Source organism: Prionailurus viverrinus, chromosome D1, assembly GCF_022837055.1.
Source record: "Prionailurus viverrinus isolate Anna chromosome D1, UM_Priviv_1.0, whole genome shotgun sequence".
NCBI classification, from domain to species: domain Eukaryota; kingdom Metazoa; phylum Chordata; class Mammalia; order Carnivora; family Felidae; genus Prionailurus; species Prionailurus viverrinus.
The window spans coordinates 43174746-43235693 of NC_062570.1; the positions used below are offsets into that span (position 1 = coordinate 43174746).

At 35.6% G+C, this 60948-nt stretch overlaps 1 protein-coding gene across 1 annotated transcript; it reads left to right on the forward strand.

The window, feature by feature from the left end:
* The first annotated feature begins 36435 nt into the window (after positions 1–36435).
* CHORDC1 (cysteine and histidine rich domain containing 1) lies at positions 36436–60440 on the forward strand. Its single transcript, XM_047877236.1, has 11 exons — positions 36436–36650; positions 40239–40288; positions 43323–43379; positions 45260–45417; positions 47459–47562; positions 48218–48276; positions 52065–52135; positions 53085–53190; positions 55346–55465; positions 56136–56198; positions 56878–60440. The coding sequence occupies exons 1-11, from the start codon at positions 36587–36589 to the stop codon at positions 57022–57024; spliced, it is 999 nt and encodes a 332-aa protein (XP_047733192.1). The 5' UTR covers positions 36436–36586; the 3' UTR covers positions 57025–60440.
* The last annotated feature ends 508 nt before the right edge of the window (positions 60441–60948 follow it).

Genomic DNA, 60948 nt, shown 5'->3' on the forward strand with positions numbered 1-60948 from the left:
CTCTCTCTCTCCCTCCCTCCCTCCCTCCCCTGTGCATGCTTTCTTTCTCTCAATCGATAGATAAAAAGAAAATAAGAAAAGTGATTAAGAGGTCACCAGATCACAAAGAAAAATGCTGAATTTGGGGAAGGGACTATTATGGGCCCATGTACCTTACTCCCTTGCTTTGCCCTACTTGGTTATATTCTTGAATATGACGAGTGCATGAATAATTAAGCTATGGGTACCAAATATAAGTTTGTCATCACAGGTAACATTGGTCACTACAGGGGAAGATGGGGACATATTAAGATGATATGAACACTTCTGTGGGTAACTATCTTAGATACTTTACATCTATGGAAAAGCAACCAGCATGGTAACTTGAATGCCTTGGAAGACCCCAAGCTCACACTTTAAGCAAAACCAAAACAAAATGAAAACAACCTGTTTACATACTTTCCATAACCGGCTTTTTCATTACTTAGTACATCCTGCAGCAAAGGCCTAGGACCAATAAAAAACAAAAGGAATCAAAACAATATTAAAACATAACCACGTTATTTACAGAGTACAAAGTTTAATATTCAAGATTAACTCAGATTAACCTGGTAACATATAAAAAGTACATAAATATGTAAATAAAAATATATTAAGGATGAAGGAACAGAGTATATCAAATTTTCAAATGTTCCTCTGAATATCAGAACAAGATATTGGCTTATCATTAAGAAGCTAATTTATATTAGTTAGATGTGCTAAACATCGATTAACCAGAAAATGGTCTTTCATAATTATTGTATTTATAGACACTCCTTTCATCCCCAAAGTTAAGAATATAAAAGATATTTTTATAGTAAGTATTGAATACCATGGATTTTAACTTTTTTACTCCTTTCTAGTTTATTATTGATCAATACCACCATCTCACCTAAAAGAAAAAAAAAATACCCAAATTATACAAGCAACAGCTTGGATTTATAAAACAACAGTATTTATAGTACAACAATATCAAAAATTAGTTCACTTATCTGTCAGCAAATGACCCCACTATTTGACATATGGATGGAAAAATAGGAGATTGGGCTCAGGTTTTCAGTTTGTATAGTTTTTCTTACCTAGTTTGCTAAATATCTACAAATACTCCAATTCTATTATTCTCTTGACCAAAATTTTCTCGGTTTCTCAAAAAGATTGGAGCCAGCTCCAGATTCTGTCTCCATTTCTCTCTTTGCTCCTCCCCCACTTGTTCTTCTCTCTCTCTCTCTCTCTCTTTATGTCTCTGTCTCTCTCTCTAAAGTAAATAAATAAATATTTAAAAAATTAAAAAAGACAGTTTGGTATAAGAAGAAAAACTCTTTTTATTCAGATTTTCAAGATATCTTTGTCACATAAACACAGCTTCATTTTTTTCCCTACAAGATAATGGTCTCCACGCAATCTCTTCTTCTTATCGAATGAGTCCATCTTTCATACATATTTCTACCCCTCCCCCTCCCTGGAACCTTTGGTCATGCCATTCTTTTTACTGAAATGCTCTTGCCTCAGACTCTCTTGCATCAGGGAGCGATTCAACTAATGCTGATACCAACAAACTGTTAGGAATCTCAAGGCTGGTGAATTCAATTAGCTTCTCTACTAGGAATACTCTGCATGTTTGGCATTTCACAAGACATTCTGTTCATCCTGCCAACCTCTCCTTCTTTAAGTAATATGCATCAGCAGCAATAAATATTCATTAAGCTGTATTATGCACTAAATTCTGTTCTAAATGTTAGCACTACAGTGAGTTACAAGAGACTGCAATTACATTACCAGGTACTATCCAGGATGATGAGGCTATAATAAAGTTCTCAATGATTAACAGTTTAGTTGAGGTTATGTTAAAATAAAAATAATTGATATAAACTATGATATGGTATTACGTGATTATCCCAGAATGTAGATGAGAACAAACTTCAGGGAAAGGAGAGATTGTTGTCAACAGGAGTAGTCAGGAAATATTTTGGAGTAAAAAGCAAGTAAAGTAGGAAAGAAAGGAATGAACAAAATTGCGGAGGCTAGACTACATGCAGAATATATGGAGTGTTCATATTAAGAGACAGAAAATTTGGGATTAAGGTGAAGAATGCCAAAGTAGTGCCTCTATTTATTTTATAGAATGACAGAGCAAATAGAGACTTCTGACCTGTGGGTAACATGAACAGAGAATTGTTTTGCAAAGATTAATCTGGCATCACAGTGCTATGTGGATTGAGGGTAGGAAGATATTTTAGGAGATTTTTGTAGAGGACGAAGGATAAGATAATTGTGCTCTGCAATATGGTAGTGCCAATGGGATTTTTTCAAGTGTAGTGATATTACAAAGAAAAAATCAATAGAAATTTGTGAGTGACATAGAGATTAATTTGGAGAGAGGATAAGGCTAGAAAAAAATGCTGGTTTATGAACAAACAAAGCAAAGTTAAGATCAGTGCCTGGAAGGTAAAAGGCAGAGAAAAATCACGATGTTATAGACCTCATTTTTAAAAACTCAAGTGGACAACACTTTTACTGTGACTTATTGCCTCACATTTTCCCTTCCTTGGTGGCCACATCTTATCTTTCTTTGTTTTGAGCTATGCTTTGACAAATAGAATCATTCAACAAATCTTTTTCTTCTGTTATGCATTCTTTTATTATGCATTCATTAAATATATATTTATTGAATTCATACTAAAGGTTAGGGACTATATTAGGTAGTAGGGATACAATGATGACCAGAAAAGACACAGTGCCTGCCATCATAGTAGTTATAATATAAAGGAGAAAACATATATTTAACAAATAATTGCAAAAATTATTTAATGTGATTGTTATACATGCAATTACATAAAAGTACAGAAAGCTATTAGAGTTTATAGCAGGAGGAGTTAGCCTAATCTGATAAAAGGTTCTGAGAAAGATTCTGTAACAAATAAAAAATACCATTTAATCTGAGACTTGAAAGATGAGTAGGAGTTAGCTAGTCTAGGAAGAAATTGTGTGTGTGTGTGTGTGTGTGTGCGCGTGCGTGTGTGTGTGAGAGACAGAGAGAGAGGGAAAGAGGGAAGGAGAGAGGGGGGGAGATGGGGGAGGCAAAGGGAATGTCTCACATATAGGAAACAGGATGTACAATGGCCATGGAGTCAAAAGAATTTTGTGTATTTCAAGAACCAGTCAGGGGCGCCTGGGTGGCGCAGTCGGTTAAGCGTCCGACTTCAGCCAGGTCACGATCTCGCGGTCCGTGAGTTCGAGCCCGGCGTCAGGCTCTGGGCTGATGGCTCGGAGCCTGGAGCCTGTTTCCGATTCCGTGTCTCCCTCTCTCTCTGCCCCTCCCCCGTTCATGCTCTGTCTCTCTCTGTCCCCAAAATAAATAAACGTTGAAAAAAAAAAAAAAAAAAAAAAAAAAAAAAAAAAGAACCAGTCAGTGTGGATGGAGCGAAGTAAGGAAGAGAGAGGGATTAGTCAAAGCTAAGGATTGATCAACAGGTGGGAGCTATATTGCCTAAATTTTACAGAATTTATGTTATCTATAGAGCAATGGAAAGCTATTAATTGCTTTTAGTGGGTTTTTTTTAACATTCTGGTGAAAGTATGGGTACTAGAATGAAGAATGACAAGATTAGAAACAGGAAAACGAGTTAGGAGGCTATTTTTCAAAGTTCAGGCAATTGATAATGGCGGCTTGGAGTAGTAGCAATAGAGGTTGAGAGAAGTGAACGCATTCAAGACACACATTTTGTAAATATGGGAAGTAAAACTGACAAGATTTTCTTTAAGTTTGTTTATTTTGAGAGACAGAGAAAAAGAGCACATGGGGGAGGGGCAGAGAGAGAGAGAGAGAGGGAGAGAGAGAATTCCAAGCTGGCCCGGCTCCAGCAGTGACACAGGGCCCAAAGATGCAGGGCTAAATCTCATGAACTGTGAGATCATGACCTGAGCCAAAATCAAGAGCTGGACACTTAACCTACTGAACCACCCAGCTGCCCCAGGATTGACAAGATTTGATAATGAATTGGATATGAGTGAATGAGGTAGAGGGAGTGTCAAAGAAGACTCCCTGGTTTCTGAAAAGAACAACTCTGTGGATGAAAAAGTCACTTACCAAGACACCTAACAGAAGAGAAGCTGTTTTGATGGGGGCAGATCATGGGTTCAGTTTTTGATGGTAAGCCACCAACATGGAGTACTCATTCAGGTAGGCCATGGTGTCTGTGGGTCTTGAGATCAATTTGGATTTAATATTCAGTGTTTGAATGAAGCATTGGGATGGGGGAGTTTTCTGGTAAGTAAAGTCATATAAAAATAATTTTCATTAACTATAGCTTCTATATTAAATGAAACAAAATCTTCATCCAACATGAATCTGGAAGCTCAAAAACTAAAAACCTTAAAAACACTTTATTCATTTAATTAAAATTCTGATGAGAAGAAATTATCTTTTCAAAAGAAGGCCAACTAATTTGTCTAGTAATAGTGTTAAGTGATTATTATTCATTTAAATGCAAGCAAGAAATGTCCAAGGTCAAGTTTCTTCCTGTTCAGAGAAGCATAATATTTGGCAGGCTAACATGCCATCCTTCCCAATCACTTTGTACTTTCCTTTGTTTTATTCTGCACAAGTAGCATTTTTTTCATGGACTATCTGTGGGTTACAAAACATATGTAGTTGAGAAGAAGACATTTAAAAGATACTCCTTCTCTCAGAAGATCAAATCTTAAATATATAAGCTGTTGAAATGGAAGATTTCTTAGTGATAATTATATCCAACTTTTCTCTAATGAATATTTCCTTTCCATATCTGAATATGTTGAACCACACTTTGCTTGGAAACCTTCTAAAAGTTTTTTAACATTTATTCATTTTTGAGGAACAGAGGAGAGACAGAGCACGAGTGGAGGATGGGCAGAGAAAGAAGGAATCTGATGCAAGCTCCATGTTCCAAGCTCCAAACTGTCAGCACAGAGCCTGATATGGGGCTCGAACCCACAAACCATGAGATCATGACCTGAGCTGAAGTCAGACACTTAAGTGACTGAGCCACCCAGGCACACCTGCTTGGAAATCTTCTAATGAAAGGAAACCTATATTTCAAGGTAACGATTTTACACAATCATTCAATCATGTGCTTATTTTTCATTTATGTATTCATTTGTTGTAGATAATAATAAGTTAACAAAGCACTATGCCAGATGCTAGACAGGAGGAAGTTGGATAAAAAGATGAATCAGATATAGGCACTTGCCCCTTAAGCAGCTTAAAGCCTGGTAAATATGAAAGAAAGTTGCAATAACACAAGGGAAAAATAAGAGTAAAAGACAGTACATAAACAAAGTGTCATTGTAATTCAGGAGATGAAGAGTCTACTTTTAGCTGGTAAATGACTTAAGGCTTATGGTGGACATTGTTGTCTACCTACTCAGAATATATTGTTTTTATCTCCATTATGAAGCAGCCATGAAATTAATGACCTGCCAGTTCCAGGGGTAGACCTTGCCTAGCTTAACTTAAAAGTAGGCCCTGGCTGACCCAAACTAATCATCATTTCTCTGGCCACATGAGTGAGCAGATGACCTAAGTTAATTCAGTGTAAAGCCAAGGACTTTTATTGAAATGGGGGGGGGGGGGGGGAGGGAGGCAGTTCTCTCTTTCTTGCTCTACATGATGTGGAATGCAAATGTAAGGTTTAGAATCCTTGCAACATTGTGTAACCATTAAGGAAACCATCCTGAGGAGAACAATCACGTGAATGGAGAGTCAAGGGCATCACGGATAAATGACTTTGGGGCCTGATGAATGCACTTGAAGCCTTCCCTTTATCTTAATTTTTCAGTGGCGCGAGCCTTTATTTCCTTTATTAATCATACCAATTTGAGTGGTTCTCTGTTATTTATAATCAAGCTGTTCTAACTACTAAAATATTTACAAAGGAATTAGCCTCTGAGCTGGAATTTGAAAAATGGTTAAGATTAGAGCCTACAGATAGAAGGACACATTCTAGGCAGAAGGAAAGTAGGGATTTTCTGCGGTAAAATCATCTCAGTTTTACTATCATAAAGACTGAATGATAATACAGTGCAAAGAGATATTTAAGGTAAAGGTTTTAGAGAAAATGAATGCCTGCTAAGTAACCTGGATATCATTCTAAACATTAGTGGTTTCCAATATTAATAACAATGTGCTTTTATTAGAAAGTATCTCACTCCACACTTTTAAATGTATTTACTCATTTATAAAGTATGTATTCCTTATTACTATAATAATACAAGTAAAGTTTTAATATTGTTCCTCCCATATCATAATGCATCATCTTGTGTTTTCACTTAAATATGCTCACTCCTCTTTGCAATCTACCATGGGACAATGACAAGCCACTCCAAATTTTTGAACAAAGGCATAATATGATAAGAACTATAGCTTAGAAATATCCATATGAGAGCAACATCTAAAATGAATTCATGTACCTACACTGGACATAAGACAATTTGTTAAGGTTTTTTTTTTTTCCAGTAAGCCAGTCCTCCAAAAATACTTGGAATATTCAATTTGAGTAAAAGCAGTGGAAAAAATAGAAGTAGGTGAATTTCATAGGTATCATGCAGGTAGAATTGGTTAAAAAGATATATTAAATATCAACTCAATGCCAGTCAATACATTTTAGTTTCCTTTTGATTTCTTTAGAACTGACCATTCTTAGCAAGGGAGATAAAACTGGACCCAGTGTTAATCAGGCCAATTTAATGGCCATATCTGTAAATGCTTGTAATATTGGGAATAGAAATTAAAAATATACACTTTTATGATCTACCTTAGGTTGGACATTGGAAGATTAGATAAGATGTGAAGAAAAAAAATCAGGAAATTAAGGATTCTCAAAAGAGCCTAGTTAAAAATTGACCATGTGGTCAAGACTGGGGAGGGAGGACATAATCTTTTCTAAATAAAATATGCTGTCAGGTGACTAGAGACATCAATCACCCGCATCACCAAAAATGCAGCTTTGTTCAGCGTGAGCAGGAACATTTGAGGACTGATTTTGTCTGACCCTGACAAAGTTGCAGGTTGTTGATATGCAATTTCCCCTGCATTTATCAACAAATGCTAGGCCCAGAAAAATCAGATTGATAATAAATGAAAATGTTTTAAACACATTAATAAATGTAAACTGAAATTCAAGCGCCACGTAAACATACTAGGTGGAAATAAGCCAGTATAATCATAAATCCAATGACATACTGGAAGCACTTACTTCCCAGTAAAAGATGCTCTTTAGGCACTTAAAGAAATGCCAATGATCTACCCTCAGCAACTATTCTAGTATTTGTCATTGTAGATTATGAAACTCGCAGTTACAGAGCATTCAATACTTTGCTTTTTCTTTTACTGTTCCCCTTTATATTTATGTATCACTGTGCTTTAAGAAATAAAAAATCATATTCTGGGCAATATGCACTGATTTGAAGCAGTCATTTTTCATGATTTGTCAATGAGTTTATGGTTCACTTCCTTTCCTCATGTATTTATTTCTGCATATCTAAACAAGTATTAGATTTTTGTAAATACATGTTAGATATATTTTAAATATATAAGTGCCTTTCATTTAATATTTTTGTCAGATAGTACCAAAAATGTTCAGCATTGAAGAAACTGCATGGCTCACTAAATAGCTGTATTTTTACAATACTATCAAACAGTTGAACTGATTGGAAAATACAAAGATTATCTTATTAGAATGACTCAGAACTATATCTTTTAATGTATAGCTTCCAGACAGAAAAGGATAGAAACTTTTAGCATGCTCAAAAGACAGAGAGAGGACCTAGTCTTCTCACGAACCCCATTCCTGTAGAAGTCTCCCCATCACCTGCTTCCACGTCCTACAAAAAAAGATCCATCAGAAAGCACCTGTGCCTGGCCACTCTTCAAATGTCACCAGCACTTGTAAAACATTTTTTGAAAATGTAATGCTTACTTAAATCTTACTGTTTACTGTTATGTAACTATTATTTGGATGTATTTCTGCACTTCACAGCATAGAACTCCATCTACTGCCTTTCATCATGGTGTACTGAGACCAGTCGGCAGGGAAAACCGTGGACTCACCCAAGCTCTGTCACGAGGTGTGGTAAGAATTGGGGATGCTATTCTGCCTAAAATGATGCTAACCTACCTAAAAGTCAGTCTCTTCATCTGCCTCTAAGTCTCTCGGAACTTTGATTTTACACTGCTTCATAACTTAGTGCTGTTTGTAAAACAAAACAAAGCAAACAGAGCAAAAACCAACGTATGTTATCAAGTATTGTCATTAAAAGTGTTAAATTAGTTTGGATCCCGTGGGGGACAAAACCTACAACCACTTTGGTAATCATTAGCCACAAATTTGACTCCCTCGAATATTTCTCCTATTCTCTCAAGACAATAAATATGATGTCAAAGATGCCACCTGTATGCACATTCTTAATTCTTAGCTAAGCTTTCTACAAGCTCTGTTTACTCTCTTCTGCAAAGCAATAAACTTTTCAACTCTCATTCTTAAATCCTAGACAGGATCAACTCTACAAATTTATTCCATATCTCCTTTACTCTTGGCCCTGCCATAGATCTGTTTGACCTTTCTAAACAGAGAGCTTCCCAAGCAGAGCACGCACTTGTCTTTAACACTCCAGCACAAAAGCTAGAAAAAAAACCTTCCACTCTCAGAGAGAAGAGAACCCTTCTCTCTTGACTCCCTACTAAATTCTGTACTTTGGTTGTTAACTTGTTCACCTTCAGGGGCCATGCAAGAGCTTTGTGTGTATGTACACACATACACACACACACACACACACACACACACACATCTTTTATATGTAACTGCATTGTTAAGTGTGCTTCCATAATAAATATTTTATAGCTGAATCGTGAAAACATACAAAGATAGGTAACTAACCCAAGATCGTATAGCTGAGAACTATGGAGTCCTTTGAATAAAGATAGAGGGAAAGGGTGAGGGTGTATGGCATGACGACTGTCTGCACAGAGATATGGCTATTTCTGTTTACCTACAATACCTTAGTAAAGTCAATTATGATAAAATCACAGTTGGAAATCTGTTGGAATTTTATATATAGGTAAATTTTGGTATAGAAATTTGTCAAAAGCTTTCTTGACAGGCATCACAATCCCAGACTTCAAGCTATACTACAAAGCTGTAACCATCCAGACAGTATGGTACTGGCACAAGAACAGACACTCAGATCAATGGAACAGAATAGAGAATCCAGAAATGGACCCACAAACATATGGCCAGCTAATCTTTGACAAAGCAGGAAAGAATATCCAATGGAATAAAGACAGTCTCTTCAGCAAATGGTGCTGGGAAAACTGGACAGCGACATGCAGGAAATTGAACTTGGACCACTTTCTTATACCACACACAAAAATAAACTCAAAATAGAGGAAGCCATCAAAATCCTCAAGGAGAAATCAGGCAAAACCTGTTTCATCTTGGCCACAGCAACTTCTTACTCAACATGTCTCCGGAGGCAAGGGAAACAAAAGCAAAAATGAACTACTAGGACCTCATCAAAATAAAAAGCTTCTGCACGGTGAAGGAAACAATCAGCAAAACTAAAAGACAACCAACACAATGGGAGAAGATATTTGTACATGACATATCAGATAAAGGGTTAGTATCCAAAATCTATAAAGAACTTATCAAACTCAACACCCAAGACACAAATAACCTAGTGAAGAAATGGGAAAAAGACATGAATAGACACTTCTCCAAAGAAGACATCCAGATGGCAACTGACACATGAAAAAATGCTCAACATCACTCATCATCAGGGAAATACAAATCAAAACCACAATGAGATACCACCTTACACCTGTCAGAATGGCTCACGTTAACAACTCAGGCAACAACAGATGTTGGCAAGGATGTGGAGAAAGAGGATCTCTTTTGCATTGTTGGTGGGAATGCAAGCTGGTGCAGCCACTCTGGGAAACAGTATGAAGGTTCCTCAAAAAGTTAAAAGTAGAACTACCCTATGACCCAGCAATTGCACTACTAGGCACTTATCCATGGGATACAGGTGTGCTGTTTCGAAGGGACACATGCACCCCCATGTTTATAGCAGCACTATCAAGAGTAGCCAAAGTATGGAAAGACCCCAAATGTCCATTGATGGATGAATGAATAAAGAAGATATGGTATGTGTGTGTATAAATACACACACACACACACACACACACACACACACAGAGTGGAGTATTACTCAGCAATGAAAAAGAATGAAATCTTGCCATTTGCAACAACATGGATGGAACTGGAGGGTATTATGCTAAGTGAAATTAGTCAGAGAAAGACAAAAATCATATGACTTCACTCATATGAGGACTTTAAGAGACAAAACAGATAAACATAAGGGAAACAAAAATAATATGAAAACAGGGAGGGGGACAACACAGAAGAGACTCATAAATATGGAGAACAAACTGAGGGTTACTGGAGGGGTTGTGGGAAGGGGGATGGGCTAAATGGGTAAAGGGCACTAAGGGATCTACTCCTGAAATCATTGTTGCACTAAATGCTAACTAATTTGGATGTAAATTTTAAAAAAATTAAAAAATTAAATTAAAAAAATAAAATAAATAAATAAAAAGCTTTGTTGAGCACCCAAATGAATTATATCAAATAGCTCACACTTTTCATAGTTCTATTTTATCACCACACACAATCATAAAAGGTTACTATGTATATGCACGTTTCTTATGGAAGTATAATCAGATGCTTTGGCCAATGATGTTAAACACACTTTGGGAGATATATTATCTCATTTAATTCTCAAGACTAAATATAAGTAACAGTATCTCCATTTTCAAGTTTAAGAAATAGAGGATCAGGTAATTTGAACTACTTGTTCAGAGTCACCCCAGTTTTCAATAGTGATACTGAGATTTGAACAATTTCACTCCAAAGCCCAGGGTTCTCCTTTACCTTTTACTTTACTTTTCCGCCATAAATTAAGTATCCTTAAACTTTTCCTTAAATATTTCTCAAATTCCATAACATTGCTATAAAAAAATGACATTTGTTCATTTGTAATAAAAATAATAGCACCCACTCTTTACTATGATAGATATTGTATCAATGCTATATTTGCATAATCTAATTTAATCCCCACATCAACCTCATGAGGTGGTTATTATTATTCCTACATTACAGACAATAGAATTAAGGCTCAAAAGAGTTAACAAACTTGCTCAAGTTTCCATAGCTAACTAGCAACAGAAACAGGATTTGACCACAAATGCCACTATTTTACTGAAGACCATACTTTTAATCATGACTGTAAAGCTTGTAGCTCTAGAGATGCTTAGAGTGAATTTTATTTATGGAGGTCATATTTGAATGCTGCCAGTTCTCTAGTATAACAATTGAAGAAACATTAAAAATAATGAAAAATAATAGAAGTTCTGTAGGGGAGAGGAGATCTATGAGAGGTCTCTAAACGTACCGCTCAGTTTTCCTGTAGTCCTAAAACTGCTCTAAAAATTAGTTTGTTTAATTTTTTTTACTTTCTCTTGAAGATCTCTTAAAAACACCAATTGATAGCCCTGTAGTACTGTCATTGATAAGATCTGAAAAATCCCAGGCACAATTGTATGAAAGGAAGTAAGGATCCATGTAAGAATTTAGGTGTAATGACTGCAAACAGGTGATTTGCCTCCTAATAATTTTATGACTATTTTTGAAAGGAGTGAAAAGGTGCTTAAAACGCAAAATGCCTGGCAAAATCTACCATATAAAAAATATTTTCAGTATCAGTGAAGCTGAACACCTTTTTTTTTCTCTGCAATACCTGTCTGTCCCCTTGATTTCTGTACCTAACTCCATGCCTGTAACAATTCTTGAGAATACTCGTTATTGATCCTTCCACAGAACCATGGCACGCTGGACTTGATTCAACATGTCTGTTGCCAAGCCCCTGACAACAATTTGATTTTTACCTGAAGAATGCACATCATACAAATGTTAGTGATAATGTTAAATTTTACACTATAGTAATAGCTTTTACATTAAATTTTAAGTCAAAAAAACCATAAATTAATCCATAATCCACTTCTAAAAAGTAATTTATACTCTGATTTATCATTAAACATTTTTAATGCCAGGCAATTTTTTAATCCTCATTTAAAAATATTTGATTAGTCAATCTTTACTATAATTGTTTCACCACATAATAAAAATTATACACTCTATATGCCAAAAGTATGTGATAAAGTCTTATGCCTGAAAAAAGGGAATGGGCACAGCCCTATATGATTATAATCTTGTAATTATACTGTTTAGTCCAGTAAAAAATATCACTAGCCTCTTCTTCCTGACATATTTGTAGATAAATATTGTCCATACATTGAATACTGCTAGTTGATGTGCTTCTTAGTTGACTTTATTCCAAGGTATAAACGGAAACATTTGTATTCTGTTCCTTCTACATTTGGTATTTCGAAACCTATGCTATCACTTTATCTTACATTTTCATGAGCTATGGTCTAGACTGTAAATATAGCCTATTCAGACCTTGCAAGGTATTGAAAATGTAAAGAAACCAGAAAAATAAAGCTTACGTGACACAGTAACTGGAGGATATATTGATTTAAAAATGGATAAAATTAGATCTGTTCCCTTGCGGGGAAGGAATGTAATGTAATGTTACAGGAAGACAGATAAGACTAATATATGTTTATAAATAAAGGTATTTTTTAAAGATAGGAAAATATTTAAGTAATTGACTAAACAACTTTGTTAATGCTGCTATAGAATAAGCATTACAGACGATTAGTGGCAAAAACAATTAGATATTATAGCAGCTGATGCAGCACTGCAGGTATCCAGGGACGTGTAAGTAAATATACAAAATGAACAACGGCAGAAATAGCCCTAAGGATTCAGTGATTCAGACTATATTGACCCAGAGAGATTGTGGGAAGTTTTGAGTTTGTGATGACAAAAGGTAACATAGCTCTTCTCCTCTGGAGCTTTTATGCCATTTGGGAAGATAGACAAAAGCCACTAATGTTTAGAGCTTGTGAGAAGCATATGCAAGAAAGAGATAGCCTCCACAGTAGAAAACTAAGAGTGTAGGGGTGTGTAGGCAGAGAAAGCCTCTCTGGGTAAGTGACATTTGAGCGGAGACATGAAGGATAAGAAGAACAGGATAGCAAGAATGGGCAAAAGATACCTTCAAGTAGAGGTACAGCAAGTGCAAATGCCCTGATGTGGGAAAATAATCTTGCTATAAAAATAACTTTCATGGAAGAGTGTGGTGGGTGAAGGAGAAAGTAGCATGAGATAAGACTGAACAGTGGGCCGATTCCAGATACTGCCTGGACTTGACAGCCTTTACAAGGGGTTAGAAATGTGTTTTAAATGCAAGAATAACCATGAACAGAGTTTTGAAAGGTAGTGAAATGATAGAACCCGAGTTTTAAAAATAAGTATTTGATCTGATACATGGAGAACGTGTTGCAGGAAGGCGACAGTGAAAGTGGTACACCTGCATTGTTTTTGCCTTCCCAACATCTATTTCCTCTTCCGTTGGAAATAGTGCCTTGATGTTCCTTTAGGGAATTATCTTTCCCATCTCTCTGTCCCTGTGGATTGAGTAGGGCTGACCCCACTTGAGCCAGAATTCCACATAGCTGCTCTTGACGAATTAGAGCAGTGTTTTTCCACTTGGTCTAGTACCTGGTTCTGGGATGCCCGTAGGACCCAGGCCAGGCTCATGAGAGCCCTACCTTACACTTTATGAGAGCAAAAAATTGGAAAAGAGATGTGATCTTTCTCTGGGAAGGAAAGCTTTTCTTTTTTTTTTTTTTTCAATTTTTTTTTTCAACGTTTATTTATTTTTGGGACAGAGAGAGACAGAGCATGAATGGGGGAGGGGCAGAGAGAGAGGGAGACACAGAATCAGAAACAGGCTCCAGGCTCTGAGCCATCAGCCCAGAGCCCGACGCGGGGCTCGAACTCACGGACCGCGCGATCGTGACCTGGCTGAAGTCGGACGCTCAACCGACTGCGCCACCCAGGCGCCCCAAGGAAAGCTTTTCTGAAACTGAAGTCAATACAGTCAGGAGACACTTGAAGTAATACAGAAAGGGTTAATGGGTGACTTGATGTAGAGGGGTGGAAGGAGTGGACACATGGCAAACATACCTTTGAAGTAGATTTGACTGGCCTTCCTAGTGAAATAGAAATAATGAAGAAAAATAGTAACATTTTTGCTTTATGAGACAGGGTAAGTGGATGGTGGGGCCAAACAGAGTGAGGAAAAGACAAAGAAACTCGGTTTGGTGAATGAGGAACAATAAATCTCTTCTTGCACTTGTTTAATTTGAGAGAACGTCAGCCCTTTTGAGTGGATATGTCAGGAAGACAATTGGATATATGAATCTGGATCTTAGGAGAGTATATGAACTGTATATACAGGTTGAAATTGGAACAGGTGAAGAGTGAATAAAGATAATTTAGCAGAGCCCAGGTTAAGCCTTAAGAAATTTCAACAAAGTAAGCTGAAAAGGAGCAGAGAATAAAACAAAAGATAGAAATGTCAACATTTATTATAATCCTTTTACAAACTATGAATCATGATGAAGAATCTTAGTAGATGCTTAATTTAAAAAATGTTGAATCTGGCCTTTGCTGTCAAAAAACACCTGCCATCCCTTAGGACTATTAAAGCAAACGTCTATATGAAGTTACCACTTTATTGCTATTTAGAAAATTGTGCTTTCCGTAATGTCTATTCATTTCTGCTGAGGATAGTTTTCCAATTGACCATTTGTTCCCAGCAAAATATAAATGTCAAAGATTCTGAATTCTTCGTGAAGCTACTGGATCTTTATAATCCTGCAACAAATTTCACTTCATCTTGAGGGCTGTGAAAGAAAGTCAAAGAGGGGTGCAGAGGCCAGTGTAGTGAGGAATGCATTGGTAAGTTGTCAACTTCCTCTGCATCTTTTCAAGCACAGCACTTTGGATGAACCAAATGTTCTATCTTGCTGAGGACTTAAGGGAAAGAAAAAATGTGTGAAGTTTCACAGAAATAATTCTAAATTTAGACAGAATACAATTATTTACACTATTATACAACAAAACCATTAGTTGGTGCTTAGTGACTCATCATGATTCCATTTTTTTGGATCATAAGAAAGAGAAATTCCAAATGGCAAATTACATCAAGTAGTAGGCACTGCACAGCAATATGATACTTTCATAAGGCAAAGTAACTCCATGTATTAGTGTATATAAGTCTCCTGAACTGAAAGAAGGCGTAGCCTCCATTTGACAACATGGTGACTATCTGGGCATTGTAGATGCCATACTAAATAAGAGAGATAGAATCACTGCTTTCATGGTCTTCAAATTCAAGTAAACAAAACAAATAAGTACAGAAGAATGTACTAGTTTAAGATTATGATAATGACTTTTGTGAAAATAGAGAAACAACAGTGATTGGGGTGAGGGGAAATTATACCAGTTGGATAAGTTTGGGAATTATGGCCAATGTGCATTTTCTATTACTTCCATGAGAGACCATGTGGCTTGTGCTCATTTACCCATTGTTGCTAGTAACAGTTGCTCTCATTGTAGCTGATGGCACTAGAAGGAAAGGAAATATTGCACCTTTTCCACACCTATAAGATCTTTCTTCCAGATCACATATGTATGAAATCTGTAAGGCCAAAATATCCTTCTTTTATCCAAAAACTCTCGGTACTAAATGCATTTTGGCCTCATATCCATGCCTTCTATCCCAGCCTCTGTGAGAATTCAGTGTGAACTGTATGTCATTGTGGCAGTGTCGCTGTGAACACAAGTTCTCTAAGCTGTCCCTAGCTCTATTCTCATGTCTATGATTCTTACTATGTCTGTCCCCTCATCTAGCATCCACTCATACTTTCTTTGCCTCCAAAATAATTTCACTAGGCTTTCTGGAACTCTTTCTATAAAACCAGTAAATCCTTACAACACTACCAGCTTCCTCAAACATTACTTTAACTAAAAAATTAGGTGAGGGGGCCTGGGTGGCTCAGTCAGTTGGGTGTCCGACTTTGGCTCAGGTCATGATCTCATGGTTCGTTGGTTCGAGCCCCGCGTCGGGCTCTGTGCTGACAGCTTAGAGCCTGGAGCCTGCTTCGGATTCTGTGTCTCTCTCTCTCTCTGCCCTTCCCTGGCTTGTGTTCTCTCTATCTCTCAAAAAAATAAACATTGAAATTTTTTTAAAAATTAGGTGACTATTGAGAAACCTTTTATAGCTCTCCCAAACAGAGGTTGTTCGAACATTCTAGAAAATAATAGCCAATAATGACAGTAAAGTGTATTTGTTGGTGTATTGATTGTGTATTTCCTGTGTACAAGCACTAACCTATACTATACATGAATTTATTTCATATATAAATTTCATAAATGTATTCCACTTAATTATTACAGCAGTCCTACAAGGTAGGTAATTTTATTCATGTTTTAGAGGTATGATACTGAGGCAGAGAGAGAGATTAAACAACTTTCTCAATGTCACAGAACTATATAGAGAGACGAAACCATCAAGGGAGTCCATGCAGTCTGAATCCAGAGCTGATGTTCTTGGGCAATACTATCTTCTTTGATAGTTCATGGGTTACATGTGGAGCTTGAGTTCTCATTGTTGCCTTGCTCCACAAAAGCTCTTCCATACACTTTTAAAAACTCCCGTTCCTCATTGTTTTCATCTACCAACCTCTTGGCCAATTCATCTCATTCACTCAAGATTTTGGTACCTAGCTCAGAGTATCCCTTTTCTCCTTGATTTCTGCCATCATCTCAGAAAATTCAATGTCCATGTGGACAATCTACCCAACATCTTATTTTAAAAGTTCCATGACTTCCTTATCATTAATGGTACATTTCATACTGTCTCCACTGACAAATTATCACTGAAATAATTTCCACTTCCAAAATCACAAACATTTCACTCTCTGGTGAAAATTCCACATGCCTGCTCAGGAGCCTCAACTCTCGCTATTCTTCAGTGTCTTTGAGCCTCCAGCTCCACTGACCTCTTTACTTTTATTCCAAAATATCAAACTCCTTATATTTTTGATTGATATACAATCTTTAATTTCTGTTATTTTGGTACCAATACACTAACCTCCCTTGTCCATTCATTCTCTCAAAGCCCCCGATGGGAAAAACCCCAACCCTGAACCCAACAATCTTTATTCCCTGTGTCTGTATCTACATTCAGATACCTGAACACTCCTAAATGGATTGACACTCCTACGAATTCAAAAAATACACAATCTTATTTTTTTTAATATGAAATTTATTGTCAAATTGGTTTCCATACAACACTCAGTGCTCATCCCAACAGGTGCCCTCCTCAATACCCATCATCCACCCTCCCCTCCCTCCAACCCCCCAAATACACAATCTTAGTATCATTCTCTAATCATCTTGATCTACTTTCTATAACAAATATTTCATATTTCATCCATTATTTACAAACCATGATACTTTTTCTCTACTCGTTACTCTCAGCAGATGATTCCACTGTATTAAACTACAATGATCGGAGGCATCAAAAAGTATTTCCTTCCAGCATTTTGCTGCCAAGTATATCACTAACCTGCATTTATACCAATCATCTCCTCCTGCTTTCCTAATACAAAAAAAAAGTACATGTTTCTCCTCTTCTTGAAGGCCAGATCCTCTAAATGTAATCTGTGTCCCCTCCCTCTCACATTCTCCAGAATGTGTGCCAACATTTAATACTTTAGTTTTCAGAGTGTCTGCAACCCACAACAAGTTTTGTTGTGGCCCACAATAAGAAATATATATTACATTGCAGCCCAATATATACATATTATACATGTATACTATAAGTGTCATATATAATATATACAATATATTTACAATATATATAAGATGTATCATGTATAAATATACAAAATATTTCTTACTGTGGATTGCAGTAGACAATTTATACAAATAAATTTTTTTTTAAATATTTATTTTTGAGAGAGAGACAGAGACAGAGCATGAGTGGGGGAGAGGCAGAGTGAGGGAGACACAAAATCCAAAGCAGGCTCCAGGCTCTAGCTGACCACTGGAACCCACAAGCTGTGAGATTGTGACCTGAGCCGAAGTCAGATGCTTAACCGACTGAGCGACCCAGGCGCCCCCTAAACAAAATTTCCTAAGATAAGATTATTTTATCATGCATGATATGCTGATATTCTGTCTTCTTTTCTTTTCTTTTTTTTTTTCTTTAATGCTGGTCCCCACTCACTAAGTTACTGTCACAACACACTAATGAGTCATAACTTGCAGTTTGAACCACAGTGAATTATTCTGTTCCTGATAACTTTACATTTAAATTCTTCCATCTAAAAATTTTTAAAAAGGTTTCACCCTAAGGGCTCATTCAGCTCATGTCTTCTACACACTTAGACTTACACGAAGAGTTATTTAATTTTAGTCTCCACTATTTGTCCGTTAACTTCTCAGACCAATCTAACCTGTATTCTGTTCCACTATTCCATGAGAACCACTTTCCTTCAGTCTGCATTAGCTGCCTGTAACTAAATTCAGTGGACATGGTTCAGCTTTCACCCTACTCGATATCTCAGCAGCATTTAATGGTTGGTCACTCCCTCCTTCTAGAAACATAAATTTTTCCTGGCCTCCTTGATAGCACATTCCATTGGCTCCCCCATCCCCTTCTCTCTGCTTACCTTATTTCAATGTCTTTTTGCTGTCTCTTCTGGCAGACTCTCAAATATTAGAGGCCATTTATTCATTTCTCTCCTCTTAGCATCTCCTTCTTACTCCTCCTTTAGCTCTTGCTCTCCTCCTTTAGCTCATTGTTAGAATTTAGGAGACAAGTGAGACATCCTATTTATAAGCTAGAGGCCTCTGGACATCAGCTATGTAATAAGACTTCCTGCCCCTGGAGAATATACAAATGTTCTTAATAATTCAGGATCCAAATCTCCTGAATCGCTTCCAGGCATATGCAGTTACATAACAGAAAAATACTGCTTTTTATATTCTATGCTCATGATCCTGACTGCTTTAGCACATTTAGGATTGACTTTATAATTTTTGGCATATCAAAGAATATCAAGATTTCATCTACATTTCCTATTTAGTTAAATTGAAGGTTTCCTTTTCTCCCTAAAAGACTTATGTATCTCTGGAAGTTAACAGCTTCTCTTGGAAGTCAGCTGGAAGCCTTTGAAAGTTACATGCTCAGTATCTGAGACATAGATATTCATGATGTATGAATCATCACAGCAAACTTTCCTAGCTTTGAAAATTGTGTGTTCTGTTCCAAGGGATTTGGCAATTTCTCCCATCCTTAATTGCATTGTCTGGAGTATGACCAGCAATCCTTTTTCAGATGTCTCAATGAGAAAATGAAACTCATCTTTATATCCGTGTGTATTTTTCTCTAATTAGGTATTATAAGTCACTTGGTTGATGCTTTAAAAATATGAAGATAATGCTCCAGCAACAAATATTTGCTCAGTTTATAAATTCTCATCTTGCAGATCTATGTTATGCTCTTCTGAACCTAATGCTTTTCACTTCAGTGTTGCATCCCAATGTAATAATTTTTTTCTGAATTTTGGGCTGCAATTATGGTTCCAAATTAAATTAAAATTCAATCTTCTGTTTGGTTATCAATGTGCAAGTAACCTAGCTGAATCGATAATTAGATAAACATTCACCTACACATAGTTAAGTTCACAGGCAGGGAGGACCATGTGGCAAATTACTGCTTTACCAATGTTTTGGGATTCAATATGGATTATGATGAAAAACTGGGCAGAGGACCCAAGTAGACATCTTTCCAAAGAAGAGATACAGATGGCCAAGAGACTCATGAAAGATGCTCAACATCACTTGTCATCATGGAAATGCAAACCAAAACCAGGAGATACCACCTCACACCTGTTATCATGGCTAAAATCAAAAGACAAGAAACAAGCATTGGCAAGGATGTGGAGAAAAAGAAACCCTTGTGCACTGTTGGTGGGAATGTAAATTGGTACAGACACTGTGGAAAACAGTATGGGAGTTCCACAAGTTCTATTTTATTTTTTAAAGAAATACCATAGGATCCAATAATTTCATTAATGGGTACTTACCCAGAGAAAATTAAAAAAAAAAAAACACTAACTTGAGAAGATATATGCACCACTATATTTATTGCAGCATTATTTGCAGTAGCCAAGACATGGAAGCAACCTAAGTGTGCATCAAACGCTGAATAGATAAAGAAATGTGATATATATACCTAATGGAATATTACCCCACTATAAAAAAGGATAAGATTGTACCATTTGAGGCAGCATGGATGGAACTAGAGGGTATTATACTAGGTATAATAAGTCAGACTAAGAAAGACAAATACCACATGATTCTGGCCATAAATGGAATCTTAAAAAAATAATAAACAAAAAGCAGAATCAGAACGATAAATACAGAGAAAAACTGATGGTTGACAGGAGTGGGGGTTGGGCAAAACGGGTGAAGGGGAGAGGCCTCCAGTTATGGAAAGAGTACATCATGGGAATAAACAGTAGAGGATACAGAGGACAGTCAATGATATTGTAATAGCGATGTAATGGGACAGATGGTAGCAATACTTGTAGTGATCATAGCATAATATATAAACTTGTCAAATCACTAAGTTGTGCACCTGGACTAATGTAAATTGTACATCAATTACACTAAAAAACAAACAAACAAAAAAACCCAATAGTGTAATGAAAATGGCAACATCACAAACCAATAATAAGTGATGTTACCTTAAAATTTTTTCAACATGGATTATACAATGTACCTCAATTTCAAAATGTTAAGATGTGGAGAGAATGCATCCATGAATAAAATAAAAACAGCCTTCACTAAAATTTTCTGATTAGATTAATTAATGAAATAGCAAAGAATTAGTATGCACTTTGGTTTTCGTGGTTTAGTTGTTATGGGGACAGGCAATTATAAATTTATAGTGATATGCTGTAAATTAAGTGACTTACAGGAAGAAAAAGCCCAAATTACTGAGTCATCTCTGGAAAAGGGTTGACTGAATTTCATATTTGGAATGTTTTACTCAATAGTAAAAGTACACCTATTGAAAAATAATTCATCAAGTCCTGTTAACAATTTGCTGAAGTTACTAACAAAAAACTACTTTTACTCCTAAATTCATGAATGTTAAAAATATCAACAATCAGGGTGCCTGGGTGGCTCAGTCGGTTAAGCATCCGACTTTGGCTCAGGTCATGATCTCACGGTCCATGAGTTCAAGCCCCACATCGGGCTGTGCGCTGACAGCTCAGAGCCTGGAGCCTGTTTCAGATTCTGTGTCTCCCTCTCTCTCTCTGCCCCTCCCCTGCTCACGCTCTGTCTCTGAGAAATGAATAAACCTTAAAAAATTTTTTTAAATAAAAAAGTGTCAACAATCAAAATTTGACTTGAGTACAGAAGTACCCTTTAAAATATATTAGTATAAACCAAATAACTTTCAACTCTAGTAGGCTTATTTGATCACCTACTACATTGTTGTCCTGATTCCTTGTATGTGTCAACATGGCCAGTCAGGAAATAAAACCTCCACATCAAATGCAATGCTTTTACCAGTCCAACCAACAGCAGTTCAAAAGAAGGGACAATGGTTCTGAAAGAGACTCCCAAAATAAAGTTGAAGATGTTTCCATAGTAGGAGTTTTCCCAAATATGTAATCAAACGTGGCCATTATAATGACCAAATAATTTCCCCAAATATATAATTTCCAAAAATGGTTGTGGCAATATACTGATTGGTTTGGCAAAGGGGTATAGATGGTAAAATGTAAACTGCAGAATCAGTTGACACAAAGGTTGGCCCTGGTCAGTCAGCCTCACGGTATTATTTCCCTTCTTAGGAAACAATATTGAGGAAAGATAAAGGCACAGACTGTGAGTCAGATTGCCTAGCTTCAATGGTAACTTTGCCTTTATTAGCTGTGGGATCTTGGGCAGGTTATTCAAACTGTCCTTTAGTTACTTCTGTAAAAGAGGGAAAATAATAGTACCTACCTTATAAAGTTATTTGTATGAGCAAATGATGGAATACAAGTAAAGAACCTGGAATAGAACTGGAAAATAGTAAGCTTTTGATAAATGCTAGCTACTGATATTATAAATTTAATGTGAATGTTTGTTTTCTAAGTTGGTTAATAAATTGCTCTAGGGCAAGGACCAACCATTGATTTTATTTTCATTTCCAATATTAGCATGCAGTAGGTATTCAGTGAATACCTGTTGAAAAAATAATAGAAAGTGCATTGTATCTTAGAAGGACATTATAGTACTAATGAGAATTCAGATTCTAGATCACAAGGATTCTATGTGAATCATTCAAAATAAAATAATTACACTAAAGCAATACTGTAGATAAATTATATACACCCATTTTTTCAAAAGTCTACAGATATGTTTAGGCAGTTGTTATTTTCAAAAGACTATGCTGCCAGCTTTTAAATAGAAACATCTAAGATCAGCGTTTCCTAAATGAATGTTTTGTGCACATATTTATCGGGTTATTGTCTATAAGACTTTTTTAACATTATGATCTAATTTTTATGTTAAGATATTTAATAAAGTATATTCTAGATCATTTGAAGACCATCTTAAACCTAATAACTGCTTTATAAATTCAATACCCAGTTTATATATGACTATTAATGTTCAACTGCTTTTTATTATACTTCTTCATTTTATTCTTCTTTTATATTGATAAAAATTCACATACTATGTAAGCAATTTAATAAAGTTTTAGGATTAACTTTGAGAAACTTAAATAGAAACAAAAGACAATCCATAAAATAAAAATGGATAAATTGGACCTCATCAAAATTAAAAACTTTTGTTCTACAGAAGACTCCATTAAGAGATTTTTAAGATGAACTACAGTCTGGGAGAAAATATTTGCAAACTACACATAGGACTAGTAGTATCTAGAATATAAAAATGACAAAGCATAAGTATCTGGATTATTAAAGGACTCGCAAAACTCAACTGTAAAGAATATCCAATGAGAAAATAGACAACTACTAATGGACATGTCACCAAAGGATAAAATAAAATTGGCCATCTATATACAACCAAAGAGGACAAACTGATGGCATGTAAAAAAATGTTCAACATGATTTGCCATCAGGAAAATGAAAATTAAAAGTACAATGAGATCTTATTACACACCTATCAGATGGCTAAAATTAAAAATAGTGACAATACCAAATGCTGGCAAGCATACAGAGACACTGGATCACTCATACATTGCCAGTGACAATGTGAAATAGCACAGCCCCTGGGAATATTTGGCAGTTTTCTTATAAAGGTAAACACACACCTACTATATGACCCAGCAGTTGCACTCATGGACATTTATCCCAGAGAAATGAGCATTTATGTTCATGCAAAAACCTATAGACAGATGTTCATAGAAGCTTTACCTGTAATAACTAAACACTGAAAACAACTCAGATGTACTTCCACGGATGAAAGATTAAACAAATTGTGGCACATACATACCATGGAATACTACTGAGCAATAAAAAGCAATGAGTATTGATACATACAACAACTTGGATAAGTCTCCAGGAAATTATGCTGAGTGGGAAAAAAAAAAACAATCCTAAAAGATTTCATACTTTAAAATTCCACGCATAACATTCTAGAAATGGCAAAAGTATAAAGATAGAGACCAAATTAGTGGTTGTTAAGGATTAGGGAAGGCAGAGGAGCTGGAGAGCATTTAAAAAGTTATAACAGGTACTCTGGTAGTGATGTAACTGTTTTGTATCTTGATTGGGATGATAGTTACCTGAACTGATACTGATACATGTGACAAAACTGCATACTACTAAACACACACACACATATACAAACACATATGCACAATAAGCACACATGCAATGTATACATATAAACCTGGGGAAATTGAAGAAGATGAATTGGTTGTTTCTCAATTTCCTCAGCATCATATCTATATTATATAGTTTTACAAAATATTGTCATGTGAACATAAACCAGGTAAAGGGTACATGGGAACCCTCAATATTATTTTTTAAGGCTGCAGTGAATCTTCAATCATCACAAAATTAGAAATTATTTTTTTTAATGTTTATTTTTGAGAGACATTAAGAGACAGAACTTGAGCGGTGGGAGTGGGTGGCATGCAGAAAGAAAGAGAGAGAGAGAGAATTCCAAACGGGCTCTGTGCTATCAGCACAGAACCCGATGCAGGGCTTGAACCAGGGAATCAAGAAATCATGACCTGAGCCAAAATCAAGAGTCGGATGCTTAACTGACTGAGGCACCGAGGTGCCCCAGAATTTAATTAAAAATTTTAAAAAACTTACTCCATAAAATAAAAGTAGCTTTCAAATATTGCTCTCTCTCCTTTTGTCTGAGCAACTTCCTCTGTGAAATTGTAAGACATAATTTATTCAACAAATATGCATCAGGTATCCACAGAATTATGTAATGACATTGTATTAGGCACCTAGGAGTGAAAGTAAGACTTAACTACAGCTACAAAAGAACACTTACTAAGAAGAAATAGCAATTAATTACACAACTACTACAAAATATATCAGTACTCTGTTATGTTAATTCTATAATGCCCAAATACTATTAAGTAAACTTATTTTAAATGCTTTATACAAAGCCCCAGAACATGAGCTCTGGATTTAGAATGATTGGGTTTGAATTAAATCTTTGCAACCTGCCAGCTGTGATAACTTAGGTGAGTTAATTAACTCCTTTATGCCTCATTTGCATAATCTGAAAACTTGGAATAATAAAATACCCATCTCAGTTTTTGTGGGGATTATTTAATGGAATGAGTCTGAACCAGGATAAGCCCTGAAGTGTTCTTGTCATATTTAGTAATGACTATAAAAGAACAGAATGATCCTATGTTCCAGCTCTTCTTAAAAATTATGATATAATATTTAGATAGCTCAACTTAAGTTTAAACATGCATATATTTAGACATTATTTTGTTGACTTTTGCTATTTTTAAAGAGCATCAGACTGACAGTTTTTAATAAATAGGGAATACTCTATTATGGAAATATATGTTGATCGAGCTACTCTTAACTTCTGGACTTGTAGTTTACATAGTTATTTTCAGACATATTTACATATTTCCAAAGACAAAAATGAACTGAAATATTATGGATCATATACTCAAAAGTTTAACCAATGAAGTATTCCTTATATTAGACCTTAAAAAAAGCATGCTACCAATGAATAAAAACACATTCTTACATATGCTGGAACTGGCCCCATTAAAGTCTGATGTCCTTCCGAGTTCTTAGCAGATGTTTTCTGCTTTTCCTGTTATTTACTTTTTCTTCTTCTTATATTATCCCCCTTGCTTTTCCACTTTTCAGCTTATAGAATTATTTTTCCAGAGAAGTAATATGTACGAATAAAAATGTGTAATAGAGCCTGACAACACTTCATAACATTTTTTATTTCCAAAATTCTTTGAAAATCATCATTATTCCTAATATTTGATGGGTTAGTAAAATGTGACTGCATTTTATTAAAAGAATCATGTTACCTGCACTGGTCACATTATTTTTAAATTTCTACTTTCCAATGGCAAATACTGTAAAAGTTGCTGTTTTATTTAAGTCATACCAAGCAGATATGGTAAAGGCCTATTAGGATCCGAGTCAACTCAACCACTGTATAAAATTACTCCCAAGGGTACATTTTTTAATGCTGTTTCCAGGCTGGTTTTGAATAACTGAAGTGTTCACACTTCCCATGGGAGGATATTTCATAGCATGATTTTAGTATTAGAACATTTTTCCTGAAACTATATTTATTTAAAATTTCTGTTCTTGTATTACAATATTTTTCTCTTCAGTTCTCAAACGTATTCTGCTTTGATTTTTATGAATTCCTCATTGAAATATCTCACGACCAACTCATGAGTATTTTATCACTAATATTTCACACAAAATAATTTGTATTGCCTTAGTTATTCTAGGAAATGGAAAAAGCCTTAGAATATATTATTCAGGACCACAGATAATTGACCAAATATATGACTTTGAAGTATCAACTTAAATGATACCTCTTAAGCTAACTTATTTTGCAGACTCTAAGAAAAGAAAAAGCACACTATATAGTTTCAAAATCAAATAGAAACATTGACAAAACACAAAATGATTTCAAAAATGAGAAAGAATTGGCTTATCCATACAACAAATCAGCCTTCAACATTAGCTCAATCTTAAACTATCTGAAAGCCATATATTTCTTCCCTAAGATTAGCCAACAAACGAACATAAACTTTCAGTATTTAAGATTTTGATGAATATGACTGGTACAAATAAGCAAGACAAATACATTTTTAAATAGATAAAACCATAGGTATAACATTGGGATATATTCAATTTGATGCAAATACATTGGATTTGGTAGAAATAATGGCCACCAAAGAAAATTCTAGTAGGATATGTTACAAATGATAATATTTTATATAGGCAAAAAACAATCAATGGATCAAATGTTAAGAACATAATAAGAAAAAAAATATTAGCAAAAATAATGTCAGTAAATTTAAAATGAAAATGGCAAAATTGTGAACAGTTTTCTGTGGAGAAAAAATTAACAGATTAAATTGACATAATGGCATCTAGTCCCCAAATACATTTTTGTTTTCCCCCAAATATTTTCACACAGAAAAATAATCAATTGTGTAATAATTCTGATTAAAATATTTTATACACATGAACAAAAGGAAAAATGATTTTAGGATCAAAATCTAAAGCTAAATACTCATTAGCTAAAAACAGATCAAAATATTTTATATCTATATTTAAGACATGTAATTAAGTCTTTCTGATTTTTAAGACTAAAATGAAATTATTTTATTTTTTAATTTTTTTTTAACATTTATTTGTTTTTGAGAAACAGAGAGGGACAGAACATGAGTGAGGGGGTGGGGGTGGGCAGAGAAAGAGGGACACACAGAGTCCAAAGCCAGCTCCAGGCTCTGAGCTGTCAGCACAGAGCCCATGTGGGGCTCCAACTCACGGACTGTGAGATCATGACCTGAGCTGAAGTCAGATGCTTAACTGACTGAGCCACCCAGGTGTCCCAAAAATGAAATTATTTTAATTGGTCTCAAGATAGAGCCAATTATTCACTATTACTTCACTTAACAAAGGCATTTGCTGAGGAACATTTGTCAACTTGTGCTTAGTGTTAAGAAGCAAAGGTGTCAATGTGGACATCAAAATTTGTGAAACTTACAGATAATTGTCTACTGTAATTATAATAAATCTTCTTAAAAACGACATCCTTTTATGTGAATGCTTCTAAAAAAGTTTGCTAATAGTTTCACAAGACTTTGTGGTTCACAACACATTTTTACAAAAGTATTTTCAACTGATACTTTTTAATACCCTATTTTTAGGTTAGGAAGTATGTGGACCTGAGAGGTGACATACACAACACTATACATTTGCACTGCCAGGCCTTCTTACTCCAAATCCTGGCTCTTCTCATTATTTGTCTTTGACTTTTATATTAATAGTCAGTGCTTTTGATTATACTTCTTAATTTTATTCTTATGTATTGATAAAAACTCACATGAAAACAGTTTAATAATATTTTCAAACCACCTTTTGGAAACTTAATCAGAAACAAAGCAAAAATTAAACATTTCTTCATTGACAAATTTAATTTACATTTTATGTTTAATAATAGAAGTGAAGTTTGTGCTTTAAAAAGCAGTGGATTGGGGCACCTGGGTGGCGCAGTCGGTTAAGCGTCCGACTTCAGCCAGGTCACGATCTCGCGGTCCGGGAGTTCGAGCCCCGCGTCAGGCTCTGGGCTGATGGCTCAGAGCCTGGAGCCAGTTTCCGATTCTGTGTCTCCCTCTCTCTCTGCCCCTCCCCCGTTCATGCTCTGTCTCTCTCTGTCCCAAAAATAAATAAACGTTGAAAAAAAATAATAAATAAAAAATAAAAAGCAGTGGATTGAATTAAACTTTAAGAGAACTGTATATAATTTCTGAAACTACTGAACCAGATTAAAAAGCAAAGAACCCCTTGGGGCACCTGGGTGGCTTGGTCAGTTGGGTGTCTGGCCTCAGCTCAGGTCATGATCTCTTAGTTTGTGGGTTCAAGCCCCACGTCAGGCTCTGTGTTGACAGCTCAGAGCCTGGAGCCCACTTCAGATTCTGTGTCTCCCTCTCTCTCTGCCCCTCCCCCACTTGTGCTCTCTCTCTGTCTCTCAAAAACAAATAAACGTTAAAAAAAAAAATTAAAAAAAAAAAAAAAGCAAAGAACCCCTTTCACTACCTGTAAGACTCTCTTATGTTGTCAGACCGGGAAAGATTATGTACCCGAAAGGTTCTTCTTGAACTACCACCCCCAATTATATTTGCCTTGCTTTCCTCCAGTATTCTGTCTATACTGGTGGTGTTTTTGGAGATAACATTAACTAACTTGTAAGTTCCAGATAGTGAAAAGTCACACTTGAATTAGATCATGTGGTGAGGATAGCTCCAGTAGGAAGTGTAATTCGTTATGGACCTTAAAAAAAAAAAAAAAAAGAATGTGGAAACTTTCAACAAGAAGAGGTTGGAGAAGAGAGAATGAAGTAAACAAAGCAATAAGTAAATCATTGGATAGATACACCAGGGCAAGAGGAAATAATTCAGTTTGGTTCGTGTATAAGCCACATGAAGTATGGTCTCAGTAAAGGATTGAGACCATAGTGTTAAGATCCTTGAATTGAACTCTCACTCCTACACCTAAAAACTTAACTATACTCAAAAGGGAAAAACAAACAAAACAAAATTCTTTTTGTGTATAAACAAATACTTCACCTAGGCTTTTTTTAAATTATTATTATTACATCTGACCACTTCCAGAATCTTGTTTTATGGGTTATTCCCTATTTTTCTTATATTTTAGACCTCTCTTTGTCCACCAGGTTATTTCTTCACAAATTATATTCATGCTTTACTCTCTTGCATTTCAAGTGAATCTTCTCACAGGAAAAGTTCACAACTGCCACCCCTGCCTTGCTTCTCATCCCTCATTGTCACATAGCAGTCAAGCAAAAGCTGTTCTGGCAGAGGTCAGATCCAGGATACTAATTGCCAAATCCAATCGATTGTTCTTAGTTCTCTTCTCAGTTAATCATTTCTGTAGAACTTGACACTAAATTATTCCATTCCTAGAAGTCGTTCAGTCCTTGTCATACATGGCCCTATTCTCTGGGTTCTTAGCTTCCTTTCCTTTCATACAGCCAGTCTTTTTCAGTCTCATCTGCCCATCCTCCAGCTTCCCCAACTCAGCTTATTCAGTGAATTGCAGTTACAAGAACAGGTTGTGTATGGTGGCCTTATTGTGATCTGTTATATATACATAGACAAATATTCAGGGTATGTGCATGTAAGTTGTGTTTACATTTTTTTAAGTTTTTTAAATTATTTTTGAGAGAGACAGAGTGCACAAGCAGGGAAGGGGCAGAGAGAGAGGGAAAAAGAGAGAATCCTAAGCAGGCTCCACACTGTCAGCAAAGAGCCTGACGTGGGGCTTGAACTCATGAAACAATGAGACCATGACCTGAGCCAAAATCAAGAATCGGAAACTTAACTGACTAATTCACCCAGGCACCCCTTAAGTTGTGTTTATATGTAAATCTGAATATATATATATATATATATATATACATGCACACATATATATAAATAATTTGTATATAAATAAATTATATAAATATATATATTCTAGTGAATTTAACATTAATCATTTCTATAGTTTTTAAATATGTTTGTTTTGCAATTATCATGAATGAATTTTTAAATTGGGGAGTCAATAAAAAATTCACCAGTTATATTTATATGCCCTTCAATTACACTTGCATGTTGGTTCTCAAACTGCTCTCTTAAGCCCAGATTTTTTCCCTGAGTTCCAGTCCTCGATGCCCCATGGACAAACACATCTCTCACCTTCATCTCTTTTTTGAGCCTCACCAGTCCCCAAATCAAAGTTTTCTCCAGGTAAGTGCTTTGTTGCAGCTCTATCTTTACATGTTTGTAATTCATAAAATGAAAAGCCCCAAGCATTATTCATGTTTCTATTCCTAGTACCTATCATAGCAACTTGCACATAGAATACAGTTACTGAATAGGTTGAGTGAATTAACTAGAAAATACTATTCTTTATTTCATATGGCTTAGGAAATTATTGGTCTTTTTTTTTTTTTAAGAAATGACATGTTCAGATTTGTAATTTAAAATTAATCTGGATGTAAAAAAAATGGCAGTGGAGAGTATGACAGAGAGGGGCATGTGTAAAGAGTCACAGAAACTCTAGGTACCAATGATAAAACCTTTCTAAGGCAGTGGTACCTCCAAGGAATAACGAAAAAGAATCCCCCACTTCCCTTACACATTGTAGCTTTTAAAGACATACATCATTTGGGATGACTACTGTGTCCAGTGATTCTAAAATAAATCTTTGCTGCCATCTTGTGGAAAAATATTTATAACAATGCTTAAGTTTTGCAAGACTTAGTGAGTCCAGAATTATCCATAGTTGTTTTTTAGAAAGAGATATCACCCTAAAAGTATTCCTTCTGCTGCTTTCATGCAAACTTACTTTTCAATCTACATGGACTTTGTATCTTTTTGGAGTCTAATATCGCTTTGTTAATTGTAATATAAATCTCTTTCAATGAATTTCTGTATTTAAATTTTTGTTCAATTTTGCTCCAAATTCTACAGGCTAAAGAAAAAATTAAGTTGTAATTGACCATATTTTAAATTTTAATTTATTGTCTTTTAGGTTTTTTTCCTATTGAGCACATATAAATTCATTTATTCAATTTATTCAACAAATATTTATTAAATGTCTATCTTATGTCAGTCATTTTCTAAGCGTTCAGGATGTAAGAATGCATAAAGACACAAAAATCCCTGCTTTTAAGGATCTTACATTTTAGTTGGAATCTAAAGTGAATTTATAGGGGTGCCTGGGTGGCTCAGTCGGTTGAGCGTCTGACTTCGGCTCAGGTCATTATCTCACGGTCCGTAGGTTCGAGCCCCGCGTCGGGCTCTGTGCTGACAGCTCAGAGCCTGGAGCCTGTTTCAGATTCTGTGTCTCCCTCTCTCTCTGACCCTCTCCTGTTCATGCTCTCTCTCTGTCTCAAAAATAAATAAATGTAAAAAAAATTAAAAAAAAATAAAGTGAATGTATAGGTCTTAATGTTCTTCAAAAACAATCTTTGTTATCCACTTTGATAAACTGCATAAGCTCATAGTTTGGAAGGAAAGAAGGTATATAAGATTTTGTCACAAAAATAGGCTCTTTAGAAAAAAATGTATAATACTCCAAAATCAGGACCATGCATATAAAATTTTGTAGAACTGGAAGTCTTAGTAATTATTTCTGTACTTATAAGATTATAGAAAAGTGAGCAACAAATAAATGAGTCAGCAACAAATTTTTTCTATTTTAGTTATTCAAATCTGAACAAGTTATTTAGCACTCATAGGCACCATCTAAAGAGCCAAAGTTTAATGAAAATTGAAATTGTTTGGAAAAGCCAGCATTATAGAAATATAATGGAAATGTAGGAAATGTAACCTTACGGAAATGCCAGCAATTATTGTACAAGGAAATCAATTCTTAATTGATAATAGCTTCAAACTTTCGATCTATAAAGTTGTCTCTTCTTTCCCTAGTAATAGAAAGCAGTCACTCTATAAATTTCTGAGATATGATAAATTTCATTTTTTGAGGATTTAATTTTTAAAAATATATTCAGTAAAAATGCACATCTTTTCATTTCTTTCAGCCTAGGTCCTTTCCACAAACAGAGCTGGAGACAAAAGCTTGTAAACAGATAGTTTATTTTAAGAAATTATTCCAAAGAAGAGGAGTGGGAAACTGGGAAAACAAGGGAAAGAATAAATTTAATACCTAAGGTAAATTATTGAGGAGTTTTATTACTGCAGTGAGTAGCTGGGGGTCAATTCCTCTAAGAAGCCTTATAGAATACACTTCAGAACTGTCTACCGGAGACACAGAATCAGGAACATTTATCCACTAGTCCCCATCTAAGAACTGGTCAAGGACTGCACCACTGCATGTTCATTCCTCCCACTTCCAAGTCTGGTATGCATCAGAATGGCTAACAGGCATCTCAAATATTGGCGCCAGAGAAGCATGGGACCAGACAAAGAAAGGTATGTGATACAGATGAATGAGATGTCAGGTTACATCACAATGACTGGAGGAAACTGGTGGGCCACAAAATGTGAGGTGGAGCACAAAATATGTATGAATCTCACCTCCCGTTTTGTTAGGTTATTAAAACTAATAAGGAGATGATCTTAGATGTAAATTAAAAAGTAAAAATATAAGTAAATGAGAACTTACAAGAAAATATACTTCACAATTACTTCTGTTGGGATTGCTGCCTATAGTGAAATTCAAATATGGGGTAACATTAGAAAAGTTGTATTCTTCAAATAACTGTGTGCATGCACTCTAGTATAAACATCGCTGTATGTTTGTTTGCTTGTTTTTATTTTTAGAGAGAGAGAGAGAGAGCAGGAGCGCTAGGCGGGGGAGTGGAGCAGAGGGAGAGGGAATTTTAATTAAGTAAGCTCCACACTCAGTGCAGATCCCGATGCAGGGGTGTGTATCCCATGACCCTGGGATCATGACCTGAGTCGAAATCAAGAGTTGGACCCTCAGGTCACCCAGGTGCACCAGTCACCCAGGTGCCCCATGTATGATTTTTAATAGACAAGATAATCATCTCTAGTCTCTCTTATTATTTAATTTCCTCCCTTGCTTTGTAGGGATAAACTTCAATGTAATTCTTACTTGTAATCTTTGTTTTCTTTTTTTAATTGCAATTGTCTAAGGACTTCAAAAGGTGAAGGGTTTTTGGCAACCCAAATTTTATTAACTATTCAGATAAAGATATTCCATTTATTTTGAAAAAAAAGTAACCAAACTTTGGAAGAATCATTCACAAAATGTGCAATACTGTTGTAGGACATTTATATTGATTTACGGGGCAGTGAAATAAGTTCAGGACATTTCTAAAAGTTTGATTGATGCAGAGAAGGAAAAAGAAAAACATGTACTGCCACAGTGAGGTTTTTCTCTTTCATTTTGTTTTACATTTGATTCCACATGGGCTTCGTCTCTCTCTCTCTCTCTCTCTCTCACACACACACACACACACACACACACACACAAATTTAGCTCAGTATTTCTGGGTAAATTCTGAACTTAGTATGAACTAAGTAATTCTGAACTCTTAGTATGAACTAAGGATTTTATTTCCACTCAAGCACTCCTTCAAGTTTCAAGTCTATAGAAGAAGCTATTTGAAACATGTAAGAGATTGAAATGATTCCTGCCCAGCTCTACTAGAAAATAAGCTTCATCTGACAAGAATGCCAGGAAACCTCAGCTGAGAGACCAGTGAAAATACTTTTAATATATTTGTTATAAATAAATACATTTACATAGATTTGATAAATATGTTTATATATTCACACAAATATATTAATAATAAATATATTTAAATAATAAATAATAAAGCTAGGTATCTGGATGGAAGACTCATATGCAAACGCTGCATTTTCCAACGAAGTAGAAAAAACTAACAACTAAAATGGGAGGAGAAGGAAGGAAGAAAGAAGAGTAGTAATCTCATTGACTGCCCCATAGGAAGCAACTAAAAGTCAAAATCAGTCCAATCTGGCAAAGTGAGCAGGAATGCCTAAGAAAAAAGTAAGAGATAATTAAGTACTAGTATACAGGGAACAATTTGAAGAAATACACAAATGTTCCTAAATGCCAAAGTAAAGACAAAATTAAAAAAAAAAATTGTTGATATCATTTGTTGCAATACCCTATTCAAACTTGTCCTTGTGGGTTTATATATTTTTTAATTCTTACTTTCATTTATTAATATATTTATTCCTTTACCACAGTTTTAGTGGGATCTGAGGAGAAAATGGAGATAAATATACATGTTCAATATTACATGACTAATCAAAATAAGTTCAAAATCACTTTTCAAGCCCTGAGATTGGACTTCCTGCTGTAGATAGATAGCTGGGTCAAGTCTACAATGGAAGCCCAAAGAGATTTCCTGAAAAGATTACTGGTTAGTACATTGTGGAGCTAGAATGAATGCTTGTCTGAATCCAAAGCTTTCTTTTTTTTTTAAGAAGATTTTTTATTTTGTTTATTTGAGAGAGAGAGAGAGAGAGAGAGAGACCACATGACCTGAGCTGAAATCAAGAGTCAGATGCTCAACGAACTGTGCTACCCAGGCGACCCAAAAGTCTACTCTTAACAATCCTATATATAGCATTGCTTTCATAACACAGGAAAAATCGCAAGACTCTGTGCAACAGTATGTTTCTGTTGGGGGAGGAAATGGGACCTGGATTTAAAACTATATAAATTATGCAGTGTTACCACCACAAAGTTTCTCCAACAATTTGTGGTAGTCAGCACTGGAGTGTGGGAATGGAGTGGAATGTCCTGTCTCTGTTCTCTTAATAAGAATGATTTAATTTTGTAGCCAAAAGAGGAACATAAACTTTCATGTATATTATGACTCCAATTCTTTGGGGGTTTTTTTGTTGCTGTCTTTTTAATTTGTTTAACATTCATACCAATAACTTATTGGTATGATGCCTGGCAGGGAAGGGACAGGAAATAAATTTATCAGTGAGTTATTTTAGTGATACAGTACTTATTGCTGGGTGATGGAATTATTGGTTTTGTTCCTGATAGATTTCTGCATTTTTGAATTACCTACTGTATTTATTATTTTCTGTTTATAAAATGTTGTAGCTGAAAAAAGTGAGAGTAAACATTAAAAGTATTTGAAAGAACTTAATAATAATCCTGATAATGTTGCACTGGTAGTGGGACACTCAGACCACGAATTTAACCACAACTAAAACTTTGTAAACGTCTCCCTCTCTCTAATTGTGTAAGATTAATTCCTATGGTCTGTTCCTCCAATCCACGGCTGGTGAAATTGAAAGTTGATGCCACCTACTGGAAACAATTGGCTATACTTATCTTTAAAATCTTAAGTTTATTTTAAAAGACTTACGCCCTTTACCCCAGTACTGCCACGTCCCAAAACTTATCCTGGAGGGAAATCTGGTCATAGTGCCGATTTATTCAACTCCATTTATGATGATTATGAAACAGAAAAATACTCAGGTTAGGTTAAACGAAGAATAATACATTGTATATCTCTATGTTGAGATTACTGCAAAAATTTAACACTTCTAGATATAAAAAGAGGAAGGGATCATGCGAAGGTCACAAAACTTTTTTTTTTTTTTTTTTTTTACGAGGGTGAGAAAATTTTGAGCCCAAAGTTTTGGGATCACTAGAAACATTGCATAGCTTTTTACTTCTACTTAACACTGATATTACTATTCTAAGACTGTCAGTATACCTGCTATCAAGTGTTTGCTTTTATTTCTAATACCCCAAGTTTGGGAAATATACAAGTTGGAACTAGTATCTTTAGCTTGTGCCTGTTAGGGTCACTTTTTTGTTTTGTTTTGTTTTGTTTTGTTTGTGGGTTTTTTTGTTTTGTTTTGTTTTGTTTTTTTTTTTATAATGCACTCGATGAAATCAGCTTCGGGATAGAATTAAGTACGGGCACGCTGATCAAATGAAGGCTCACATGAAATAGCAACGATTTTATCCCCTGGGTCTTAGAGCAATAGTGACCACTTCTAGCACTGTATCGGATCAGTACTTTCGGTATTCTGATTTTAGACGCTTTGTATTTTCAAAGTGATTTGACCTCAGTTACCACAATTGATCCCGATGCCTGCGCTTCTCCAGTGCTCCAGAGACCGGGACAACGGACACACAATCACCCAGGGAGAATGGTCCACCAGTCCTCTCGTCGTTTGCCAAGCTTCCACGTTCTAGGCAGAGGACTCGGAAATACTGCAGGGTTCGGCCCCTACTCTGCAGCAGCTAGGGGGCGAACGTAACAATGCCGTGATTGTACTAATCCCAAAAGCAAGGAGCCTGCGGTGCTGGGGCAAACCCGCTGGGCGGCCGCTTGGCGGCACGACAGAGCCGCAGCCAGAGACGAAATCTGGAGCGAGCACGTCAGCCCCTCGGATAGCATCGCTTTCTGCCTTTAGGGTCTCTCCTCCTCAAATACCCGGACGCCAGCTCCCCGCCCCGCCGCCACCCTGCGGAGTCCGACCCACGGCGTCCGGGCTGTTGCCCGGCCTCCCGCCGCTCCCTCCGCCTCCATCTTCTCTGCGCGCCTGCGCGACCGGAAAATTCGCGAAGGTTCCTGAAGCGGAACCGGCCGTTTCCGGAAGCCGGCAGCCGCCCCAGCCGTCAGACCGGTCGTTGCGCCAGTGGGGTTGTAAGCGCATCCTCTTGCTCGTCCCTGTGTTTGAATCCGACCCGTAACGGTGGGGAAAGAAAATGGCCCTGCTGTGCTACAACCGGGGCTGCGGTCAGCGCTTCGACCCCGAGACCAACTCCGACGGTAAGAGGAACGCGCCGCCGGCCTTCCCTCCCGGGTCCACCTCACCCGGGGGGACGCCCTTGGCCCAAGGGCGACCCCGGGGTCCGCCCGCTAGCCGTTGCCGCGCTGCCCCCGTCCGGGTCCCTTTGGGCCGCCCTCTTAGCCCTACTGCCCGTGCGCGGGGCCGCTCGGCAACGGCATCCGACCCTCTCCCTGCAGCCACGCGGACCCACGGACCCACGTTCCCGGCCCCCACGTGTCTCCCGGTGGTCCGCTCGCTCGCGGATTCGCGAGCAATTTAGAACATCTTTATCCCCCCGCCCCCACCCGTGTCTTTGGGGAAGCCAAAGTTAACCCGGTGCTACAGAGCTCGCTTAGCGGTTGGTGTGTGTGTGTGTGTGCGTGCCAGAGATGGGTGGGAGGGTTGGGTTGTGAGCGAGTTATTTTATTTAGTTCAGTTCGCCGTATTAGTCTGTTTTTCCGGAGTTTATTTATGCCAAGTGTTGGCATAAAGTGATTGTTCCTAGGTGTACAGTTAAGGATGTAAAGTGAAAGTTAGTGGCTGGACTAGGTGAACAGCCCATGAATTTGAATTTTGAGTGGCGATTGGGATAAAGTGAGTTGGTTTCTTGACTATTGAGGGAAGTGACACCACTTTGTCAAATTGAACTAGCGGTAATTGCATGTTTTCTGTACCCCAGATGTTGGTCTGTCATTTATATCATCTCATTTAATCTTCAGGACACCCCTGTGAAGTATGTATTATTAGACCTATTTAATAGAGAAGCCGGGTTCAACATGGTAGCAGCATGGTTCCTGCATTATGAAGGGAATTAAAATCGAGGCCTTTGACACTCTTTTCCACCTCTAAGATGTCTGGAGCACTTACTTGGTGCACACGTGAATTGGTGACATACTTTAAAATAAGACTCTTGGCAGGATTCTATGGATAAAGTGGAATCTAGTCTTTCAGTCTTGGTGTAATACTCATGTTAGTGTCATGACAATTTCATGATTTTTTTTAAAAAATGTGTAACGTTTTATTTTTTGAGAGCATGTGAGCGGACAAGGGGCAGACAGAGACGCAGACAAGAATCCAAAGCAGGCTCCAGGCTCTGAGCTGTCAGCATAGAGCTCTATGCGGGGCTCGAAGCCATGAATGAACGATCATGACTTGAACCTAAGTTGGATGCTCAACCGACTGAGCCACCCAGGAGCCCCAGCGTTTTTATGATATTAATACGTTACTCAAAGAGAAAATTGTGAGATTTCAGTGGATGACAAAATCGAGGAAAAAGAGGTTTTAAAATCAGTTGCTGTTGGCAGCATGCATAAAAAGTAAATTATCTTAGTATCTACACATATTCTACTTTAATATTAAATGAAGAGGAAAGACTGATACTTTGTTGAGTGCGACTATAATGTTCCCAAATAAGTAAATATATTTATGGAATGTTATATACGAGCCTGAAATTAAGGGGGAGATAAAGCCATTTTTTGGAAGTCAGCAGTGTGTGTGTGTGTGTGTGTGTGTGTGTGTGATGGTATAATGCCTAAAAAGGAGATGGGAGTGGAGGGGAGTGGGAAAATCAGAGTAGACACTCAAGCATCGTGTGGTCACCAGTACTAAATTCATCAGGGAGCGCCAATAAGGTTGCTGAAAATTTAGCTGCTTTAGCAAAATGGGGCTTAGACCAAGTAAGTTGCTTGATTTAAGTGGAAAGTTAAGAAAATGGAGATAGGAAGTAGAAGATAAGAGCTAATAGCAAACTGTGGAGTTGATTAGGAGAAAGTTTTATAGAATGGGAGAGGTTTGACCTTTGTATTGACAAAAATAAAAAGCCGCCTAAGCTGGTACAAGGCTTTAGTTTGAAACACAAGCTAACTTAATGTTTAAAGGAGACACAGTGTCTTTCACATATTAAACACTTATTCTGTACAAAGCACCACTTCACAGTTTTTTACTTAAGCCATGTATGTAAACTGAACTGGCTGCTAAAGGGCAGAACCAGAATTTGAGCATAGGTCAGACCCAAGACCCAATACTTTCATTTCCTTAACTCTGAACTGCTACTATGTTGTTTTTTACCCATGAAATTTAACTTTGAGCAAAACTGGTAAACCTGGTAAAGGCTAGAGAGGCCAATGACCATCTGCTTGTTGTTTACATTTGAAAGCAGTGATTTTCAAATTGTGTTCCTACTAGGTGTATGGTTAAGACCTGACTCACACCTGCTACCATTCTGCCCAAACTGACCATTATTATGATTAATGCCTCTTAACGTGTTATACGGTATGCATTTTATGCCTCCATCTATATGTTTGGTATTTGAAAATACTCTGTTCTCTCTTTGCTTCTGTTCTTAACTTCATATCCCTCTGCTTATTCATTTCTACTTTGAATCTCCTTTTTCACCCCTTAATTCCACTACTACCCTTAATTAATAAACTATATTGGCTATTAGTGTAGGGGTAGGAGGATTTCTGTAAGTACCAGGAATTAATCACTTTAAGGCAACACCAGGAATCAGAGGCTGTGGGCAATTGAAAGCTAAGCAGACAAGGAAAGGTGGGGCAAAGTAGCCTTATAAGAAAATTGCACAGGTGTGGAGCTGACCTGTTTTTTTCTAAGCTCATGGTTGTGTCTAGTCAGGAAATAATTGTTTATTATTATTATCATCTGATTTTTTAATGTAATACAGTATATTGCCATCTATAGTAAGCCCATTTTCATGAAAGAGTTAGTAGAAATTGATGGTGTAATGGGGAGGGGAGGGAAATACAGAATAACAATCGGTGACAACCCTGAAAATAGACTGTAGAACTTAAAACTTTTTTAAATAAAGTTTGTATCTAGATATTGACACCTGTCTAGGAAAGTTAAATTAGCCATCAGATATTGCTTCAGTTTTTAAAATTTTGAACTTGTCCTTCCAAAATATCTTTTTAGAGAATCTCTTCCGCAGTCTTTATGGATCAGTGCACATAAGCACACTTAAGTTTGATAGCGTTTTTGTAAATAGAATTGGAAGAGGACCGTCAAAATCTTGGAGCTTGAAGTTTTGGTATTAAACAAATTTAACTACAAAGATTAAAGGAATAGAATACAGTTTGTTATAGTTGCACTAGTCTGTATTATTTTTATCTGTAACTATCATACTCTTGAATTAGAATTTTAACTATTACTGTTTAAAAAAAATTTTTTTAACGTTTATTTATTTTTGAGAAACTGAGGGAGACAGAGCATGAGCCAGAGAGGGACAGAAAGAGAGACACACACACACAGAATCTGAAGCAGGCTCTGGGCTCCCGCCTGTCAGCACAGAGCCTGGTGGATCTCAAACCCGGGAACTGTGTGTGTGACCTGAGCTGAACTTTGATGCTTAACCGACTGAGCCACCCAGGCGCCCTGAACTGTTACTGTTTTAATACAATATTATAGTAAGCACTGTGTGCCATGCATCTAACTTGAGCATTTTGTGAATTTTTAAGGAAAAGTATTACCTGCATTTGGAAAAATGATTAAAATGTTAACACCTGAAGAAAATAATGATTTTTCTTCATTATAAAGTTATTTTTTTTTTCCTTTCTTTCTTTGTTTTTGACCAGATGCTTGCACATACCACCCAGGTGTTCCAGTCTTCCATGATGCCTTAAAGGTAAGAACTTGGTATATTTCAGTGTCTTCATATTTGTATATTAAATTTAGAGGTGTAATACTAACTATTTTCTCATCTTTTTTCCTCAGCTCAGCTTGTGACTTTTTGCTTTCTTAATGACCATTTTGGGGTGCTTTAAGCAAGTCTAAAGGCAGAGACAGTACGTGGTGGTCTTAAAGTCTTTCCCAAGTATAAAATTAGGTTATTTTCATCCCAGCTCTCATTTTCTATACCCTTCATTTCTTCACTTTTCAATTTTGAGGGGAAGTGAAAGCAGTTGTACTGAATCTTAGTTTCTCAGTCTGTTGGGCAGCTGCTGTCTAATAAAGAGCAGCTCTGAATTTGAGGGAAGATTCTTAGCAGTAAAGGGTGCCAGTTGCAGGACAGACAGATATCAACTGTTTTCCACCTGTACTTTCTTGATGTTCTGGAGAATTAGATAATAGAATGTTGTTTGATCAGGTTTTTCTTGGTGGGTTTATTGATTTTTTTTTAATTTATGTTAACATGGTACATTTATCTCCATAGATAACGTGTATCTCAAAAGAAAATGTTGCAGTGTGGCTGCCGTGGTTTTAGGTGTTGGTGTACTTTTGTTTTTAGGAACATAAACAGTCTTACGTGTTTAAATATTGTTGATGCCTTTTGAATTTTTTGAAGCTTATTTATTTTGAGGGTAGAGAGAGTGAGCAGAGAACACAAGTGGGGGAGGGGCAGGCAGAGCATCCCAAGCAGGCTCCGCACTCCCAGTGCAGAGCGGGATGTGGCTCCAGCCCAGGAACCGTGAGATCATGACCTGAGCCTAAGTCAAGACTCCCACGCTTGACTGACTGAGCACCCACGCGCCTGAATTTCTAATTATACCTTCCAGGGAGTAGGTGGACACTTTTGGTATTTAACTGTTAGATAGCCGAGTGTAAATAAACATGTAGCAAGTTTATGTCACTCTGGTTAGTTCTAAGAGAGGAAAACAGAATAGGGCAAGTTGAGACCTGAGTCTTCCTTCTTACGTCTTTTTGGCCTCTTTGAAAACTCTTTGGGGATGGAAACTGTGCTTCTGTGGAAATACTTTTGCAGAGGAGTGGGGGTATTTTATGTTTACTGGACTGCTGTTTATTCTGTGTTACTTTTTCTTAGTGTATGTTTTTCTCTTTCTTCTGCTATATTTTTCTATCTCCTAACCATAGACCTACATCACTTCTGTTTTGGGCTTCCTATTTTCTCTCATTTAGTTCATTCGTTTGTGTCCTTAAATGTCATCTTTGTGCCAATGGCTTCTACAAAATATTTCCATTTATGTGTGTCATTTGCTCCTGGAAACCAGTTTTTAAAGTGAACTCTTATTCCAGAAATAGCCTCTCAACTTTGCTGTTCTTTTTTTTTACTACCCAGCTGTTAATCTCCCTGTTGAATTAATCTTAATGATCTCACTTTGAAGTAATTTTGTTTCTCTCCTTCTCAATCCTACTGTTCATAAGAGCTCTATAAACATTTCTTGAAGACCTGAAATCCAAAGACTATTGGATTTCACAGCACAAATACATAACCCAGTGTAATGTCTACTGTTGCCGGTTTATTGGCAAATAAGAAGTTAGAAAGGACATTTTAATATTCAAATTAGAAGTGGCATAGACAAAGAAAAGAGACCATTTCTCTTAAGAAACAACCTTATACTTACATACTTAAATTTATCCTTCATTTTTTTTTACTGGGGACTGTGATAGATCCAAGATTGATATTTGGGAACAGCTTGTCTATTTCATGTATGTATCCTGGTCTCCCCAGAATATCTGCTGTAAGTCTTTGTGCAAGACAATAAAGCTTTTTCTCGTGTAGAATGACTTTTCTGAAGACTGTATTATCAATAGTAATTAAATTCTATATTTCAGCCTTATAGTAGGTTTTCATCTATATTTCAATTCAGAGTAAAAGATAATTTCAAAATAAAGGAAAATTTGAATTGTAGCATATTTAACATTTTCTTTAAAATAATTTTGGGGGTGCCTGGGTGGCTCAGTCAGTTAAGCATCCATCCCTTGATTTTAGCTCTGGTCAAGATCTGTTTGTGGGATCGAGGCCCATGCGTTCAGAGCCTGCAGCACAGAAGCTACTTGGGATATTCTGTGTCTGTCTGTCTCCTCCTCTGCCCCTCCTCTGCTCGCACATGTGTGCTCACTCTCTTTCTCTCAAATAAATAAACTTTAAAAAAAAAAAAATCTTGTAAGTGCATAGTGTGGGAAAAATCACTACCAAATTCTTCATACATTATCTTGAGAAAAGCAGTGAGGCCCAAATGGGTATGTGCAGATCCTAGCCCTTAGTATAATTTGAAACATCCCACGTTTTGAAACTGCTGCATTTTTATTTTCTTATTCTCTGTACTACTTTGGAATTACGGATGACAGCTTAAAGCCATTTTTTGGTAAGCCACTTAGTATTTTGTTTAGAAATCACACACGGCATTAGAATTTCTGTGTATTTATGCTTGTCACTGAAAAGATCATTTAACCTTCAAAGACCTAACAATTCTTAGGCTGCTATGCTAATCAATCTATGGTGTTCTGAAAATAGACTGATTATTGTTGGGAAACAGCTAGTGAGTTCTTTAGAAGCTGAATTGTGATAATCATCTCTGTCTAACTTACCAGATTTTTAAAGTAAAGCACCTCACTTACTCTCCAGATCCTTTAAAATATATGATGTTTTTAGAAATTATAAAGTGTTTCTGTTCTAAAATTCAGTTACTAGTCTTGAAACCAGAAGCAGTTTTTGTTTCCCTATTTTAAGGTGTTTCCTTTTGTGATCATTCAAAACACAAATCACCTCTAACATTGGTTAATTAGGGTTTTTTTTAAATCAAAGACTAAAAATCATTTCACTTGATTAGATGAATCATTTATAACACTTTACAACTGTGAAATCTATCTATGTGCCAGTCACTGTGAGATTCAAGGAGATAAGTGCAAGTAGACCCTTTTAGTGGGTTGTGGTTCCGTGCAAATTCAATTTTAAGTTTTTTTCTCATGTTTCATAGGGTTGGTCTTGCTGTAAGAGAAGAACAACTGATTTTTCTGATTTTTTAAGCATTGCAGTAAGTATTCACTTTTTTCCTAGATTATCTCCTGAGAACATACATACAATGTGAAGCTCCACATTTGAGGAGTCTGATTTTTGGACACCTATTAAGTAGTCTGTTAACTTGCAGACAGAATCTTTCTTTTAAAGTGGAACTCATCTCTCTTGATAGCCTTTAAAATAAGGAATTCGTCTGTTTCAGAAATAAAAGTTTCAAGATACTAATTACCCACATGTCAATTTAGGTTTGTCCTTGGTGTTAGTGGTCTTTAAAGTACGTTAATAAAGAAGTGGTAGGTAACAATTTAAGGCATTTTTAGTGAGGAACAATATATTATTATCAAATCTAACATGTGCCAAGATGTGCCATTTATTTTGTATGCCCTTAAGAAAGAAAACAAAAGCTGTTAATGAAACGACATGCCATTGAAGTTCTGTATGATTTTTAAGGATGTTACAATGCATGTATGACTCCATGGAATGTGAAAAAGGTCACTAGCATTTGTTGACAATTTACCACATGCCAGATTTGACAAATACTCTATTGTTTTACTTAATCCTCTCAAAAAATATCTTAAGTGCCATAATCTCCATTTTACTAGTGAGGAAACTGAGGTTTAAAAAGATTAACTTGCTCAAGGTCCCATGGGTAGTAAGTAGAAAAACAAGTTTATGCTATGGATATACTATAAATAGATAATCATGAAGCATAATTCAAAGGCTTCTTTTAAAATGCATTCAGATGGGGGCGCCTGGGTGGCGCAGTCGGTTAAGCATCCGACTTCAGCCAGGTCACGATCTCGCGGTCCGGGAGTTCGAGCCCCGAGTCAGGCTCTGGGCTGATGGCTCGGAACCTGGAGCCTGTTTCCGATTCTGTGTCTCCCTCTCTCTCTGCCCCTCCCCCGTTCATGCTCTGTCTCTCTCTGTCCCAAAAATAAATAAAAACTTTGGAAAAAAAAAAAATTTAAAATGCATTCAGATGTACATTAACAACTCAGGCAACAATAGATGTTGGTGAGGATGTAGAGAAAGAGAATTGCTTTCGCATTATTGGTGGGAATGCAAGCTGGTGCAGCCACTCTGGAAAACAGTATGGAGGTTCCTCAAAAAATTAAAAATAGAACTACCCTATGACCCAGCAATTGCACTACTAGGCATTTATCCAAGGGATACAGGTGTGCTGTTTCAAAGGGACATATGCACCCCCATGTTTATAGCAGCACTATCATCAATGGCTAAAGTATGGAAAGAGCCCAAATGTCCATCGATGGATGAATGGATAAAGATGATGTGGTATATATATACAATGGAGTATTACTCAGCAATCAAAGAGAATGAAATCTTGCCATTTGCAACTACATGGATGGAACTGGAGGGTATTATGCTAAGTGAAATTAGAGAAAGACAAAAATCATATGACTTCACTCATATGGGGACTTTAAGAGATGAAACAGATGAACATACGGGAAGGGAAACAAAAATAGTATAAAAACAGGGAGGGGGACAAAAGAGAAGAGAGTCCTAAATATGGAGAACAAACTGAGGGTTACGGGAGGGGTAGTGAGAGGGGGGATGGGCTAAATGGATAAGGGGCACTAAGGAATCTACTCCTGAAATCATTGTTGCACTTTATGCTAACTTATTTGGATGTAAATTAAAAAAAAATAAAATAAAAAAACAATTAAAAAATAAAATAAAAAAATAAAACAAGTTAATAAAAAATGCATTCAGATGTAATAATTGCAAATTTGGAGTTCTAGTTTTAGTTTCTTAAAATAAGTCTGTGTAATGAAAGTGGAGAAAGCATACAAGAGATTTTATTAATAAAGAATTGAAAACTAATTTGTCAGGGCATATGAAACCCATGATAAGCTAACTCTCATCTGTCACTAACAGGGCTGTACGAAAGGTAGGCATAATAGTGAGAAACCACCTGAGCCAGTCAAACCTGAAGTCAAGACTACTGAGAAGAAAGAACTTTCTGAATTGAAGCCTAAGTTTCAGGAGCACATCATTCAAGCCCCTAAACCAGTAGAAGCAATAAAAAGGCCAAGGTAAACTTTATGCAGTTTTAATTTTTGTCACAATTAAATAATAGCATTTGATCCTGGTATTTTATGATTTTATATAATATCATTTATAGCTCTTGTGTAGATCACTTTGATGTTCCCTTAAGTATACTTTTCATTTTTTTTCCCCTTTACCTTGAGGACATGTACACAGTAAATTTCCATCACATATGTGTTCACTGTGTCGTCATAATTTTGTCCAGAGCAGAAGAGCCACACATCTTTCTTGTGACTTAACGTGGCTTTTTCACTGTAGTATGGAGAAATTGTTGTATAAAGAACAATTTGTAGTATAAAAGATACATAAAAGTATAAAGAACAAATTGTAGTATAAAGAAATTGTTGTCTGGGAATCGGTTTGGGTTGAAAAAGAACCTAGAGGCCTTCCTATCCATTCTTGTGCTGTTTTCTTGAAGAGCATCTAGGACATTCTTGACAGAAGGATATTTAGTTTCCTTTCAAATAATTCTAGTGAAGAGGAATTTACTTTTATTATTGTAAAGCATTCCATTTTGTTACTAAGTGTGTTTTCTTTCTTAATATTGAGCCAAATCCTGTCTCTTTAATTTGTCCATGCTTTGTCGCTTAGAGCAAGCCTAGTCACTCCTATTTTCAGATGCCTGAAAACTGATGATGTTATTACTTACAAACTTTTTATTTATTTGATTTAGATGCAGATCTGTTAAACTACTTTTAAAATACCTCTTGCTCATTTTGCAGTAGATTACACAAGTCCTTCGTAGTCACCTCATCAGCTAAACTCTGTTGTACATGCTCATACACGTGTGTTGGCTAACGCTGTTACAGCAGGCCTTCTTAATGTTGCACTTGAGTGTTGTTTTAGAACCAAAATATGAGACTCAAAAAACAGATGATTCTGTGGCCTCAAATATGGATCCAGTTGATATTTTTATTCACACCATGGATTTAATGTTTTTCATAATTTTTTTTTCCTGATCTTACATTTAATTTAGGTAAATTTATTTAGAAATTTATAGCATATTGAATAATACTGGACCAAGATAAGAAGACTGAGAGACTTTGTGACAATTATTCATTTAACCAAACTACTTAGAATTATTATTATTCCATCTTCACCTTATTCATAATCATGAGAGAGTTTATCAAATGCCTGGCTGACTGATTTGCCAGTTAAAAAAATTATGAGAAAAAGACAATTTTGGCATGACTCATTCTTAAGTATCACAGTAGTGTCTGCTGTAATTGACAGTATGAGTTAATATTTTCTTTAAATAATGGACTAATTTACTTAAGAGAAATTAAGTATTTTGTCCTAAATTCATTTGGTGATATTGTAGAAATGATGAGAATACAGGATTTTACATACTTTGGTAATACTTCTACATCTTACTTATAATAGTTGTTTTCAATAAGGATGTGGAATGCATAACCTAGCATTTCTATTTTTGTTGTGTTTGTAAATATTCTTAATACTTATTGAATGGCCTTAAATTGTACATACATCACTTAATCGTTATGAAGGGGCACTGTATTGATTTTTAATCCTACTAGAATTGTCTTGTGATAGAATTGTATATGAACATATAGATGTATATACCAGTGTCCACACTAAGTGAATTATCTCCACTGGTAGGAATATGGATTCACTTGGTACATATTTATTGCCTGTTAGGCTTATGCCCAACATTTTGCTTAGGTGTGGAATGTAAAAGTACTTCATGATCCCTTCTTGGCAAACTTGGAATCCTAGTCTTTATTTCCTTCCCATTATGGATACTGATTAATAATTTACTGTGTTGGCAATAGCATGATTATTTGAGACTTAATATTTTAATATCAACTTTCCTTTTAAAATTTAGAAGTGTAGGTACACTATGGCAGTTATTTGTAAAATAGTATTTAATGTGAAAACCCTGATTCATGAGGCATTTGGCTTCTTTTTATAAATAGGCTCTTAGTGTATTTATTTTTAGTAAAAAAAAAAAATAATAATAATAATGTTTTGGTACATCACTAATGGTAATAAAGTTCAAAAATTCTCCAGCCCAGATGAACCAATGACAAACTTGGAATTAAAAATATCTGCCTCCCTAAAACAAGCACTTGATAAACTTAAACTGTCATCAGGGAATGAAGAAAATAAAAAAGGTAAGATTTTATTTTATAATTTTTTTTTCTGTACAATTAACCAGTTATCTAGAAGATAAAAGAGACAGTGTAGTTCACTGAATATAAATATGAAAGAAAAGGTAACATATTGTAGTAAAGAATTTATTTTGCTTTCTAAATACCAGTAATACCTCAGAATGAATTGGTTTATTCCATAATGTCTGTATTAAAATGAAAAATTTAATTAAAAATTTGTTTCTTCCATGATTCATCACTTTTTTAACAGTTAAATTTATTTTATAATTGTACATGTTTCATTGGGCATGATATAAAATATATTCAATTTTTTCTGACCTACACTCCATACCACGGCAGAAAGTAGTACCTTTTTCATGATTTCCCTTTCACAAGGTCAAGATGTTGGATGTCGTATTGCGGTATAGGATAGAAGCGTGTCATGTATTATTTGTGGACATAGGCAAAACGTAATCACAATAGTTGATTTCTTCTTAGTTTTTTAAATATAATTACCTGAAAGGTCACCTAGAAAATAACTTAAAATTGTCATAAAATAAGTGTTTTTTAAATTTAGATTATTTTTTCAAATACTTATTTTATGAAAGAGGTTACTTAAGAATAACGCCAAAGTATCTATCTTAATGTTTCTAATTTGATTTTCTTTTTTTTGTTTTAGAAGAGGACAGTGATGAAATTAAGATTGGGACCTCATGTAAAAATGGAGGGTGTTCAAAGGTATATATTGTAAAATTTGTGTTGGGTCATGAAAGAAAAATTTCAATTTTCAAAGAAGAGAGTGCAGTTTACTGATTGAACAAACTTTTGGGTGCCTGTTATGTGTTGGTCAGTGTGCTTGGGCTAGGGCTGTGAACACGGCTAAGAGACTCTGTCTCTGACAAAAACCATATCTGATAGACTCATGGGAATAAGTCATTCTGATGCAGTCAGCATTTACTGAGCACAGTAAATGTGCCAGACATTGTTTTAGGGGCTAGAAATACAGTATTAAGTGAAGCAAAAATTTCTCCTGTTGTGGAGGTTATACTGTAATTTAGGGAGAAGGGTAACATGGTAACATGTAGGTAATTACATACGAATTTAGATAGATATGAAGAAAATACAGTGGACAAGGCAAGTAAAGGTATTAAATAAGGCTATTAGGAAAATCCTTTTGGAAGTGACACTAAATCAGAAATCTAAATAATGTAGCAGGTGAGTTATATAAACCTTGAAATTGATATGGGAGCAGTATATGTAGAGCTTTTAAAGCTTGGCTATTCAAGGAATTATGAGAAAGGTCAGTGGGACTTGGTCAGTGGTGTGAAAGGTAGGAGTAAGCGAGGTAGGCAAGATTATGGCAGTTTTTTTAGGGCATAATGATGGGTTTGGGCTTTTTTCTTCTTCTTTTCTTTTTAAGCATACTGGGAAGCCATTGTCTATTTTAAGGAGGAATTTTAAAAAGATCTCTTTGGCTGATACGTGGCAAATATATTGGCGTAATAGAGGAATTGGCAGAAGGAAAACCAGCTAGGATGCATTTATAGAAGACCAGGCAGTGGGAGTGGAGAGTATTTTTTAGAAGTAGTTAAATGTGGGATGTACTCAAACATCCCAGTGAGAATTTTCCCCACCCCTCTATGTAAAATTATGTGCCCTCCAGCATCTTCACTCTCACTGCCCTTTTGTCTCCAGGGCACTAATGACCTTATAACATGCTACTTTTTTTGCATATGTATTTTACTTCTGATCTATCCCAACTGACTTTCCCTTCCCTTCTCCTCTCATGTAAGGTTTATGAGAAAAGAATTTTGTTGTTGTTCTTTGCTGTATCTTGAATGCTTAGAACAGTGCCTGCCTGGTTCATGACAAATCACGCAGAATGAATACTATTTCAGAGTATTAGCAGGAATTGCTAATGAACTTTAAGTGAGGGGGACCTCGAGCTCCAGCAGCTAGGTGACTGGTGACACCATTAACCAAGAAGGAGAAAACATGATTAGGGGAGCAGGTTTGTAATTTTCCCTCATGTTAAGTTGGAGATCACCTTGCTTATTTAGGGATGGAAATGGAAATGTATTGACATACATGTAGGGTAGAAGTAGTAGATAAAAAAGAGTGAGTACTGGGGTGGGGGAGAGACAGTGGAAGTGGTAGGATAACTGCAGTAAGATGAGAGAGAAAACATCTCAGTTGAATTTTCAAGAATGAGTGCCAGTCCTGTAAATGGACAAAAGGGAAAGTGTGTCTCAAGCAGAGGTGATAGCAGTTTCAGGAAACAATAAACAGTTAATAATCATGGTACAAAATTTGTTGGTGTGTTGAGGTTAAAAGAGACAGAGAGGCCAGAACTTTAAGGGCATTTACAGTTTTACCATGCCCACAAGTGAGATCTTCTTGTAAGTTACAGAGGCCATTAAAGAAACTTTCGACCTTTTTCACTGAAAAAATAACATTAAAAAGTAAGTAAGTTCATAGCTTGAGGGATTTTCACAAAACCGAGCCCCTCAGTATATCTTTTCCCAGCTATTATTTTCTCCCAAAAGTAACCACATTTTTCTATCAGTATAGTTTTGCCTATTTTTGAGCCTAATGTGAATAGAATTACAGACAAGGTGCTCTTGTGCCTGTCTTCCTTTGCTTCATGAAATGTATGTTAGACTTCTCTTTGTTGGCATATAGCTGTGGTTTGTTCATTTTCATTGTTTTAAAATACGCTGTCGTGTGAATGTGCCATTCAGCTTACCCTTTCTTTTGTCCTTTACATTTTTTGACTAATGCTACTATGAATATTTTTGTGCCTGACTTTGGAACACGTGTGTACATTTCTGTTAGATATATGACTAGAAAAGGAATTCCCTGATCATAGGGTATGTATATGTTCAGTTTTGACAGATATTTCCTCATAGTTTTCCAAGATAGTTGTATTTCCACACCTGCCGCAGTAGATGAAGCTGATTGCATTTGTTCTGCATCTTAGGAACGCTTTGTAATATCAGTCTTATATTTTAGCCATTCTGGTTAGTGTGTAGTGTTCCCATTGTGATTTTAATTTGCAGTTTCCCGATAATGACGTTGAGTTCCTTTTTGTTTGTTAATTGGTCACTTGGATATCCTCTTTTGTGAAATGTCTGAAATCTTATACCTATTTTTCTTTCTGTTAGTTGGCTTCGTCTTACTGATGTTAGGAATTCTTTTTTTTCATTCAGAAGTCCTTTGTTGGAGAGGGACACTATACATTTTCATGATCTTAATAATGGCTTTTGATAAAAAATCTTTTTAATTTTAATGAAATGCAATTTGTCCATTATTTTTGACTAGCACTTTTTGCGTTGTTTTTAAGAAATCTACTTACTTTAAAGCCATGAATATTTCCTCATATGTAGAGGCGCATTTAAATGTACAAACCACCTGGAACTGATAACTGTGCAAGGTATGAGGTAGATGACTGCAGATAAGAGAGTGATTCATGTTTTAATTAGATAGTAAATGAATTAGAACCTGTTAGTGTAGTCTCATTGCCTAAGATCTGGTAGTGATCATGAGGAAGGTTAGCAAATTAAACTGATAGGTATTTTCAGGCTAAATTGATAGGATTTTGTGATAGAAAACATGGATGGAAGGAGAGGTTGGTTTTTTTTGTTGGTTTTTTTTGTTGTTTTTTTTTGTTTTTTGCTGCTTTGGGAGACTGAATGGATATGGTGCCATGAAATAAGGTGGGAAAAAGAGTAGGAGTTGGGAGTAGCGGGGAGGAAATGAAGGGGCAATAGTGGTAAGTTCAGAATCTAACATACTGTTTTATGTGCTTATGGAATATCTTTAGGAGATGTGCATTTTGTCAACCCAGTACTTTGGATTTACAAAAAGTAAATATACAGAATTTTATTTTCTGTACTTGTAGGTAGTTGCTATAAATACCAACGTAGAAAATATACTACTGGCTGCATCTGTGTTTTATTAACATAACTTTTTGTGAATTCATCTGTAGGGCCTTCACCTACAGCAGCAGTGGGGCCCGGATCTTCCAGACAAACCCTGGATATATTTATAGGTCTGCAGCTCATTTTACCCTTCCTAGGGATAAGAAATCAGCAAAACTCCTAGACCTTCCAGAATTGCTTATTAAGTCGTAATGTCCACACAGAGTTTCCTATACACATAAATCATGCCTTAACTATATTTCTGTTGGGAATACTAATTCCTTGGTTTCAGTATTGTTCTATAAACTTAAATACCTGAATATGCTTGAATGTGACCTCATACCTGAAAGTCTGAGAGCATCTTAATGTATCCCATTGCCTACTTTTTATTTGCCTTTTTCACAGGGAACTAAAACTTAACTATAGCCAAAAAGGAATTATTTTCCATTCCTTATTGGAATGGCCTGGGGTGAATTTATGAATGTTCTAGGTAATTGTTATTTCTTGAGCATTTTCATAGTTCTTAGAGGTCACCAGTACTACAAATGTTGATGAAACATAACATTGAGATACGAAGCTAATTTCTTCTTCTTTTTTCTCTTTTAGACATATCAAGGTCTGCAGAGTCTAGATGAAGTCTGTGTATATCATTCTGGAGTACCTATTTTTCATGAAGGGTAACTTAATACATGACTAATTAAAACTTTATGGTAGAGGTTAGAAAAGTTAATATGCCTGTAAGCATTATTTGCCGTGCAGCATTATCAGGTTTTTTATTTACATTGTCAACATCTTTAGAGTCACCTAGAATGTGGATTTTGTCTTTTTACACTTAAGAAAACTGAAACAATATTACAGTAAGTGGCCATTGTGATCCAAACATCATGTTATTCCTTATTTCCTTACTTTTCAGTGGGATACTCTATTTGGGCTGAATAGTGTTTAGTTTGAATAACTGTTCTGTGCACTACAGGACTCTGAGAATTTTGGCTCTGTGCCACAAAGACACTGGCATTGTGGCATCCAAGAAACCTCACACTTTCCATAGCCCTCAATTGAGATCTAGCTCCCCTTCTGTATTATGCTGAAGTTTATAGACATGCAGTACTGTGTTAAAGTCTTCCACTCTTTTTCCATATTCTGCAAGACTCAAACCCAAAGCTTTACTGTAATTTTTATCTTTCTAGTCTCAAGTAAATAATAGTGGGTATCACCTACTTTAGGACTGACCATCACAGGTTGTGTAAATGTTAGTTTTTAGTTTGTTTGCATATTTTCACTTTCCTGGTTTATTAAAATGGGATTTAAAATCTTTGGTTATACCACTTTTTGGTAGCTCCATGAGGAAACTGGAATGTGAACAATTAGTGAAAAGCAGGTTTGGAATTTTCTGGTGGTTTTAAGCATCTTTAGTCAGGAGCTCCAAAATTGCTACAATAAATGGCATTCTGGTTTTAAAATGATTAGTCTTCTGATAGTTTTAACTGTTTAGTACCTTAAACACTTTGTTAGAATACTAAACTTGCACATTTACTTATCTTTTAAATTCACACTGTTGCTGTACTACTTCTAGACTTAAGTAGCTGTAAGATTTTATTTCTGAAGTTTTTCTATGGTAATTTAAAGGATGAAATACTGGAGCTGTTGTAGAAGAAAAACTTCGGATTTCAATACATTCTTAGCCCAGGAGGGCTGTACAACAGGGAAACACGTGTGGACTAAGAAGGATGCTGTAAGTAGCCTTTTCAAAATAACACATTGGGGTGTATTCATCTGAGTCATTTTAAAAAGGTTAAAAATTATCCTGTCTTCAGATGTAAAAGAAAGTTTTTCTGTCTCATACAGTAAAGATTTCATATTCCTGAAAATTAGAGTTAATCTGAGTCAAGCGCCCAGAGCACCGCCCTTTGATCAAAGTAGCCATTATGTACAATGACACAAGCGTGCCAGTTTTTGTGAAATTTTAAAGCCTGCCAAAATTGAAGAATGTGTTTCTGTAATTCCATAGCCTGCTCCCACTTTTTGCTTTTCAAAAATCACTTTTGAGTTCATTTGAGTTACTGATCACTTAGACTTCTGATTCCCTTTTGGCCACTTTAAACTTCATTCAGCTATTTACAATGCAAAAACACTCCATCTAGTGGCCAAAGAGGAGGATGGCAAACTTGTTGGAATTGTCTTGAATGCCTCTGCTTGCTACAAGGTAATTTATCACAACAACAAAAAAAGCATTAGTTCCTACTTCCCTAGATAACTTTATTAAAAGATTTAGGTTGTGCAAATTAAGTGTCTAAATCCCATTAAATTATAAGCAAGCAAACAATTTATTGCTCAGTAAGTATGTGTTGGCTGCTGTAATGTATTTTATAATGTATTAAATTAGTTTTATATGTTGTATTGGCACTAACAACCCCACTAACCCAATCAGCCTTTTCATTATATGTGTCCTTTAACTTACAAAAAAATTGTAAATTTTCAGAATGTTTTAGGGATTTATTCATTCTCCATTTGAATATTCTGTAGTTTCTGATTTTTTTTTTTTTTTGTAGTTTCTGATTTTTAATAACATATGCTTTGGAAGTGCAAATATATCCTTCAGGTTATAATGATTCGTCTGCCACAAAACTTCCAGGGATATTTTATTAGCAGAAAGACTTAAGTAAAGTCTCTCTGTACTTTCCCCAAGGACCTAAATTTTAAAAGTTTTAGCTTGAAAACATAGAATGTTTTCTGTTATACGTAGAAGTTTTCATAATATAACCCTTGATGAAATAATGTTTTTGTTATTTTTTCATGCACACAGTTATCAAGTATTAAGTTGGTATAAGCTGTAGCTTAGGGCACAAAATGTAAGCGCTATAAGTACTTTAAATTCAGTTAGCATAATTGTACCAAAACGTAAATACTATTTTTTCAACAGTAGTGTCTCATGGTTTCCTGCATTATGTGGCTATGCTGCTCTCATTTATAAAACAAATTACAGGGGCGCCTGGGTGGCACAGTCGGTTAAGCGTCCGACTTCAGCCAGGTCACGATCTCGCGGTCCGTGGGTTCGAGCCCCGCATCGGGCTCTGGGCTGGTGGCTCAGAGCCTGGAGCCTGTTTCCGATTCTGTGTCTCCCTCTCTCTCTGCCCCTCCCCCGTTCATGCTCTGTCTCTCTCTGTCCCAAAAATAAATAAACGTTGAAAAAAAAAAAAAAATTTAAAACAAATTACAATTTGTCTCTTTTTAAAATAGTCATTGATAAAGCACAGTGTTCTACTGGTAGGTAATAGTTATTTCCATAATAATAACCAAAACATTACTTTCACAAATCCCCACTTTTTTCTGCATGTTATTATGGGAGGAAAATAATTATTTGAAACAAGTAGCGGACAGTTGTAAGTAGTCAATTAGTTCCACTTGTAGAAATTGGAAATTTCAATTTGTAGTCAGATTCCAATTTATAGAAAATAAATGGAAGGCTTTTATGCATGAGGTTAAGATGTCTGGATTATTTCATTAAGCAAATGGTTTATTTTAGTCTTTGGAGAACGTTTTTATGACTGCTTAGTGGATTTCAGAAATGTTAAACTTGGATAAAGTTTAGTAGGAATTCTTAAGTTGTCTTTTTCAATGTATGTTAATGCTATGGTTCCAAAAGAAAAAAAAAAAACAAAAGGGAAGAATAAGCATGTTCTCCAGCCGTAAAACTATAAAGATTCTTTGTATTGTGATAGATTTTATTGTTTAAGCTTTTGGGTGAGAACTTTAGAAGTTGCTTGCCCTTAAAAACACTAAGGGCTCAGTTGCACATAGTTATTTTTTCTCAGTTGTTTGGTCAGATTACTCATTTTTAGAGGTCATATGGCACTTAATAAATTCATAAGGTTTTTCTTATATTACAGGGGAAAAAAGTCGTTCCATGTAGACATGACTGGCATCAGACTGGAGGTGAAGTCACCATTTCAGTATATGCTAAAAATTCACTCCCAGAACTTAGCCAAGTAGTAGCAAATAGTACATTGGTAAGTATACGAAATAATTTTGAGTAAAAATTGTCTCATATATTACTCTTTATTTTCATGTATCATCAAATCCATTATATATATTGTTGATTTTAAAACTTTTTAAATCTTTTCCATTTGAAAAAAGTTTGAAATTACTGTCAAACTATTTTAAATGAAAATTTCTGCGTAATAGAATTAGTTCTGAAACATTCTGAAAGTACTGTAGTACTTCAAGATTTATCAAATAATATAGTACCTAGTTTTTAATATGAAACTTTAAGTTAATTTTTCTTTTCTGTGAATGGTTTCCTCAAATTTAAGAAAAAAATAACAATATTGGCAGTTTCTTAAATACCTTAACTGATTTATATCAACTGGCACCTGGGTGGCTCAGTCGGTTAAGCATCCGACTTCGGCTCAGGTCATGATCTTGCGGTTTGTGAGTTTGATCCCCATGTCAGGCTCCATGCTAACAGCTCAGAGCCTGGAGCCTGCTTCAGATTCTGTGTCTCCCCCCTCTCTCTGCCCCTTCCATGTTCATTCTCTGTCTCTATCTTCAATAATAAATAAACATTAAAAAATTTTTTTTTAAGTGATTTATATCAGTATGTTACTTTTATAATCATTGCTTTAGATCCTGTTCCTTCAACTTGGATTTGATCAGTTATTTAACTTTATTATTTTTCAGTTAAATGTGCATATTGTATTTGAAGGAGAGAAAGAATTTCATCAAAATGTGAAATTATGGGGTGTAAGTATTAATGAATCCAGATTTTTTTTTTTTAATACTTTAAAATACCCATTGGTGCAGTAAAAAGGCAGTACTTTGGAAATCGGTGTAAAGTAGGTGTATAACTTACCATTCATTCTTACTAAAAAGTTTCAATCTAAGTATATAAATGCCCTTAGAAGCTTGGAGTTTTGATTGTTAACATAGACAGGACCACTGCTTTCCTCTAAGACTTAAAAAGAACACATCCAGTAAAGAAGATATGGTATATATACATATATATACAATGGAGTATTACTGGGCCATCAAAAGGAATGAAATCTTGCCATTTGCAGCTACGTGTATGGAACTAAAAGGTATTATGCTAAGCGAAATTAGAGAAAGACAAATATCATATGACTTCACTCATATGAGGACTTTAAGATACAAAACAGATGAACATAAGGGAAGGGAAGCAAAAATAATATAAAAGCAAGGAAGGGGACAAAACATAAGAGAGTCTTAAATACGGGAGAACAGAGTTACTGGAGGGATTGTGGGGGAGGGGGGATGGGCTAAATGGGTAAGGGGCACTAAGGAATCTACTCCTGAAATCATTGTTGCACTATATGCTAACTAACTTGGATGTAAATTAAAAAAAATAAATTTAAAACAAAACAAAACATCCAGGCTTACCATAGCTGTCTCTGCTCTGTCGCAGGTGATTGATGTAACACGAAGTTATGTAACTATGACTGCAACAAAGATTGAGATCACCATGAGAAAAGCTGAGCCTATGCAGTGGGCAAGCCTTGAACTGCCTGCAACCAAAAAGCAGGAAGAACAAAAAGAAGATTCAACAGAATGAGTTGACGGGGGAAAAAATGATTGCCTATTTCAGAATTCTTAGTATGTGGTAAAATGTTGGCTTGCTGCTGTAATCTTTGTTGTTGCTGTTGTTGTCGTCATTGTTGTTGAGTCTGGCATTTCAGGGTCAACGGTAGGTTCTTAAAAGCCAAAGTCAGGTTATCATTTTGTGCCTCCCATCTTTTTGAGTTACCTAAGGTTGATTATTCGTTTCTCCTCACTTGATAGAACTGTAGTTGTGTCCTGTACTTGAAAAGCTAGAAAACAGCAGTTTCAGTATTTCTTGGTATGATATTATGTTTAGCAGACAAGTGTAAAGGAACATTTGTTTGGTTCACATCTGTTCCTATTATCCCATAATTAGTAAAGCCAAGATGGAATATCCGATTTTTAATTAGTTTTTTCCATGAGTTTGTGTTCCTATAATACTTGAAAATCTTTAAGGAAGACATGAAGCTCTGCATTGCCTTCTCGGGAAGGTTACTTGCTTTAGAAGGATTAATTCTGAGGTAGTGTAGTTTTACTAGTTAAAGAGGACATATATACATTGATTAACAAATTGGAATTTGTTTGCAACTAATTAAAACATCATATCAGTACCTTTATTACTTGCTAAGCCTATGATATAAATGTATCAGAAACATTATAAATAAGAGTAGAGAGGTATCAATTTGGTTAAAATTTGCTGTTAAGACCAAGCAATAATGTTAACCATTTCTTTTCTGATTTTTGTATAAGGTCTTTGTATGGTGTTATGACTAAATTGTACTTGATTTGTAGCCTACACCCTCTTAAAATCTTTAATTAGTTACATGTAAAGAGAAATATATCTATAATTTTCCACCTCTGAAGGAAAACTGTATCTATAAAACTGTAGACTTAAAGGCTTATGGAAATACATTAGAGTATCAAAAAACTAAATATTTAAGCTTTGCTTTATGAGAAATACCTATTACATGTTAACTAAAGTAGCTTAATTCTTTTGGAGTTTTTTTAGGCTTTCATAAACAGCTTGACAATTCTAGGTGATACGATGTTGATTATATATTATACTTCATTAGATACAGGTATCACGGACTTAGATTGTTTATGCCAATTGAACCCATTAAAGGATAATTTACTTTTTGAGGCAGTGCAGAGTTCACCAAGAAAACTAAAATTAAGAAATGTTATGAAGGCCAGAACTTTGGCACAGTTTAAGCATTTTGGGTGTGAATTATGCTTATGTAGATTAAAATGATTATTTCCCAATCCCCTTGAGTGTTTTTCTTTTGTTCTTACAAAGAAAAATTTACAAAAGTACCGTTTTTGAAGTATAGGTTAATAGAGGGTTAGGATATCTTACTCCACTACCCTTAGCAAATAACTACTGAAGGTGGTTATATAATTACTGAATGATTTAGCACTGTTACAAATAAAGATGAAAAATCTGGCAACCAGGCTTTCATGACACATGGTATTAATGAAATACCATGGCCAGAAATTTTTGGCAGTACAGTTGGGACAAAAATAGAGCATATACAACTTGGGGTTGTATTTAAATTTTTAAAAATTATCTTTTGTAATTTTGGAACTTGGGTTTATTTGAAGACATGAAATCTTATTTATTAAAGGGAAAGGTTGATACTTGATTTGACTTGAGATAATGATTAATATACCTTTGTTAATGTTTTCTTCTTGAGGCTATTTTTCCCTAAACGATATCTTAATATGTTACATGCAATTGAGCTATTATTCAAAGCAAGTGGATTAGTCACCCAAGAGTTAGTTACAGAGTACTGACACTGTGTGTGTGTGTGTGTGTGTGTGTGTGTGTGTGTGTGTGTGAGAGTGAGAGAGAGAGAGAGAGAGAGAGAGAGAGAGAGAATAGTCTGGTTACATTAGTGACCATTCTATTTCCTTTCTTATTCGTATGAACATCTGATTTGTTACCCAAATAAAAATCTAAATGATATTTTTATCTTAGACTCATACATAAAGGGACACAGTTATAATTAAGTAGAATATGTTTTATCTGTCAAAAAATTTTATTGAGTTTATTTGTTTCTCTGGAAATATACTTTATCTTTCTCAGCATTCAAAAAATTAGCAAAGCAGTCAAAACTAACTTTATTATGCACTTGGTAACTAACAGTTAAACTCAACATGGGAGATAGTACTATTTTTCTTACTTAGCACATTTGCTAGTATAGAGATAGTAAGTTACTAAGAGTTGAGCTTTTATTTTTTTTTAACTTCTTGAAAATAATTTTAGATTTATAGAAGAATTGCAAAAAAAGTATTTATATAAGTCTTTATACCCTATATTAAGCTTCCCCTTATATTAAAATCTTACGTGACCATAGAACTTGTACAAAACTAAGAATTAACCTTGGTACAATGCTATTACTTAAAGTAGAACATTGATTTTGACCGTCTTTTATTTAGTGGAACACTTGAAAGGGTAGTTCTTAAAACCTATCCTAGTTTGTTTTGTGATCATTTTAGCCAGTAATTTATAAACCATTGTAAATATAAGTTGAAATCCTCTTACCATAGAGAAATGTTTATATAGGTCAGCTATGTAATTTCTTGTTGTACCTGTATACTGGCAAAGACTAATGATCAGTTTTACTATAATTTTATCCTAGAGTTGTTTTGTTTTTTTTTTTTTCCTGGAGATTTTCATTCTTATAACTTGGTTTTTTAGATAATTCTTTAACCATCTAAGGGTGAAGAGAATCTTAAAGAGTTCTTGCAAATATTTTAAGATGACTTTGGGTTATTGCTCTCACCCATTGCTTTTTAAAAAAGAAGTCAGCCATTCCACAACCCAAAAAGGCATACATGCATACACCCACAGTAAATTTTTAAAAGCTCATTAAGGAGTGCTGGTATCCGTTTAGGGCATTTGGGTATGTACTCTAACTTTCTTTTTAACAGCAATGTATTTTTAAGTTGTCAACATAAACAGAGTTTGGTTCATTTCATAGCAAGTTATTTTGATCTGGCATTTATATTTGGTATTTTTATTCTTTGCCTTTATCATAGTTCTATGGCGTCAGTTCTGAAATGGAAGCTTAGTCTGTTTCTAGGTTTTGTTAATAGGGTTTCCCTTCATTTATTTTCATTGTTGGGTAAATAGGAAGTTGAATTTTTTTTTTTTTAAACCTGTTTCCTTACTGCTTAAGTATTTTACAACTTACGGAGTTGTTGCATGATTTGCCTTTTTTAATGTAGGTATAGATGCCTGGGGCTCTGTATAGGTGGTATTATCTCTAAAGTACTGAGCTTCCTGTGTTTTTCTTCTGCATAGTTATTTTTCTTTAATTTTTTTTAATGTTTATTTTTGAAAGAGATACAGAGTGCGAGTGGGGAGGGGTAGAGAGAGGGAGACACAGAATCTGAAGCAGGCTCCAGGCTCCGAGTTATCAGCACAGAGCCCGACGAGGGGCTCCAACTCAGGAACCCTGAGATCATGTCCTGAGCCAAAGTCAGACGCTTAACCGACTGAGCCACCCAGTTGCCTTGTTATTTTTGGTTTTTAAGTTTTTACATAGTTCTCAGTTGTGAAGAATTCTTTCAAGAACAGTTTCTCTAAAGAGCATATTTTAATTAAATGCTAATTAATGACTTTTCTTAGTTTTTCAATTTAGTAGACCACTTTTAATGTCCATTAAAGTGAAATAAAACTTCCACCCTTAAACGTGTTTGTTAATTAGAAATTGTGTCAAAATAATTTGATTTCCATTTCTTCTTGACAAAGCAGGTATACTGTCCAAATGATTGAATTGTTAAATTATCTTTAAGACTTTCTTAATTGAAGTAAGAGGACTATGAAGCCTGGAAGACGGGAACATCCCTGAACCTGTAGTACTTTCCTGTCGTCCCCCAAAAATGAGACTAGATGAGTGTAGTAGTATTAATGTTTTTAAAACACTTGATC

Coding starts and splice junctions, on each gene's coding strand:
- CHORDC1 (XM_047877236.1), top strand. CDS start 36,587: ATGGCCCTGCTGTGCTACAACCGGGGCTGCGGTCAGCGCTTCGACCCC. Junction 43,380..45,259: donor CTGATTTTTTAAGCATTGCA/GTAAGTATTCAC, acceptor TGTCACTAACAG/GGCTGTACGAAAGGTAGGCA. Junction 53,191..55,345: donor TGTGGACTAAGAAGGATGCT/GTAAGTAGCCTT, acceptor CTTATATTACAG/GGGAAAAAAGTCGTTCCATG.